Genomic DNA, 60,948 nt, shown 5'->3' on the forward strand with positions numbered 1-60,948 from the left:
GACTCAGCTTTGAGATTTCTGACAACTGCTCCAGAATTTGTTTTTCTCATGTTCGTACTACATCAGTCATGCCTATACCTCAGAAAGCATTATACTGATGAAGAGAGAGCTATTATTTTTGTGGCATCTAAATTGGGTAATTCATTTATAAATTAAGGTCATGAGGAGGAGGGATGTATTTGTTTATAGAATTAAAGTTGCTACGCAGAGAACAGAACTCTGCTAGGTTACGTTTGAGTGTATTAGATTGCAGTACTTGTATACATTCACTAGGTGGCGTTTACTCAACTCACATTTAGCAGCGCTCTACTCAGCCTTTCAGTGTTTCCTTTTCTGAGCATTATCACTCACAGGAATATTGAAAGTTTTACTAGTTCATGAAGTGGATGATTCAGGATTACTGGACACATATGATGGGAAAAAAGTCTCTTCCCAGAAAATTTTCAGGTATACTAATGGAAACTATAATTTAATTTAATAAAAATATCAATTAATTCCATTGAGTAATTTTCATCTGACGGATCCCACTTTTAGGTTTGAGCGTCGTGCTAGCTTTTTTGTCATGCAGTTTACGAAACTGGTTGCAACTGGTTTTAGTTCCACTTACACATAATGTAAACTGTATATTTTAGAACAATATAAAGCAAAAATAATATATTTCATTTTTTAACATTGTTTCAAGTTATATATAATTTTCTCAACTTTTTTTCATCTTTTCGTCCATTTATAGAAATAGAACTGATATATAGAACAATACTAGTAGTACAACAACTACTACTAATAGTAATAATAATCATTAATTTATATAGTTGAAAACAGACCAATGTTACGCAGAAACCGGTAAAGAATGAAAAGGGTGATCAATAAAAAATAAAGTTGAGTTATTTAGAGTTACGAGACACGTTGAGGTTGAACACAAAATAAAGTAAAATATAATCTCGATAATAAAGCACTGTTTCAGTACTCTAATGTATTACGATTACAAGGTAATTTAGCGATTTTGTTTTCTTATCGCGAGACACTTGCTCTGAAATTTCTGATTATGCACACTGATACAAGTTCGTATTTTTTAAAATATTTTTCTGCAAACACAGTGAGTCCAAAGCAAAAACATAACACTGTTATAAGACACGCTATAAACTGAAAGTAGTGAGAAATGCCAATTACCACGCACTGGTATGGCGTTTATATTGTATCTCTTTTATGGTTCGTTGATGTTTGTTTATGGTATAAAGTAAAAATAAGAGTAAATGATACACACCTAATTTTGTATTCATATATATTGTGTTTCACCAAACACCAAGATCAGCAATGGATTCTATAGACAGAATGTTTTGGGTATATGGAGTGTGGAAGACTATATCCAGACTTCCATAAAGAAATGGCTGAATGAGATTCTTGGGTCAATTATCTACTAACTACTACAAAGTGACCTAGATGGGCCAAATGGCCTACTCTTGTTAAAACTTTTCTTATAAAGTAGTATATGACCACATTTAATACACCAGTGCATTTTATACACTAAATATGGTATTATTTACCTGAATACTGTAATTAATATCATTAATACCACTGGGCCTCTGTCCTAGATAATAATATAGAATTGTAGATAAGAGCTTACATCAAAGTAAGGGCCATCTGCCCATTTCATATAAACCCGATTGCATTCCTGTCTGCCTATTTAAGGGAATTAAATAATTCCAAATAGACATGTGTCAGGCTAATCCATTCTGAACCTAACCTGAACCTTTACTGGGTTCAAGGTATAACATATCGCATTTTGAGATTTGGGGGATGCAGGAAAGCAGCCCCTTAATTCATCTGACAGCAGCGTCTCTGGTATCTTTGAGCCAAAGTGAACATATGTCCAGCACAAGCAGTAAAGCCTTTCATTAGATGGCCAGACAATCCCCATATCTTTTTTTTTCTTCTGTCCCCTGAATTGCAAGCACCTGCTTAATAGAAGAACTCCCATCTGCATGTATTAGTACCAGTCACTCACCAAATCGTTAAACAGTTTTTATATTTTGTCATAGGCTTTAAGAACCAGTAATTTCTTTATGCATGACTGGGATCATCAGCATTAATTTGTCTGAAATAACAGCTGAAGGCCTGTTTAATTACAATGCTCAACTTTCTGCAGTGAGTAATTACCATGGACATTCAAAATAAATCTTTCTGGAATCTTACAAATATTATGTGGGTAATAGTCACAAATATCTCAACATCTGTGTTCTGCTGAAGACACAATGAAAAAACTGATGATAAGCTCTAGTTTTAGTCAATTTCCCAAGTTGGGATCTAGGGTTTTTCCACCCTAATACTAAGTATACCACCAATGACACCTGATTTACATTGCATTTTTATTGGAAAATTACTTTCATGCTCATCATATTTACAGTTTGACTTGGACCGGAAAGTGCTTTTGTAACTGATTTGGAATTCATTTTGGGTGGTTGGGAATTATTTTATTGTGGGGTATATGGAGAAACAGAAAATGCAGTTACAAACCCTGGTGAACAGTGCATTTTAATCAAATTAATTATTATTATGGTAATGAAGTGAACACCTTTACCCTAATATATAATAACTTTACCCTAATACTATATTTTACCTATACTAATACTATAATGTTCATTAAGTGAAATTCAGCAAGTTTCTTAGCAACAACTCTGCTGTAAGTGTCAAGAGAACACTAGCCTAAGAAAACAATCAGTCCAGAGACTGCCCTCCCACCATTTCAAACTTTTGACACAATTATAGAAAATTTGGAATCAGTTTTGTTTGAGGATGAGCAGTTTGGAAAGAGAGGTGGATGGCAGAGGAGTGTGGGATATCACATATTTCAGGTAAGAACATGCCCCTACTCACAACCTCTCTTAATTAGGTGCAGTACACTGCTCCTTTGAAAATTTAAAATTTATTCCATCAGAGGAAAAGGAAAAACATGGGCAAAAACAATATGTCTCAAGCACTTCCTCAAGTGAAGACAGTATTGAAATATACAGTAAATTCAGAGAAAGGACAGGACAGGTGACTATAATGTTTTAGGGAAAAAATGATTTGCCATATTGCAAAGCCTGTGCTGTTGTCTTTGATTCACTATATTCTTAAAGTCCATAACATTTAAATTGAGGTTTTTATAAAGTTAACAAAACACAGATCAGTTTGTAAACTGCACAGAAATCCTGTAAACCTTAAAAATAGGCTTCAACCTTGTGGTCTGTGGCTTGGAAGAATCCCAACAGGCAAACAATGTCAATGAAAACTGCCACAAATTCAGTTCCTCTTTTGAAAAGGTGAAGGCACCGAAGATAAAGCTATAAGAATTGAAAGAATACCCTGAGATTCAGAAACCAGCAAATGACACATTCATGAAGTAATTGATCTCAGGTCATCAGAGCAACAACACATAGTCACTGACAGGAACTGGCTCCAAGTTGTTCAGGGAAAACCCAGTAAAAAAGCCTATTTGAAAATCCCCACAGACAGTAACATCATGTTGCCAAAGAAGTTTGGTCCACTCCAGGACCTGGAGTCAGACAGTCAAGACTTAGAAACTCCAGGCACGGTTCCCAGATCACCACCATCACAGATACTGAAGTGCAGACACACTTACCACTAATATCTCCCAAAATTAAACTTTAACCTCAGAAATAATGCAAGTGAAATATGCATCAGTGTCCCTGAGTCAACAACAGTAAAGTGTCTCCTTGGAGCTGATGTGGTTAATATTGTCAAAAGAACAGACGTGTGTCTAGCAAAGGCAGGTGAAAATCCAGTTGTTCACAATGGGAAAAGTGACACATGTCTGTACCATACAAAGGTGAACAAATGTAAATATTGATCTGAAAACCTGACACGCGGTTGAGGAGTATGTGGGATAAAGAATACAGTTTCTCTGCACATAAAACTTTTCTATGGCAAAGGCTATCTCTACAAATGTGATGGACTACATGTAAATAATGTGGGTATCAGTAAACTTGGAACAAGGCTCTACAGAGACATTCAAAAATATTTAAATAAAAGGGTGGAGAATACAAAGAAAAATTGCAAATGATATACATGGGGAGTAAAGCCAAAAAGTGAACGCCAGTGAAAAAAATATCATAGGATCAATTAATTAACTGATTTTACCTAAATGCCAGGATTTCTAGGAACAAAATTCAAGAAATAGAAGCTACTCTGTTAGCAGGTAATTGGAATCACAGCAATGACAATAAATACAACATTAGTGGATACACACTGTTAGAAAAATAGACAGATCGAAGAGCTGGAAATGCTGCACTGTAGCAAAAGGGAAATTTAGGCACAAGAAATTATATAAATTAAGGGGTGAAGAATCTGTGTTGTTCAGACTTATAAAAACAAAATTAATAATGTTGAGTTATGCTGCAGACCACCTAATTCAGTCAATTGTACTGTAGATTTATGTATGTATACGAAGAAATGGTGATAAATAGAAGATTTTAACTTTCCTCACACAGATTGTGACAAAACCCTCGTGAGAGGCATTTCAGCAGCTGTACCTGAAGTTGTAAAGCAGGTTAATGATTGCTTCTTTCAGTTTCTAAGAATACTTAGGAAACATTTACAGTATATTGCTATGGTGTTTTCAAACAATTAAGACAGAGAAGGTAGAGTGGTGAAAAAAGGTGAGAGTACCACAGAGCAAGTGTGATTAGAATGTGGTATGCTTTGAAGTATACTTTGAAACTGTCTGTATAGGTAGTTTGAAAACTGGTTTATTTCTGGACAGTAGAATAAGAAGTAACGAGAGAGTTTCAGAGAAGTAGAATAGGATACGATAGAATCATTACATAATGAATGGCAATAGTTTAAAGTTCTTTGAAGTACAGAACAGACTTAAGTAAGCAAATCAAGGCTAGAAAACAGTGGCCCAAATGAATCAGTTATAAAGGCAGAGAAAGAAAACACTTTATGAAATGATTAAGAAAAAACAGGATCATGTTAGAAGAAAGGAGTTAAATAATTTGAATGTACAGGTAGAAAATATAAGACATCCTGAGAGAGAGAATAGAATAGTGCAATGAAGATTACACAGATAAAATATATAATACAAATTGTGTTGGGGCAGTATGGTTGCACAGTGGTTAGCACTGCTGCCTCACAGCACTGGGACCCTGGGTTCAATTCCAGAGCTAAGGTATCTACATAGAGATTCCATATTCTTCTGTGTTCACATGGGTTTTCTCTAGGTGTTCCAGTTTCCTAGCTCCCACAGTCCTAAGGTATAGTGGTAGGTTAATTGGCTTCTAGAAAAGTAGCCATAGGTGTGAGTTTGTTTGTGTCTGTGTGTGTCCTGTGATGGACTGGCTTTCCAGGCCTTGTTCCTATTGCTTGCTCGGATAGGCTCTGGCTCCCCTGCAACACTGAATTAGCAATTAGAAAATGGATGGATGGACAAAATGTGTTCAGTACTACACCAAAAGAACAGAAAGAATGATGGAAGTGTCTCAGAAATAATCATGGGAAATAAGGGAATGACTTACACTGACAACCTTGAAGAATAACAGTTTATTTTTAAATAAACTATATTTAATATTTAAATGTATACTAAATAGAGAAGACTTCAAGTTATCCTAATGTAAGTATTCAAAGTACTCAAGGGAATTGACAAAATCCACAAGGAGGACTTCAGAAATCAACACTATAATACAAACCAGAGTACACAAATGGAAACTAAAGGGAAATGCATTTAAAACAAAAGTTCTTCACACAAAGGTTATGTTAATCTGTAACAAGCAAAAGAGTCATGTGAAAGTTGGGGTACCCTGAGTTTTTCCAAGAAATAGCTCAAGTACAGTAGCCACTTACAAAACGGCCTTCTTTCCTTTACAAAAATTTTATCTTCTTATGTTCTCATTTGATTGTGACATGTATGCGGCTGCTTTTCTCTTGTAATTATGATTCAGTTTTTGTGACACTTGAACAACCTGTACTACATTATTTACAATCTTGTCATTTCCATATTGTGTATATTATATTGTATTTTGCATACACCAAATGTAAAAAATGCAATTTATCAGATCCCTTGTCCATTTAAATTCCCTGCTTACTTTTAGTACACCTACAGGTGTGGAACTTTAATGTTTCCTTAGGGGGAACTGCTGAAATGTATTTCTCCTAACTGAGATTCTCTCATTCTCAGCAACATATACCAATGACCAAACAATTTTGACGAATGAGGCTTCTGTCTTGTAGAGGTGATTTTCATTGACCACTGTTATTGACTGCTGATGAATAGCGGACATTGAATGAACTGCTTCTCATTCTTTCTAATACTACTGTTTGGGCCATAGTAATGAAATCTTTCACTGTGTTGTTTCTCAAATAATAGTTGTTTGGACACATCCGGAACATTAAATGTTTTTTTTTCTAATATTTACTGTACATAGCATAAAAGAACATAGTTTTAAGCATTAACAGTAAACATGAAACAGAACATACTGTACAATTGATTAATTCCATGCTGAAAAGAAAGAAAAATGTCTATTTCAGCTGTGTTTTTTTTTCTGCAATACAACAACATAATTTTTTTTTTCATTTGCCCACCCCGAAGAAGCAGCATATGGACTAATTCAGAGACAGGAAACAGAAATCATGCTCAGCCAAGAAACATTTGTAGAAGCTTCTAATAGAAAAATAAATCCCATTAGATGAAACTCCAGTGGGACACAGTGGATGAAAACACAATGAAGCATCTGCCCCTTGATTCATACTCTCTTATCTCCTCATGCTGCCGGATGGAAGATTATTATGGTAATGAGAGAGGCTCACATGTTGAGCAATTAAGACCTTAATAATTATCAAATACCAGATTTTAATGATATAAACATTTTTTTTTACTGAAGATGTAAAAACATCTATACACCATAGTAGATACTGTAGCATCTGCAATCCCCACATTTACTGTTCAAAAGAGCCTGAAAAAAATGATCACAAATCATCAATAATCCTGTACACCCCAAACTGTGCTAACTTTTGTACTTTTCACAGAATTGAATAAAGTAACGGTAAGCTCAGTGCTCAAAATGCGTATACATTAATATGCTGTGCATATTTCAAGTAGCCCAATCCTTCCCAAATTCCAGAGTTTTGTAGCTCTTTTGACATCTATAAAAGCAGTCCTAATCATATATTAATATTTTCATATATATATAGGCTTGTATAAGTCTCTCTATATTGCTTACATACTTTTTCTGTCTGAACAGCTGATGAATTTCTGCTCCTTGGTAGACAACAGAAATACTGTAATTATTTTACAGAATTTCCACATTTCCATAGAAAAATGCAACGATATTTCACTGTGCTGTAAGTACTCTTACATCAGAATGGAGATTTTCCAGTTAATTTGGAAAATTGCCTCATGACCATTTGCACCAATATACTGTTTATTTATGAAGGTTTTTAACATTTTCCCCTTTCGGATTGCACACAATGCCACTTGATAACTTTGTCAGATTTACTCATACAGGGCGTGGAGCTAAAATTCCATTTTAATTGTGTGTGATATCCATTTGTTTCATTGTTATTTTTTTCCTCACAGATTATACACATTTAGTTTTCACAGTAGATTTTGGGCACAATAAACACTATTTACCAGCTGTTTCTGAAGTGGTCACAGAAACTGCAGTGTAGCAGAGTGAGATGTATAGTACCATGTAAAGTACTGTAAAAGTCTGGTGTTGTTTCACTTCAGTGTTAAAAAAATGGTTAGAATACGATATGGATATACACTTCACAATTAAGTAGAATACCACATTCACACTACTCAGCACCTACAGTACATAGGGATCCTACATAGGGAGTCTAGTAATCTCAACCTAGTGTTATTCTTCATCTCAGCTGTGACACAGCCATACCCCTACACATTTGTACCATTTGAGCTGACACATTGGAGCATATATGCAAATAAGCATTTCATTGCACTTGTGCATATGACAAATATACTGAACTGGACACAAGGCAACAAGCCTTCCACGACTCATTTACAAACTTTAGGCATCTCAGTTTCAAGATCCTGTTATAGGACGTTGAAAAATAATGTGCAACCAACACATCTGCCTAAACCTATTTCTGCCAAATGCGTGAATACCAAAAGAGGCCAAGGAGAATTAACGTTGTTAAAAGGTGAATGATGGCATACATACATTTTGTATTTCAGCAGGGCAAAACCGGAACTCCAGACAAGCTAGTCAGAATGAAAACCAAAGGTCAATGTCAAACTGAAAAAAGCTTATATACAGTATACAGTTCATCTTATTGTTCATTATGGTAACTCAGTTTTTTTCCCTGTGATTGATGATCAAAAGTGGTTATGAGCAGTACAGAACACTAAGCTTTTTATCTTTTCATTTCCCCAAACACTGGTTTCACTAACCACCGGTTTCTGCTTGTTGTACCTTCCTGAACAAAGACAATACAGAAAATATGAAGATCTGTTTTGCAAGAACTAGTCTTGCAGGTCATTTGAAAAACAGGACTTAGGAAAGGAATGACAATTGGTAGAGCACTAACAAGGAAGTTCCTACAGTTCACACCCTCTTTACTGTACATACTTTCTTTCTTTGGTAGCTTAGCATTTTTCATTTGATACATACCTTCTTTCTAAAAAGTGTGTTGTCAGGTAACCAAAGGATGCACAATACACTGATGAGGTGGTGTTCTTTGGTCCATCTGCATGTCCTTCCTTTCTCCACATTTTAACCTTTCCACCAGTTTGGCTAACTGTCTTATTTGTCCATAAAACATCATTCCTACGGGCTCTTGTCTGTACTTCTAAACATCTTATGAAGCACAGTAGAGATCATGTCATTTCCAGCCTGGACATTCAAGGACATCTCTGGAACTGGCTCACTCATCTTTGTTGATGATGTATCTAATGATGACAATGGGAGCCGAATTTTCCAGAAACATTTTTTTTTCTGCTTTCTGCTATGTTGGAGAAGATGCCTTCAGACTCACTGGATGGTGCTTCATCAAGCAGCATGTCAATGACCCAAAGTATACTCCAGTGCAACCAAAAAGTTCATCATAAGAAGAAAAAAAAAAAGGAAAATATTAGACTAGTCAAGTCAATCGCCAGATTTAAGTCCCATTGAACATGATTGTTACACATTGAAGAAAAAATTCACAACAATAGGAAATAACTTAAAGTGACTGCAGCACTGCCTCTCAAATGATTACACAAGGGTTTTGGACAACAGGCTTTATTTACCGTACATGGAGACAAAGTATAAATCTAGCTGATCTTTATAAATGTTCAGATAAATGTATATTTTGTCTGCACGTATGGTATTTGAAGATGCTTGTGATGCTGACAACTGTGGACAGTAATGACAGGAAAGTTTAGCACCAATTTTGGCAAGTTTTGTCTTTTTAGTTTCAGGACGTTGCCTGTATCAGTGTGAATGTGCCATCTTCAGCGATTTTACTGTAGGCAGCATCTCTTTTCTCAAACTTCATCAAACTTTTCTATTTATGTCCTTTGAAGGGCTTGCACCAATCTGACATCCTGGTATTACGATTTAACGAAAGGTAATGCTGTCCATAAGCTCCTCACATGAGTATGAGAGTACAGTTGGGCACATCTCTTTAATGGATATGGAACTTCTATGGCATTTCACTAAATGAAAGTTGACAAATCCTTTAGAACGATAAGAAAATCTAAATTTGACACCTGTGCCAAATAACAGGAAAATAAATGTATCAATAGTCTAAAATGTTTATTATATATTCAAACAGGTCATTTTTTAAAAGCAAACAAGTCCTATATACCTTATGCTACTTAATGAGTGTGTGAAGCTTAGTTCATGTTTGTATTAGGGATCTTGGCCTAAACATGCTTGGAGAAAATGTAGCTGACCCTTGGAACATCTCCCTTTCAGCTAGATGGGAGATGGGAGACTGAGGCACTGGTGTTTGGGAGTGAGTGGGCATTTCCCAGCTTCACCACATTAGGGTGGAGTTGGCACCACAAGGAGACATTGGCTGGCTATGTGTTTGCTGAGACTGAGTAGGGCACACTAATGTTGCTTTTAAAAATTTAAAAAATCATCTTACACTCTATCTCCTTTGCAAAATATCCAAGGTAAAATCCTTGTCTCAGAAACTACAAAGGCTGCACTCTTTTCCTGTATGCAAAAAGGTATTCATTGACTTTTTACTTTATCTCACAATTCATCATACTCTTCAAACTTCATCTCTCATATTCCTCACATTTTATCTTCAGTGTTTCATTACCTATTTCAATTTAACATCATTTTGTTCTTAAAGAGTCTGTGGAAAGGTACAGTAGAACATTCAGTTTTGTCTCATGGTACAAAGTAAACACTGAATATATTACCTTTTCTCCTACAACACATCTGGTGAGGCAGTTACAATGAAAACTAATAAAGCAGTTAAACTCTAATGTGTAATGCATATCACCTTTATATTGTAAAACACCTGATATCTTTCGAAGATTATCAGTTTTACCAGAATACTGTGGGGCTGTGTCATTTTACGAGTAAAACTGAAGATCAATCTCTGTAGTGAATAAAAGGTTCAGTCCCTTATTGGCTTTGATAAAACACTATGGATTTAATATGTCTTTATTTTAATATGGTGCCTGGGATGCTGAGGTTTGCAGTTTCCATGCTTTTCAAAAACGAGAACTAAAATCCAAATTATTTAATGTTAAGGCTGTAATTTTTCTTGGTTGTATTAAATCCAGTATTGGAGAGTTAAATACCATTATAAACAGTTTTAAAACATGTCAATATCACTCCACCCAGGAAGAGGAGAAGCTACTTAGTGAGTGCAATATCCTGCAAAGCGGTTTCAATTGGAGTTTCTCTCTTCTTTGTCTAATGAAGAAATAAGCTTGTGCCATCCTCAGGACGAGATGTTAAACTGAAGTTCTCAGCTCAATTAAAGACCCCACTCTTTGTGAAAGCAGTGTCCACAGCCCTGGGTCACTGGCTAAGCTGCACTGCTGCCTTGCTTTGCCTGGCCTCCCTAACTCTCTCCTTCAGCTGGTGAAGAGATTTCCTGCCATGTACAGTATCACCTAGCCTGTACCCCCTTTTTGTTAAAGCAATATAGAATCCTTTGCTATAGAAAATGGCTTTAAAAACTGACTTTGCTAAAAGTAGATATATAAACCACACTGTAGTGGCCTTAAGCAATTTATCACTCATACACAGTTTTGATGCTGATATACTACTGTATATCTAGGTTTATGCTTGCACTGCAGGAAGTAAGCATTTCCACATCAGAATTCATTTAAAGATACAAATGCACTGACATGAACAGCACAAATTGGAGGTTTTGTGTAATGAGCAATTAAAACGAAAGGAACTTCTTTTGTATGGTGAGATGGAGAGAGAAAATAATTTTGATACAAAGTGGACTGAAAATGGATAACTGCCATATAATTATTCAAGGAGGCTTCATCAATCGTGATAGCAATCTCTTTTCTTTCAAAAGGGGAAGCTTTTTTTAATGACAATAGCACTGACAAGTTGCAAAGGTTATTAATGCCCTATTTACGCCAGAGTTAAAATGGGTATTGGACCCCTGAGGCTCATTAACAATTCCAAAACATTCAAGCAGACAAAATCAACTTCAGGTGCCCCGACAGGGAAAACGTAGTAGGTACCTGGGCTGATACAGGAAAGCCTTTGTTGCTTATATTCCCTTTGACCAGTATTTTGAGAATACTAATTAAGAGTGAGTAAGGCCTTTGTTAAATTACAAGATGACACTTCGCAACAGATAAAGTTTATAATGACTATACAGCAAGATAACCAGGTTCATCCTGGTTGAAATCTGTGCGAGACCTTAAGAAAAATTCTTTTTTGCACTTTTGTTCACGAGCCTAGGGAGAGAAGACCTCTCCTGTGAAAATACTGTTTGAATGACAAGCATTAACCTGTTCCACACCATTACAGAACAGCTGTAAACTAGATAAGAGCTCAGCTTATTGATACCAGCAGCTTACCGATACCCACTCCGTGAACAAAACTGCTTTGTAATCTCAGGTGCCATGACAGTGAATGTCTTAGCACTGCGTGTGCACTATTCTTACACGATCACATTTTTGTCTAAATGCTCAGATGTGGTGGCTCTTGCTCTCACATTGTCCTTAACATTCCCGGCCATCTTCCTCTTTTCAGTAATGGCTGATCAGTCCAGCAGAACTATTATGAAAACGTCCCTTTGAAATATTTGTTTTATCACGTCCTTTATGTGCACTGCATCAACTAAAATGTCCAGCGATGAAAGGCAGGGAGCAGTAGATGTAGAGAAATGGTATGTGTATTGAGAAATGAGCCTCAACCACACTTTTTTCTGAACATGAATAGGAAACAATTGCATCCTGTTTGCTCTGTGTGCACACATCACCCTGCACCAACCGAACAGCTGACAGGAGCGCTGGGCGCTGAATGGCACGGACTGGCATTGAGGTCCTTTGCAGCCGAATAAGCTCAGGGCGAGCACAGCCCTGCTTAATTGCAATCAGCTTGCTTTTTTTTTTTTGTTTGCCCAGAAGTCTTGTTATAGGAAGGACTGTCTGAATGCAGGTGCTGTCCGGGGCAAATCCTGCCATACAAATACAAGCAATTAAAAGCCCTTAATCTGTGCACTGCAAGACATGAGGCCTGGGATTTACAGAAATTAAGCTTTTCATTTTGTACAATCCAAAGGTGTGTGTTGTTTTACCCAATTCAGACTCTGACCACAGATTTTATGTATGAGATTCTGCACAGCAAGCTCACACTCATCACACAGAGACGAGGTTTGTCTTGGCTCCTACCCTGGGGACCCCTCCGCAGTTAGAACACTTTTCTTGAAGAGTACAGTGGTCTAAACTCTATAGATAGGTGAAAATAGGACATTAAACTCAGAGGAAGTCCTATATCGCAGACCATGTGAAGCAGTGGGAGAGGAAGAAAAAAACAGGCCTCATAGGCAGAAACTTTTACCTCCAAATTTACCATTCGCCAGCAGTTTGCTGAAGCAACCTGAGTGGAGTACCTCCCTCCAGGAAGTACTTCAGATTTGGACCCAGAACTTCCCAGCTCCAGAATCCTGCCACTTCTCCAAACTGCTGCTTCAGCAGCTCAGAAAACCTGCTCTGTAGTATGCTGGCAATGAAGAGCTCATCAATCTCAAGTACAAATTGAAGAAATGCCAATTGTACGTCTTTAATTTGTATATAATGCATTTGAACAAGTCACATTTGTGCAATTTGCATTTGATTGTGAATGTGAAAAGTCTGACAAGGCCTTTTTAGAGTGTGATCAGCTAATTATTGCATTTCACTAGACATTGTTTCTCTAGCAGGACTTCAATAGGGCAGCTGAAAGAACACTCAGAGAACAGCCAAATCTGTTAAGACTGTCAGATATCACAGGGAGAATGGCCCTATTAGAGCCGCTCAGTTCTGAATGTGGTAATACTTGACAGTAATTCATTTGTACTCTTTGAATCAAAGGTAACTATAGGCCAGTGTATAGGCTGTCTGCATCCCAGCTAACATACTGAAACTATTGCAGAGACAGCAGAGGACAGGCTTACACAGTACAATACAGTCGTATTGCATGTCTACACCCATGCAAATAGAGCAAAACACTGAAGCAGCTTCAGCTGCAAAACTGAAACAGTATTATAGATTACAGGATTCTGAATGCCTTAAATTCTGAGATTTTTTATCAAAATGGTTCAAACAGCTTTAATTACGTGTGGCTACTGTTAACATCCTTGCTAAAGGAAAACTCCAGAAGCAAGCTGATGCTACAAACTAGGCTGCAAATGTGTAGATGTCAGCCAAATACTATCGAAACATTTGTCATCCAGGTGGGGCTGCACATTGGTGGTGGTAGAGGAGAGTCCCCATTACCTGTAAGGCGCTTTGAGAGGAGTGTCCAGAAAAGCGCTATATAAGTGTAAGAAATTAATAAACTGTAAAGACTGCCACCGGTTTTCCCTTATAATCCCATCTCCAACTCATCACTGTGGAATTTCACTTTAGCATAAGGATGCATGTGCTTATCTTTGTGTCAACGCAAGGTGATGGATGGTCATGTAGATTGTGTATCCTTAAGTGTGGGCTTCCTCGGTTACTAAAAACAGTGTGGATTTCAACATGCCTTCATAATATTAAAGAGATTTAAGAGAACATATGACACAAAAGCCACAAAATTGCAAAGCAAAGACCAGTTTTATTTATTCCGAGGACTCATTTTCCCTCAGGTGCTGCTGATGTGATTAAATCCCTGGGAAATTCTTTTACAGTCCCCTTCTACAGCTCAGGTATTCGTGGAGTTCTGAACCACTGTGTATCATTATGGCAAGAAACACCAGACAGGTGGGCCATAACTAAGACCCAAATCCATTTATTGTACGGTGTAAAGTTCAAAGAAAAAACAGTGATGCAGCTGATGAGACAAGCAAGTTCTGCTTACTTAGCAAAAGGTGCAACATCCTCTTTTGAAAAATTGGTAGCATTTACAAGAAACTGGTTTCAAAGACCTGATTTGGATGAAGACCAGAGGGCGATCTGGTCAGATGTTAATATACAAGTAACATTATGATAGCCTCAAAGGCACTTAAAGTGTGGACAACCCCCTTGGCAGCTTCAGAATGGGGACTATGAAGCAGAGTTCAAGGGAAACATGGATATCACACCACAAACAACTAGCAGCAACAGAACTTGTCACCTTAAAAAAAACTGGGAACCACAACAAAAAAAATGGTGGGCAGCTACCAGTTCCAAAAACAGTTGGCTATCCACACACAAAGAAAAGAGGTAACTGTTAAAAATGTCCTGGAAATTGTGTACAGGAAGCACTTTATGAGCACTGCTTAATTTCTTTGAAAGAGGCTACTGCACCTTTAACTTAAGCTTTCTAAATGGTAAGTTTTACAACCACCCAACTGATAAACAGGTAGTTATTACACAGATTGAAACACCTCTTGGCCAATTAAATAACCAGTTGAGAAGATTAAAAATTCTATCACTATTTGGCAAATTAACCAAATTCTTAGATTTTTGTTTTCCTTTATATAGAACACTGACTTTCCAGACAAGCAGCTTTTATACCCACGCTGACACCATGTTACACAAAAGTTTTGTACTTTAATAGAATGCCCTTTTAAAATCTATTTTATATAACAAGCCTTTTTCTTTTCCTTAGCTAAGACATAATACACAAAGTGTAATCTAAGTAGATTTGTCATCTTAAACTTTTTTTAAACCAAAATATTTTCCTCTATCTTCATTGTGCATTCACTGAATGACAAAGTTACTGGTGACTACCAGAATTCTCCTGTATAACTGTCACCTTCTAAAACAGGCCAGAAAACAGCCAAATACAAAATTTATTTCAATTTTGCTTTGTTTTTGAGGGAGGTTAGGGAAGGGTGTGAGAATCTGTTTGTTTTTTTTTCAGGGATTTTAACGCAACACAAAAAAAAATAGTAGTCCTCTACCACAAAGAAACTTTTATAAAAAGGACAGGTTCCAGAACTCATGTCCTGGCCGATCAATTGTTCTCAATCTGTTCTAGATCCAAGTCTACGCAGTCCAGAGGAAAAACGCCCCCTTCGTTGCTCTCACAATCGCTGGTGTCCTCATCGCTCTCACTCACTGCCGCTGTGCTGCTGAAGGCCCGGATGTGGCAGGCAGTGCTGTGGCATGAAGCAAGCCTGTGGAGCCGACACAGGCCCTCCTTCATGGGGCTGGAGCCAGGGGTGATGACGTTCATGAGGTGGTCGCTCGAGTCGCAGGGCGACGAGACAATGGTCTTCATGTGAGGGTCATCATCCTCCTCGTAGTCCAACGAGCAAAGGCTTTTGGAGTTTTTTAAAGTCTACGGGAGAGAGGAAAATACTGTCAAGTATGGCAGAGGGTGCTGGAACAAAGCATTAATGAGAAGCCAAGAGCTTGACACCATGGGGGAACATAGGCGTACTGTCTTTCATAACTTCGAAGTACCATCATTATTGAAATTTGCCGACGTGCTTGACAGGGCATTCACTTCAAACTGCAAATCCCAAGCGCTTAGAACATCGTATGACCTTGCCACCACTACAGATGTCAATAGTGAATCATAATAGTACAGAGAAAATTACCATTTAGAAACTTTAAAAACACAAACATGGGGAACATGCAAACTCCACACAAACAGCCCCAGTCCAGATAAATGCAGCTGTGATGCAAGTCCTCACTGCCATGCCACTGTACCACCCTTGATTGGATTGCACTAACAGAGGCACAACAAATCAGCCTGCAATGCTAATTTGTTTACTAGCTCATTAGTCATTAATGTAGATTTCAGTAGCAATTAGGGGAAGAAAAATAGGACTGATCTAATTTAACAAAACTTGAACATGGGGGAAAAAACAATGTTCAAGGCATATGGCTACTTTAACTGTTATGTCAAAAGAAAGCACATACCTGCACCTGTTAAAAGTTTACAAAGTCTGAAAAGGCACTTCAAAAACTAAATCAGGGATGGGGAACCTCCAAATGCTTAATGATCACAAACTATGATTTTGATGACTAAATCAAGCACTTGATCCTTTTCGTGGCTGTTCTGAAGTCGGACATGAGATGCAGGGGGGAAAAAAATGATGACAAAATTCACAAGAACACTATCGGAAGGTTTAAATGCAGTCTGGCCTGGCTGATTAGATCAATGCGGGAAATCTGTCAAGCGAAATTCCTTCCTTGCTATATGGTCAGATAAACTGTACATTTTGAGGTATAATGGGTATAATTATGTTATCGCCTCAGCAGATCCGCAGCTGCCACGCGGAAAGATGCTTGATGAACTGGCTCCCTATCGGAACAGAAAATCACTTGAGTGGATTGTTTAAAACCATCATCTAGACCTGAAATGTTTTCGGCTGTTGCTTCTAACATTGAGCAAGCACTGTGCGTATTGGTGACAATACTTCTGCCCAGAACAGCTCCACTATGATAGATACTGCCCAGTTTTAGCAGCTGAGACAAGCTTTAGTAAGCAAAAAAAAAAAACAATCCATCTCAAAATACGTCCTTGAGGAACTTAGTTGTTAGTAACCCTGTTTTAGATTAATTGTTAGTGCAATGTAAGAGTCTGAATTAAACCAAGACCTGCAACCTGTTCTACTTATACTTGAGGCATACCTCTTTCATATAACTCTTCAGGCCTTAAAACTCCCCTCACAAAATGCTACACAAACTTCTACCTCCACACGGGCTTGTTTTGTCTATCTCATGAACACTAATCAACCTCCTACACAGAAAAACCCACATGCCTGGCTCTGAAACAGGCTCTGGCCAGGACCACTGACACCCACTTCAGTGTTAAGCAATTATGCAATGCAATATACACTCCTTAAGACTCCTATTGTTTCAGTAGTGCCACAGACACTAACATACCAGTGAAAGTCTCAATGACCTACTGCTCAAATTTTGTTTTTCTCACAAATCTCATCAGAAAAGTTGATACTTTCAAAGATGCCATCATCCCAGATTTCTTTGTTGGACTTTTTGGTTTTGCAGCAGTAGTCAGCTGAATGACATGGACACAGTATGGTGCAGATAGGGCAGTGCTTAACTTTTCACTTGCATCCCCTTGGAACTATGATTCAGCTGCAAGCCTACCATAAATACACTCAGGTTTAATTGAAGATCACATGTCCATGAGCTAAATATACAGCCAGAAGTGTATGAACTGTGCTAAATGATTGTTTGAATGAGTTCGCACTTGTGGGTGCAGAAACCGTAATTTCAGAACCATGCCAACTTAACACTTCTTCATGGAAAGTGGGAACTGCTGCCATTACTCAATCAGAAATTTAACAGAGAAGCCCATTATGAAATCATTCCAAAACCCCCCAAAACACTACTACAAATCTAAGTCCTTGCCTTTTTTTTACAAACCCCTACAGATTCTTTTTTCAACCTCTCCTGTTCTGACCACTGAAATCATGGAATCTTACTGGAATCTTGTATCAGATGGTACAAAACACTGGCTGCCAAGCACAATGAAGTCTACGCATGGTTCATCTCAATTAGATTCACAACTTCAAGACTGTCCTCAAGCAGCTTTAGACGGAAGTTATGTTTATATGCGTCAACTACAATCCATTGTACCCTAGTGTTAACTCCTATACTTAAGACCTGCACGCTGAAGATGCACTAAGTTCTGACAGCCCCCATCAGACAGTCTCTTCCAGTTACTATCCCTAGAACAATTCCAGTGAGTGCTACCAGTTAGTCTTTAGGCCACAAAGGTTACTAGAGCCCTCATTACTTAAATCTGACCGTAAGACAACCTCTGTTGCCTCTATACACAATTCCATGATGTGATATATTTTTACTTATTTTATATTTGGAACATTGCTCATAATGTTAAGATTTCTTTAAGTGAGTTCACTGTATATACTTAAAAGTCCTGTGTCTTGTTAATTAGTTCCATGTGATCTCATTTTTGAATCTGCAGATTACCTGCCAGAACTATTTAACTTGAAAGTTTTCTATAGCAGTTTCTCCACACTCCCAGAGCTCAAATTGCTGTATAAGGCAATAGCACATAACCCTTATACAACAGGTAAACAACTAAAAACCAAATTCTCAGATGAAGAAAGTAGAAAGCTCAGCTATAACAAGACTACTTAACTCCTAAACATCTGCCTCTGAAATGACCAAATGTATTTTTAACAAGGAAACCTGGTACTTAGTGAACAGCAGAAAGAAGTAAAAATAAAACTGCTGACAAAGTATGCGGCAAGTGCCACAATTTAAAAAAGAAAACTCATCATCCTGAACAGGAAACAAATCACATTAAAATGTCTATAGCACAGTATCATAACCTAAGTGCTACCAAAAGGTCTGTACAAATTGTAAAAACATTTGTTGCCAAGAATGCATGAGTATTAAACTGAGGGGAGAAGGATTTTTTTTAAAAAAACTGAGGTTTAACACAATTGCCTTTCCCTTGGCCCCCTGCTTCATTGCTCTTCAGACTATTCCGTCCTTGTGCTGCAGAAGCACAGAGGGTTTCAGGCCACAGAAAATCACTTCATTAAATGCCATTCCCGGCCTAATTTTGCATTGTGATCCTCTGAGCTGATCCAAAAGGGAAGCAAAGCGCCAGATGCTCTCAGTAGCTGCCACCTTAGTGGAGCCTCATTCACTATTCCAAGAAAACCTCCAGGCCTTTTATTCAAAACCAAGTACCCCCAGCCTGTTCTCTTCTGTAGGGGGGACAAAGAGCTGACTTGTCTGCGGCTTACTCCCAACGCTTGATTATCATCTCCTGGCCCTGCCTACCACTATCGCCTTTCCTTCTTCCCAAGCCTGCTGGAATTTGAACTTTAAATGGATGTCCTCTGCGGGAACAATGGATAAAAAGGGAGCCTTTGATTGTTCATGCGTCGCTGAAAAGAAAAGGACCTAGACCCATCCTGGCTGAGGCGTAGCAGGACCTTGAGCAAGGCCGCCGTCCTCAATTGCAATGGACCGACTTAAGCCTGCGCCCGCTCATTCAGCCTGCTGCGCGCACATTTCCATACCCCACCCCCTGCAGCACATTCCCCAGGTTCCAGACATTTAACATCTTTCCTTCGAGAGCCGCAGGGATGCGGTACGGGCCATCTCCGCAATGCCCCCCCTTGTACAGCACGCCGGAAGGCACTCAGACCCTTTAAATTAAACCTGAAGATCACACTAAAAACACGAAAGGATGGGAAGTCAAGAACAAAACAGGCAAATCTAGATTTATGTTCTTGATCTCCAGTCCTGGAAATGAAGTTGGTACAGGAAGACTTCCTCAAGTTTGCACTTCAGCAGTAAGAGGATTCTTATAAAAAGTTAGTGAACAAGTGCCAGCAGGGATTTCTCTTCATCCCAGGTTTCCAAATCCAATACTGCGGACTGCAGGGCCGCTAATTCATACCAATTCTGTCATCTACTGCCAGAACACTCCTGTTACATCTCCCTCCCCCTGGGTGAGGTTTATGGTGTCTTATCTTTCTTTGAGCTTAAATGCAAAGTCATCAGATATTGCGCTGTTCGAAAAACACTGATCTGAACCCAAGGTTTGTCTCATCTTTTGAATGGCTGCTGCTCATATAAATCATAAACTGAATTAAAGACCCTGCAGCCTAAGATGCAATTATATACTTCTTTTAGAATGTACTATTTCCCTACCGCCTAATCAGACCACAATAAAATGCTTGCTTGAAAAGCCGTAACTTCTCTAAGTTTTGTTCTGTAGTTATGCTACAGAAATTACTTGATTTTTTAAATGGCTTTGAAGACTTTTGCTTTTCGAATTGAAGACTCTGCTCCTTTGAACTGCAGGAGAAGAGACCTGCTGACGTACTTTTTTGACAAGGGAGCCTGTTAGAAACATCCATCCATCCACAGTGCAGGCCCTGCATCGCCCCACAGAAGAGTCGGTCCTGACTGGAGGAGCAGAGCACATCCATCTAAGATTGCCAGAAAGTTGCACGGAAGGTTGGAGGAGGTGCCGTTTTGCCGATAAACGAGAGCCCTGGCCAAGTCAAGCCCACTGTCTCCAAGCAGTGGCACAATCCAGGCCATGAATTTGTAACCTGATGAGCGCAGATAGGACTCATTACAGTTCCATTACCAGCACTCTCTTTACCATTTGGAAAAGACTCCTTCTGGGGCTGGCCGTGCTGGCAGTGAGCTGTAACCCTAATAGGTGGGGGTCCTCTTGAAATAAATGCTGAGCTGTGTCAAAGGTTGCTTTGAAGGAATTGCAGGAGGTGGTGGTGAGGGGGGTGGGGGGTGGGGGGGGGGGGGGGGGAATGAGGGTTGAACACTGCTTCCACTTAGCTGCAAGATGAAATTAAAAAATCGTCCTGTCTCACCCACATGCTATCAAGATAAATTCATAGCTACCACTGCTTTCAGGGTATGTGTTTGCATGCTTACAGATCCAGATAAAAATCTTATCCTTGTTTTAGAGCACAAAGCACGCAGAAGGCACTGCATCCAACCGGGACAGAAACTGAAGGAAGAGAATTTCATAATCTAAGGCAAAAGGCTATTCTCTAGGGTTCAAACAATTGTAGGCAATTGCTCAGTCACTGGTGAGAGCCGAAAATTCACTGCTGCAACCGTATCAGATAGATTCAGTCTCCATGAGGATTTTTATGTTAAAAATGGACAAAAGGCTTGTGTTGTCATAAGATTCTTTCAACAGAACTCACGTTTAAAATCACAATTTCTTGCCAACAAGTGTTTTAAGAACCACAAATGTACTCAAATCAGTGAAGCAGTTGTTGTCAGGTCTTAATTTTCCCAGTTTTCAAAATATTGCGTAATCTCTGGGTATGTCACCTGTTTTGCCTAACAGGGGTTGGCAGGCCCATTCTTGCTGTGGGTCAGTCTGCGCCCGTTACAGCAAATGGAAGAAAACACTAAGCCTGTGCTCGGAAACATTCAAAGGGTGCTCATTTCTGTAGGCAAGCGGAACCACTAAACAGTTTCTAAACATACAAATACCTAAACTGACCAACACTAAATGTTAAGCATCATGAGCCTCACTGTAATAGATTAAGCCCATCATCGGTTCCACAAAACAAAACCACACAATGCTTGCGTAACTGCTACTTAGACATTTAACTTTTAAAGCCTCTGGAGGAAGGTGCTGCAATTGTTGAGCACTATTCCACATGTAATTCTAGCCCCACAAAACACCCACACACCTAAACTGACCTTGCAGCATTCCCTTAACATTTGCATTTCTGCAGTTCACCGGAGCAGAAACGTCTGCCTGCAAGGTGGTTAGAAGATAGTTAAAACGCTCTAACACATTAGGAACATGATTTTTAGAAAACAGGGTATGGAAAGCTGGGGAAGCTGGCACCTCTGGGACAGTGGGTGGAGAGCTATCCTCCTGCGTGCTAGAACGCCTAATGGGCAAACGCTTCCTGCGTCCCCCTCCGCCCCCGTTAATGACCACCTTGTACGTCAACAAAATAAATAAAAATTAATTAAGAACGTTTAAGTCATTGGAAATAACAGCTCCAATGCACACTCATTAACCGTGCTAAGCCGGCAGAAAGCGCGCGTCCCTGGCAGAGCCGTATTTGTGAGTGACGGTTGCCAGGTTTCAACCTCATTAAACCCATAGATATTTTGTAACAAGTCGGCTCTGTCAGACCACACCGCCGTTATAGAGAGGCAAATGAAAAGTGGAAGCAGCTGCCGCCAGCACCTTCGCTCAGCAGAGGGGAGAGAAGCCAGACTGCAGCTGCCACTTGAGAGAAGGGGGCCCCAGTATTGGTTGGGAGGATTGGGTGCATGGAGGGAGGGGAAGGGGGGCTGCCAAATTAACTCATCCAAACCGTTGCCTGCTTTGTAGAAAAGCAGCCTTCGCCAGCCCAAGTCACGGCCTAGAGACAGAGGAGCAAACTCTGAATTTTATGTTAATGGAAAGACGAAGCACGCCGAGAATGTTTTGTTTCAAGTAAAAAAAAAAGACAAGCTGCACTCTGATTAAATGAACTGATTGAAGTCAGAATATGCCACATGTATTCCTTTATACACAGACGTGCTAGTACTTTTTTAGGGTAGTACTGGGAAACGAGAAATATCTAGAATTTCAGGTAATGCCTGACTGCTCTCCTTTGAGCACAGTGGGTAGATATTTCCCCCGTTTATAAAGGTTAGAAATAGCGTTCCAGGCCTAGAGGTGAAACACAGGTTGCCAGGTAAGATTGCAGGAGCTTTGCTGTGGACTTCATACAAATATTGAATTCACGTGACTGAAGCTTTAACTGGAACTTAAGAAAACTATGGAAAAAATTAGGTTTTGGATAAAAAACCTCCTAAAACCTGGAGAGCAATGAATATAACTGCTTACCATATATAAGAGGTTAAATATAGAAAGCTTGTATTTTTCTTAACCAAACATGGCAATAGAAAATTCTAGTCTATTAGGTAATGTATCATTTTTTGTTAAAAATTGTAAACATTAAAAAAAATTGCTTTCCAACATGGACAGGAATTCAAAATATATGCATTAGTTATCACCAATTCCAAAAGTTCCTATTCTGAGTTTTAAACATTTTTGCCACATCTGAATGATACATTTTATATTTGGCAGTGAATGCCAACAGTAAATTCCATTAACATAAAATACTACTAAAGCACTCTCCTTCACTACAGACGTTTTACTGATTCCCATCTGGTCAAACTCATTTTGTGGGTAAAACCATATATGCAAGTATTTTCAACAAAAAGTTAAAGCCATCTTTAAAACCAAGTCAATCTTAAAAACCCATCACTTAGAATTGCCACAAATTTGGTAATCAGTAATCATTTTGTAACTGGTAAACAGACATGACATAGCTAACTAAATTCTGCTGACTACAATTCCACCAATGGAAGTAATACAGGCTGTACAAATGCAGTCCCTGGATGCAAGATCCCCTTCGCTGCTCTGAATTCGCCACGCCAATCCCGCCCTATAGTGTTTTTTTCTAGAAGACATTCAATGCACCACAACAGTGCTGATTGGAATGGACAAAATTATTAGTTAAGTGCAGATGCAGTGGAAATTAGTGTGGATATCTCAATGTGGTCATTACAAATTGCAGGACTCATTTGCAGGGAATTCCACAACCCAGACTTTACAGCACTAAGACAGTCTAGAGTTTACCAGCAATGCTACAGAAAACCAGTCAAACATCCAACTCGTTCACTGGCATTCTATACATCAATGATTTACGACACTATTCCTGCTTTATTAAAGCATACCATTCTCATAACTGAACTGAATTTTACAAAATCTGCCTGTGTACAAAGCCAGAGTCTTAACAGGGGATTAAGGTAAATTGTAATTGAAATGGCAGCTAGCTAGGTCTACATAGCTTCAGGCTTTTAACAAAGAAATGATAGCCAACCTTGTGGCAAGTTCAGAAAGTACTGTCTGTCAGGGGTTTTTAAAAGGCAGGTCCGCACAACTGCTTTAGCTACTACGCTCCAAACCCCTCAAATATACGTTGAAAAGTCAAGAGCATAGGAATTGCTACGACTGGGAAGATGTCATTCAGCTCGTTTAGATCGTTTTGGTTTTGCTAATGGTCCCAGGCTCTCATGCAGCCATTTTCTACAAAAAAAAAAATCAGCTGGCTGGGTGGCTTGATCTCTACTCCCGCAACCCTATGTGTAAGGTGTCTCCTGCTCTCGGTTTTAAATGCACTATCCAAGCAACACTCAACCAAGAGTTTTTTCTAAAAATGTAAAGTATTTAATGTAATGCAAAAATTTAATGAGTCAAAAGGGTGTTATGCCTTAGGTGGCAACTGCCTAGCTGCTTTCCATAAAGAAACTGTGAGCTGATGCGCTCTAATAAAATAAAATTAAAATCCAAGCATTAAATCCAACTGTGAAAAATTACAGATTCCACTTAAAAGGTGGATGACTCATTTCACAGCTTTCAGATTTGTTCATTAGACATTTTTAAAAATATACATACAACATTTGCCCTACATTACTCAGTGTTTTAAGAATATACACTGACATTTTGATATTTAAGTAAAGGTACAACTAAAAGAGGTACCTGAGGGCTTTAGTATGATTTTTCTGAAGGCTCAGGTTTTTACTTTAAGAATTGTTAAGACTGCGTCAAGTCGGTAAAACAGTGTAAATATACAAAAAAACACCTGCTGTTTTGTAATAACTGGAAAATTAAGGACTAGTCCTATCTCAAGCCATGTTTTAGTTTCAGACCACTGTCATGGAAACAAGTCCCCATACACAAGGCCCCTGTGTACACCAGCCACGGTCCACTGCCTTCCAAGTGTGAAAGCAAACATGCACAGGTCGACTTCTGTTTAGGGACGATAACCTGAAACAGGATTCATGGACAGGTGAAGTCAGGGGGAGGCTTTTCACTTTTCCTGGAGCTTATCACCAGTCCCCATAGCAGCTGCTTGCTCTAGAAGCCAACAGTGCGTGCCTGACACCAGCTACTTTAATCATCTAACCACTCGTCTTAAGCGCATGTACCACCCTCACCTTTTACAGCAGGCCAGCAGCAAGGCCACAGAATAATAGACAGGCAGCTGGGGGGAGGTTTGCTATGTAACTATGTTTAGTTCTGTAACCAAACTTTTATCTCCTCTTTTGATGCCACCACCTCCTCCCCCATACAGAAATGGTGGCAGAGGAAACAGCAGTGAAATAATGTGGTACGTTGTCAGATATGACTGGGTGAACAAAGAGGGGCTGCATAAAGGTAGCTAAGTAGCCAGATAAGAAAGGTCTGATTAAGGAGAAAAGGTTTCTCAAACGTTTGTGAAAAGGGAATGTTTCCCAAGCATTTTAGGTTTTCCACAGAGATCCTTGGCTTCCAACAGGTGCTGTTAATGAGCTTTCTTCTATTCTGATCGATAGGTTCTACAGCTCAGTACAAAGCTCAAACTGGATAACTCACTATTTGGAAGAAGCCATGATTTACTCTGTTTTAGCACCAGTGTTACAAAGTGAGATCCTGAATGCCTACATGGTAGATGATGGAAGACAACACACTGAAACACACTAAACTGTTTTCTAAGATGGTCTTAGCCAGCCTGTTACTCCATCTTACATATCTCTGCAGTGATCAAACAAAATGTGAATTTTCTCAAATCCACAAATGTGAGATAAGTAGCCAATTTTGACAGTTAAAAGGGAACAAAAAAATAAATGTTTTTAGAACATTAAAATTATTGCAGCTTAGGTGACAGAACCGTTACTTTTATCTTTTAGTTTGCATCAAAAGTACATTATATTTGATGACACAGGAAGAACCCATTACACCTTCCAATGTTGGTTTGATTTCTTAGAAATCAGCATAAGAATGGTCCCACCCAGAAGATAAATGTGTACACTAGAAGCCTGTGTTAAGAGACCACGTTTTGAGAAGGTTACTATTGACACCCACACTGTAGTCATCTCCTTAAGTCTAAAACATGAACAGTTAGAGATGTTGCCTCTGCCATTTCCTCATTTAGATTAGCTCTGAATGTAAATGGCCTGTCTATCCATTATGCTGCCTCCTTCATAACCATTGTGACAATTATTCAGCATAACAGCCTTTCTGAAAGAATTCCTGAAAACAAATGAAAGTTCTTAGTTCTGTGGGTTCTTAGTTCTTTTACCATCTTAAACTGCTTTATTTCATTTCATTGACAGATAGGCCTTATGTAAACGTCAGAACTTGAGCTATAAATTTTTACTGCTCTAATTTTCATCCTTAAAAAATATCCCACATTGTCAAGCTCTTTGATATTGTACTCAAGAAAAGGCAGTCTATAAAAAACACTGATTTGTGAATGACTCAGTGTTAGAACTACAGGGCGTGAGCCAGCTGCTGGAATAATAGTTTTTAACTTACAGGACTAAAGGAGACTGTGGCCAACTCCCCCACTAAACAGCTCTCAAGGGCAAGACCATAAGACATTCAGGTTGACATGATAAACCACAAAAGATTTTATCTGAACATGAGCTATCCCCTTCCCCTACATTATGCCATTTCAAGCCATTTACTTTAAATCATTTCTGCTCAGATGGAAATGTTCTCCTTCAGCCGAACCTCATTTTGAGATTCCAAAGTTTTGAACACAAACTAGAAGAGGCAATTCAATGATGAGCTGGACAGTGTCAGGAAACGCACTCCACCCAGTGTAGGTTTTCACTGCACCCCTCCCTATACCTGAAACGGCTTATTTTCCTGAATGCTCTCACGAGAACAAAAAGGAAATCAAGGGTGTTAATTACACAAAATTATACGACAAAAGGCTTGAGAGCCTCAGTCTTCTGTTTGAGAAGCACACACAGGTGTATTGAGTAACTCTGCTTCAAGTGACACCTAGATTTATGGTAGTGCATTAGATTTCCAGTATAAACCACCTTTTGTCTGAAGAATACCCAAGACATGAGAGAGGGCTGGTATGGAAGACTGAGCTGCACTGAAGCATAGTCCTGCTGCTAAGAGTGATCAAACAGCTGTCTTTTCATTTTAACCACTGACAGCAAACGTCTTAGGTTTAACAAAAATCATCCCTTATACTGTAAGACTTATTACATATTAATACAGTGGACAACTGCTTGCTCCTGTTATATGGTGTATTTAATTCTAACAATGACAATGTAAAACAGAATTCAATATTCTTACAAAATGCTAACATTTTGGGAGAAATACACATCTCAATCTGTAAAGAATGTTGACAGTTTTGCATTGTACAAAAACTAAAAAACTATAATAACTCTGTAAAACATCAATCTTGTGTTTTAGATTTAATATACAGTATCACCACACAAACATGCCAAAATTGTCATTTAAAAATGCATTGGGGACGCTTGAGGTCTATCTGAGCCCAAAATACTTATTTACAAAGACACCAAATAAAATAAATAGGAATTTAGAGGAACAACAAAAGTCTTAACGAAGAGAAAATTTAGAGGCAAATGACCTTTTCAAGGCTACTGTAGTGTGCATTAACATTGAAATAATCATTATAACAATAATAATTGCTTACACTTATATAGTGCTTTTCTGGACACTCCACTCAAAGCGCTTTACAGGTAATGGGGACTCCCCTCCACCACCACCACCAAATGACTAAGGTGCTCAAGACTATTGGTTGTTTGGATCCCTGCTGCATCACTGAATAGAAAAAGTAAAAGCAGACTTCATAGAAAAAATCAGCACGGAGATTCAGAAAGTCAGCAGTAGAGACTGGGAAAATACTCTGGGTTCCTAGAAAAAAAAACTCAGCAGCTGCTTTCGCTAATCTGCCCCAGCCTCCCCCCTCTCCCTTCTGCCATGTGTATTTCAATATGAACCGCACACCTGAGCTCTGAGCTGAAAAGCGTAGGTGTCTATAGCAACAGGTGCACAGTGCAACAGAAAAGGGATTAGGCACACAGACCTTTGAACAAGGTGTTAGGACACTGAATGCACCTTTCGTTCACTGTAATTTCCCTCCTATGTCAAACTAGCAATGCAAAGCTTCATGTTTAATATACTGACAAACCCTTAATACAGACTGAGTTAAACATGATATATTTTTTTTTTACTAAACTCAAACTACTGATCAAAGAAATTGCAGGGATAGCTTATATACTGGTCAATACTTGGTAAGTTATGAAATACAAAATGTAAATAGTACTGCACTCAAAAATGCAGGAAAGATTTACAATTTTTACAATTGACAAAGCAAGTGGTATTAAGCCTGATTTTAGCAAAATGTCCTTTAAATTATAGTTTATAGAAAGACTTTGAAAGTTACTTGAAACAGTCTCTTAAAGCATCAATGAAAGCTTTAAGATCCTTAAAACAAGCTTGAAGAGACTTGTGATAGGTACTATTTAGCTAGACTTACTGATCTTTTCATAAAGATAAAGAATGTTTCTCTGTGTTTGAAAATTACTCAGTCACTGCTTCAGGTTCCTTATCAATCTTTTAACTATAACACGCAATGCAACCCGAACCGTCAACTGAAGCCTACAGGGGAACGCATCAGACAGTTTTTTGCAGGCAAGAACAAAGGGGGTGATTTTTCAGTAGTAAACTGGGCTGCAGCTTTGGAATGTATATGCGCACTATCCTGCTTTACGTGCATTACTCTAGCGCAGTGGTTCTTAAACTACGGTACGCGTACCACTCATGGTATGTGGAGTACCGCCAGGTGGTAAGCCATATGATCCTGGAAATTTGTTGTGTAGTTGCACGAACTAGAGAGGTTGCTCCAGAAATGAATGGATGCATTGCGACATCCACCGCGAGACCTTTGCCATCAAGAAAATGCCTAACAATTTAAAATCTGTTAGACTCTGTTGTGAATTGTATCAAGGCTTGAAAAATGAATTCACATCTGCTTTTTTAATATTTATTATATGTGTATGTGAGTGTGTGTGTGCAGGTGCGCTCATGTTGGTCACTGAGAATTTCTGGGGGTCCTATGAGAAGATGACTTGTAGGTGGTACTTGGATGCTTTGGTTTGATCAGGGGTGGTACTTGGTCCAAAACGTTTGAGAACCACTGCTCTAGCGAGTGCACATGACAATCCCTCCCCTCGGAAACCAAATTACTGCCTTTTCATATGAGTGACTGGAAATATCAGCCCAGCTCACAAGCATGACAAACCAGCTCTCACCATCATATTGTTCTCCTTTCTCACCCTTGTGTAACTAAAAAAAGGGCCTGAAAAGGGAAGACCCCAGGCAAGAACCGATCACCTGAAAATTTTCCAGCCCTAGTAGACTGGGAGCAAGTGTTCCCAGTGCTCCACTGGCTGTTACCTTCCAATAAAATGGAGGAACAGGAAAGCCACTGAAGGGCAACGTGATTGGTGTCTAGGCTTTTTGTCCAACATCCACCCAATTTGGAATCGTCAATAGTGCATTTTCGCCTCTCGGCTTGTGACTAAGAGCCCTGCAGCCCCACACAGGGCAGAACGAGAGTGTATGTGGACTTCTCCAGCACTCTCCCCCCTCCCCCCCTTGAATCGACTCATCTTTTAATGCACCACAGCCCCACACCAGCGAATTGGCGCTAACTGAAAGAATGGTGCGACCTTTGCCAACAGTACTGCAAGCAGGAGTTTGCAGGGGTCATTGTGTCAGATACCACTGCTGAAGAAATCCCAGTCACAGTTGGCTAGTGACCTAATCCAGTGTGAACTCGTGACACCCAAACCACAGAGCTCAATGTGCGCTGGGGTGAATGCCTTTATAAGTTGAGCCACATGGGAGGCTATACTTATTCCTTTACAACACATATATAAGAGGAAAAATGGCAATTTTAAGTTTAATATTGTCAAGACCGATACCCACAAAATAGTCACATTGAGCTATGATTTACAAGCAGGAAAAGAATTTCATGGCAGGACAGTATCCCTACAAGAGCATGCTTATATAATAATTTTTAAAAGCCAATAAATGCACCAAAACGTCCCGCACAACTCTACAAATCCATGTTCTAGAAACCAAGAACATACAAAAACATTCCAGGTCATTCCCCCCATCTTTAATTTCAGTCAAATCTGCCTGATGTTCATCTCCCCTGATTCAAATAGTCTTGCACAAAGGAGGGGACCAGATTTTTCTACAAATTCCTAAAGGACGTGATTGAGTTTCCCCTTTTCTAATGGTTGCAATAAAACGTCTGTGCCATTTACAATGGAGTCAGTTGCACCAGCTCTAAAATAATGCTCATTTGGGTAATGTCACACCAGCATTACGGTTTAATCACAGGAAAAACAAGTAAAATCAGCTGTTTATATTCCATGAAAATCTGTTTACACATGAAAAACATTAAAAAAGCAGAACTAGATTGCTTTCTTAATGCTATGATAAATCACTTCCACTTAACTGCATTTAATCTTCATTTCCAAAATGTCTACAGTCAACTGAGAACTGTGCATATGCTCTCATGTTACTGATCATTAGGGCACAGCTAGTCTTTGGGGAAAGGGATAATGCACAGTTTTGTGAAATGAAAGTCAGCATTAAACAAGCCAAGGATAATAGTGAGAGTAAAGGCACATTAAGACAAGAGTACTATAAAGTACGATAAAGGATAAAGACTCTCACCTCATGAGCATACAGTTAATAGCCTTAAAGGACCTCTCCATACCAAGTCTGATTTCTTCAGTTTCCAGGCTAAATTTGCAGAAATCATGGAGGTCATAACACTTCACAACAAGTGCAGCACAGGTGAAGAATTAGGACCTCACTAAGCAAAGAAAACCCTAAAGACAATGTATCTTCACACAATTCACTTTACAATTACCCTAACACTGTTTTGGAAGACTAAGGAAAAAAGAGGTTTACGCCTGTTACTTACATAAACCCACACTAAAATTCACTAAAATGCCACAAAATTTGATTTTCGACGCCATGACAAATTTTAATTCCAGCAATACAGCTGGAAATGAAAACTTACATATAAGGATCTTTAAGGGTAGCTACTTTAAAGGCCTATTTTACCATTTTGTCTTAATTTGCAAGCATTTTGGAACTTCATGAAAGTAATTACCAAAGAAGGAGCCAAACTGTGGTGGTAAAACACTGCCCAAAAGTCAGACCTAGTGTGGTATATCACTTGGGGCAATGCACCTCTCAAAGAGCTCATGGTACCAGTTCAATGGGAAAGCACTATCATACAACATCTTAAGACAACAGAGATTTTTCTTACTATAACTTAAGTATGTCTAAGATATTCCCTCACGTTTGTAAAAGAAAAATGAAAGGACAATGAGTACACATTAGGGGGTTGACTGCAACAAAGTTCTCAAAAGTTATCAAGCAAAATATTGAATAAGCAATGAATTGAGTACAGAATCAATTACATTTGTTAAGTTATTCACAGCTAAAAGTTTGGATTATATGACAATCTTGATATAGTGCCAATGAAAACCCTCCACAAAGCTGAAATTGTCTGGATACCTTAGGCATACAGGCCGGTGGAGTGTTAAGCCAGCAGATTTGCAGTTAAGTAGAAACCAGTTAAGTAAAACATTCATAAAAGATCCACTATTGTTTAAATAAGAATCCACCCTATCAGTGACACTTGTTACACAACTGCAATCTCACCATTTTCACACAGTGTGAAAAGATTCATCATCTCATGACCAGTGAAAATGAAACCACAAGAAGTCTGGCTATCCCTGAATATTCCTTGCAAGATAGGTGAGTATCAGCTTTGTCATAGACACAAAATTGCTGGTTGTAAAACCTTTACGTGCTTTCCAATACACGGAAGCAAAGGTCACTGATGGAAAACCTGTTTAAAGGTACATGAAGAAAATGTCTTTCAAACCAAGGAATGGAACAATGTTCTAAGGCACAAACAAACAACTTAATAAGCTGCTTAATTAGCCACAGGCACAGCTGTTTAACTCCAATTGCTTCCATTATTTCAATACTTTGTTCATGCAGGAAGGCCTTTTCTTTCTCTGTGAAGACCAAACTGCTTTGCATATTAGAAGGGACCATTTGTGGTACTGCTGGAGCACCCACTTTACCCCATTACGGAAGTAAGCAAAAAAAGGTGTTTAATAGAAAGCATGCAATGAATTGCATGAAGCCAATTATGAGTCATACAATGCTCAGGACTCAGGCGGTGCTGCTTTGCACTACAAAAAAACAGACTCAAATAAGAATGCATTCAAGCTACCAAAGCCAAGAAAAGAAAAATTCAAAATGCAACACCAGGATTTCTACATGCTTCACAAAATTCCCTTTCTTAGTCTTTTTTTTTAGCCTACTCTGGGCTAGATTTACATCCCCACTACAATGCAAGCATTTCTAGAGCTCTAATTAGCAACGTTTCCCAGTGAAAACCTGGTTTAAGGCACTTTTTGCTAAAAATGATGAAGATCGACAGCGACGCACAGCTTTAAATTTTTAAACAAAGCACGGTTTCTCTAATTTTAATATTTTACTGAAAAACATCAATTGAGAATTCTCATTTGCATTGACCTCAAGAACACCCATTTACTCAGCCGGGCATTTACTGGAACAATTCGAGGGAAGCACTTTGCTCAACTGCACAACATCCCATCCCACCAAATACTCTCCAAGTTCAGAGTCCAAAGCACAAACTACTAATTCTGCTGCCAATTCTTAGACTTAGTACAACCCTGGTGTACAAAGAATAAAAGTGGAGCATTATCTCCACCTCAGACAGTATGTTAGATACAGGCAACACGACAGCCAAGATCTGTGGCGCTGACAATGCAATAATACTGTAATTCCTTTTGGTATATGGATATAAACCACAATTCCTAAAGCTGGACTAGCAAAACATTTACTTCATTTTGATGTGTTATGACAGTAGTCTGTCATCACAGTAGTTTCAGGATATTTTCAGCTTACAGGACACGGATGTTTAATTTTAAAACAGCCCAGGCAGCTTAAGTAGAAAACTCAAATCAGTTTTGCACAAGCGTGTGATAGAAAGGGGTACAATTAACCTGAAGGAAAACTAAAGGCAAGAGCAACCCCTCACACACTGCTCCATGGTAGCCTTTGATTTCAGAAACTGTACCCACAACTGGGCTGGAACCTCCTTCCAGAAGATTCTGTTCCATGTCTATTACAATGACTCAAAGTACTGAACAAAGGTTCCTGAATTAACAAAAAAAAATGCTACTAAGGACACTTAACTGATCTATATGGTGAAGACAAATGGGAAACAGCCAGATCTAAATTGTACAAAGAACATGAAAAACATTTGGCATGTAAAACTGAAGTTTACTATAAAACCTTTAACATAAAACACTAAAACTGTTTTACAATGCACCTACATTACAGAGTAGATTCTGTACCCATGACTTCTGCCGTTTTACACAAGTGAGAAAAGGTTTATGTAGAGCTTGATGTTTCACGTAAGTTTTGCAGGCTGAATCATTAGCCCACAAAAAAGATAAATGACTGCTGAAAAAAAGTAAGAACTGAACACATAAGGAAAGAAATTCACCACACGCAAGCATAAGCCACTCTGTGGCTCCGTGTATTGCATCAAAAACTGCTTGTACAGGAAGAATGTTATTCATGTTGACAATTTCAGGCTCAAGTGTGCAGTTGAGACTGAAAAGGCATTGTATAAAAGGCTAGGCTGACAGGAAATTCCCAAACATTTACAAACACCAGAAGACCTGGATATCTAAATTGCTCTATTAATGGAAACTCTGGAAATATGTAATAGAGGAACTCAGTATGCTTCAACAGTATTTTATTACCCATTTCAAATGTTGAGTTGTTGCTTTCGTTTTTAGGTTTCTCAGTCATTTGAGCAATAATTCATAACCGCACTAAAAAAACTATTTGAAGTTTGGTCAAGGATAACAAATTGTATATAGGTAGACTGGCTAAACCACAAAGCACACCTGCTTTATCGAAGCATTTACTGCTTATTTTATAGTCACTTAATTTGCCAAACTCCCAATGCTTATTTCCACTGGGAAAGTTCTGCATTGTATTATTTAGTAGCGGGATGTGACTCACAGACACTAGAAACTGAGGAGATGACAATCCCTAAGGAAGATGCAAACTGCAAGATCTCATATAAAGGCTACTTTTCTCCAAGAGCTTCTCAAATCTCACTGAATAGGAATGTCACTGGAAATAAAAACAATATACATCTGCAATTTTACACAATGGCTTAAATTGAAGCATAACAGTATATCTAACAAAAACGTACACCTCCAATACTGACAGTAAGATGTTTTCTTCAGTCAAGCCTAAATTCATATAGACACCTGTAGACAGATCCATCTGCACAAGATGTATAAGAAATTACATAAGCCATTAGGTCTGAAAACCACAGATTTACTACAGAAGACCACAAGGACAAAACAAAAAATTAAAAATTATGTAATACAATACATAATTAGTAAGCCTTCTTAAAACATTCTTGTGCATTTATGTCTATATGCTGCCCATCTAGAAGGATGCCCTTACCTGGAATTCCACTTAAAGTTTTACACTTGTGCTATTCACAATGGATGAATGGATGACTACTGCTGAAGGCTTTTTTAGCTCCAAGGCCAAAAGAAAATACTTAAATACTACTTGTGCAATGTTGTATCAAACTATTTGGAAGCAATGTACTTGCAGTTTAACTCTACCCATAAAATCTCCTTAGGTGCCACAGCAATGTGTCTTTAGAAATCATAGTGTACTTCTTATTCAACGGCGGTCAACACCTTTCACAGGAAACTGGCTTCTTTGTCCTCTGCTGAAAGCCGAGAAAGAGAAAAGCAATAAAGCAAAAACAAGTGACTAGGTCTTCCAGACCATAAACCAGTGTATAACGGTGCATGTTGCCAAAGTTACTACAATCGAAACTAAACACTGGTTATCTTCTACGAGTCATAAGGATGCCTTTGCTACATAATAGGTCTAAGATGTCAAAAAAAATCCCCGGCTTACGTTGACCTTTGGAGGAGACAAAGCTCCCCCTGCAAAACATCCTCCCCCTTTGAGAAACCTTGCCTCCAACAGTGGTTTCTCAAATGAATATCTAAAATGCTTTTAACTGCTTAAGATAAAAGTAGGCATATAGCTCAATATAAGACAGTAGTAATGAATGTGTGTCACCACCACAATCTGCACAATACCTGGAGCTCGGGCATTGGTGGTGTGGAGTTCAGGTCAACTACCCTGGTGAACAATCTTAGCATTTAAGGCTTCTGGCAAAAATATTACAAAGGTAAAAGTACTTGTGTAATATTGCCTATGGAGGTAAGCAATATGTGGACAACCTATTGTTTCAGTCAGATAAGGAAAAACACATCATGCCTTTAATGGGCTGCTTGCTGGCACTACAAGATTGATCAACATGACCAAACCTAAGTCACATTAATTCTTCTTCTCTAGCCTCCCTGTATTGAATCCCAGTGTCATATCAAAATGCTTCAAAATCTCCTCATCTACAAAGCACTAAAGCTTCCTACCCTGAAAACTCAAAAGTTTTGGAATGCTACCCAAAACCGAACGAGCTTCTGAACTGGTCTTCAAAAGCTGTTTGAAACCTTTCGAGCCAGTTTCCTAACTTAATACAGAAAAGTTTTTTGTATTCCAAAATGTATTTTCCATACTGTCAATTTGATTCTTGAACGCAATTTGAACGCAGACCTTTTCAAAAAGCCTTGAAGACAATAGCGTTAGACAAAATTAACTTCTAGGCCTGACAATGGTTCTCTTATCTATTGCTGCATGCAAACTTCAGATCTAGTTTCTCCAACCTCACTGCCCAATAATTCTAACACAAAGGGAAAAAGCTTGCAAAAGCCTAAACACATTTCGTGGTCAAGGGCTTGTAAATTGTCAGGCAAAACACCTTCACTACAGTACAATCTGCATGCAACTGTCAGCACAGACTGTAAATGCATAACCAGCTGAAAGGCTCACCCTCCTCCATAATTAATTAAATCAAACTGCCTCACAGAAGTGACTGCTCTGCTTTTGCCAAAATCTAGTGATAGACTTCTAGAAACTATTAAAAGCCTTTCTTGCTGTAAATTATTCAGTAGAACTGCAAATAAAAGAGGCAGCTCAATTACATTCCATAGACTTCAGATAGTTCACCCTAGCATAAGATGCAGTGTGCTTCTTTTTATAGACACTGAAGTTGTCTGAAATCAGGTCACCATACAAAATCTTGCTTATATCTAAATTCCTCATAGCTCATGCCATAATGCATACCATCTCTGTGTGGACAAGTGCATAAAAAAGTAGTTCCCTCAGACCACCTACTAGGTGTGCACTGTACATGCATACCACTCTAGATAAACATTGACAGGGGTTTCCAAAACAGACCTCTATGATTCCCCCTTGGGACAGATGGGGTCCAAAGCTAAAAACTGAAAATACTTGTGAAAGGTGAAAAAGGAAGCCTATATTAAGGCTTCTTCTGTGGTACCCTGTGACTCCCTACAAAAATAGGGATTTAAAACATGTAGCTTTTGACTATCTCCCTTATATTAAGCTATCCACATTTTATGGCAACTGCTTATACAGTGCAACTACAGGGCCAACTATTTCGTAGTCAACCTAATCTTGCTTCACAGAAAGTCCAACAATTTAAAATGAAGAGGTTTTGCTGATTTTTTCAAATTGCCCAATACTTTCTCTAAGCATTTCTATCAGATGCTCAGGTACTCTACAGTTAAATATTTTGGGATGTTTCCATGGGCACAACAGGGCCCGCTGTCACAGCCGTGATGAGTTATTTCAAAAGCTGAAACATCTTAACAGCCAATGCTGAAGGAAATGCGAAGCATCATTTCTGAACCCCTTCCACCGAGAAGACAAAGGAAGAGATCCACCCGCTGAACCACACAAGGTGATTCCATGTCCTCCGATTAAAAAAAAGGCAGGCACACAACCAGGAAAGATGGAATCTGAATTGCTAGCAATGCGAATCGGACACCAAGCACGGCGTGGCAGATAATGGGTAAAAGCCCAGTGGGAAATATAGATTTCAAAAGGGGTCGACCAGCTGTTCTCGAAAATTAGTGCAACTCAAGCTGTGATTACAGAATTGTGGTTGGTTTCTCCAGAGCAGGCGCTCACCGCCCCAGCAGAACAGGGCCGAAATTTAATCTGCCTGCAGCTTATTAAAGGTTAAAAAAGATGACTTTCTTGTGGTGGGGGGGTGTGAATGGCACAGAACCGAGGGCAAACGCTACCATCTGACGATGACAAGTAATGGAGCTCGGAACGGCTCGGTGCAGAACTTAAACCACACAAGAAAAAAAAACCTGCAAACAGAGTTCAAGCAGTAACACTGGCCACCACGCCGTACGCAGACGGAGCTCGCAATCTTCCACTCACGTTGGCGACAGCATATCACACCACAGTACAAACCACCGCTCGACACAGGAGGCTGTGTTTATCGCTGTCAATTTTGCTGTGATCAAAATGATTTGGCACAAAAACATGCACTGCAATAAACCTCCCCGCGCCTCCAAAATTGCCTTTAGTGAAACATTTTAAAACCCTAAATTCTAATACCCTTTTCCCAGAAACACTTTCTACACAAGGAAGCATTTATTAAGGGATTAATGGGGAACTAGCTCAAATACCTAACAATCACTGCATCTTTAAAAGAGTAAAGGAGAATGTGCACACTTTCAATCGTACTTGCATACCAAACTCGGATTTCCAAGCATCAGCATAATTGGTACTTGGATCCACAATTGAAGAGACTTAAGTCGACACATGCTGATAACCTGCAGGCACCCAAGCCACTGAAAAACTAATGAAAGTGCCCTCCAAAAATGAAAAGGGGAAGAAAAATAGCAGTTTACGGTTGATATTGTACTTCATTTACAATGTTCACACCATTAGAATGTCACCTTTCCGGACACAGCTGAAGGACCCTACAGTACTTTCCTACTTGATGGAATAAGTCCACAAATGTGATAAGCAGGTGGAGACCTCAAAGCAAGCTCATTGTGGAGTTTATCCTCGGGCACAGGTCTGAAGAGTAAATGGTTGCCACTGCAGTTTTATTAGCAGAAAAAGCCCTTCAGTCTTTCAAGTAACAGCGCTCCTGCTATTTTTGGCCTGGTATTTTCACTGCACTGACACTGCATGAAGGACAGTGCAATTAGTGCACCTCTTCCTTCCCTGCACAGCATGTCTTAACGAGAGGAAAGCACAGGCAATTTGTTAATGCATGTACTTGCACCAGGATGAATTTAATTAGCCGTTTTTATATACGCTCCAAACCATTTTAACTGGAGCGATAATTATGTAATAAAACAGCTACTGGTTGACATGAAGAAGGCGCTGCATGTTATAGGCTGAAAAAAACCTGCTTGGAGTCTTATAAATTGGATGTAAAATATTAAAGTGCACAAACTCTCTAGTAAGCAACATTCTAAAAACATTAAAAAGAAATTACTTGTCATGACAAATATCAATAGGACCCTGACTTAAGGCAAGCTTCAGAGTAAAGGCAGTCTAGCAGAAACTCCCATGAGCACAGTTAACATCTCTGCCTTGTTTCCATCTATGGAGACAAACAAATTTGAAAACGCAACAGGAAATTGAAAACTTCATTTCTGAAAGGTGGTCCTACTAGTTGACACACTCGGGTACTTACTGACTCATGAAACCAGCGTTTGTCTGCTATTAAAAAGTAACTAACACCATTTACCTCACTTTTAGAAAAAGGTTTCAGGCATGCAATTAGGGGCTATAATGCTAACTACAAACAATTCAGTATGGTTCTACCAGCAGTACAATACTCACCCCTCAAAAAAATCAAAAATCCTTACATTCAAAATTAACAAATACTACAGAACAGCACCTCCAATACATACATCACCTTCCTTGATAAACATGTGGATTGCAGCTAATGCCAAGTACCAACAGTGACAAAGTGACAGAAAACGGTAGGTCCATAAGCAATGCTACAATTATAGCAGCCTTGATTTAAAGTCTCTGCATAAGTCCTTAGCAGTCTATGAAGGAATGTACTCATGGTTAAGAGTTTTTCTACAAGCTTTGGGGAGAAAGGCACACAAGACCAGATCAAGGGATTCCCCCTTCTCCACAGTCTCTCTAAGTCAAGCTCTTGAAGGCAAACAGCACAGTAAAACCTTTCAGAAACAAAGCTACATTCCTACAGTCATTCTTTGATTCCTCCTGACAAGTACACTTTCTTGTGAAACATGCAGCCAAAACGCCTTCTGTAACCACAGAATAAGTGTAATGGATGTTTACATACCACTAATAAACTCTACAAGTTTTCCTAGGCAATTACAGCCCATAATATCAGCATCCTGCATTTTAAACAAAGCAATTCAATAATTTGGTGCAAAATTTTCATAACGTCTTTACTGAACAATTAATTCAGGCAAAAAGGATATTGAAAAGAAGTAGCCAATGTAAAATTAGTTCACTTAAATATGGTAAGATTAAGACAAAGTTAACAGGCAATATCTATTACGAAAAGTTAACAGACAATGAATGCATCTCCGCTGATTTAAGGATGAGGTCAAACCACTGATCCACCAAAATTTTATTCTAATCACTATTGACAGAATCTGCACAGACGAATAGTATAAGCTTTTATAAACTAAGCTGGATTTAAAACTGTTCTAATGCAAACCCCAGCCTACTAGTGATACTGTATATAGTATGTCAACTTAAACAGTTTACAACCAAAAACTTGTTAAACCACAAAACGAAAACGATCTTTCTGCTAGTAAATCATGCAATCTACCATTGTGTATGACAATTTCTAAAACATGAAGTCTTTTGTCTTCATGGGAGTCTTTGTGACTTCCAGCTTTTAAATAACAGCAAAGTAATTTGCTATTTTTTTTTTACAGAAACGTTTTTTTTTTTAAAACCTGAACATGTCAGAACAGAATCCGTATTCTATTTTCACAGGATTATTATTTTTTTGCTCTAGTTTGTCCACAAAACCTTGCATTATATAATACAGATTGAGCATCTCTTGCAGAAGCCCGCTTCGAAGCACTTTAGTTTTGGTACTTCTGACATGAAACTGTCGTTTTTAGAAAGGTATGTTTCTAATTTTTTTTTTTTTGAGGTAAAAATTATTCCTTACTGCTCTTGGTAGTCAAAAAACGAACGGAAAACCATTTGGTTTAAGGGAGGGCACGTATGCTTAAATGTTATGGGTATGTTGACATCTTGGATAACCGCTCAACCCCCACCACTACGCTTCGTGCCGTTGCCAGGCAAACGCCCGCCCCCGCCCTTACCCGAGTCATCTTGAGGAAATCCAGCGAGGGCCGGCTCCATCGCACGTCCTCCTCGCGCCTGCGCTTCAGCCCGCTCTTCCGCTCGTGCAGCACGCAGGGCTGGGAGCGGCAGCGCAGGAGGCCCTGCCGGCGGCTCAGCTCCGGGGTGGAGGTGGGCGTGCTGCTGGCCGAAGGCAGGAGGGTCCCCGCGTCGGTGATGTGCTCCTGCGAGAGCGAGAGGCGCCGCCGCGGGTGGTAGTCATAAGGCCCGCCCGAGTGCCAGGGGACGCCCGAGGAGGCCGTGCTGCCCTCGCTGCTGTCCACAAAGCCGCTGCTGGCGGAGGAGGGCCGGGGCACAGGCGAGGTGCTGAAGCTGCCGCTGCTGGCGACGCTGAAGGCGCTGTTGTTCAGGGACAGGACGTGCTGCTTGCTGCTGCCACCAGCGGAGGAGGAGGAGGACGACGAAGTGGACAAGGAAGGCTGGGGCAGGCTGACGCTGGGGCTGCGCGGCAGGGTGGCGCCGCCGTGGCTGTTGCAGCGCTGCAGGGTGGCGCTGCCCCCGCTGTTGCAGCGCCTCTTGGAGACGGGAGTCCAAACTTTGGAGCCGCTGCCGGGCTTCCACGGCGATCTGCAGCGGGCCAGCTCATCCGGCTCGGACAGGGAGCGACAATGGCGCTTGGTGGGCGGCGCCAACGGCGGCCCACAGTTCTCGTTCAGGTTCAGTTCGCTGATCCAGCCTGGCAGCACGGAGGGGCTGATGCCACAGCCGCTGCCGGGCCTGCTGCCCCCCGAGGAGCTGCCGCTGGTTCGCAGGCCCGCGACGTCCCGCTGCCACTGCAGTCCAACACTGTCGGGGGCACCGCGGCTGAAGGGGCACAAAGGGAAATAGAAAGGTGCATTCTTGGTCGCTTCTGTTCGGATAGGGCAGGCCCTGCTTATCACTCTCCATGGGCTCTCTTCTGTCAAAGAAGGATAGAAAGAAAACGGGCGTTAGCTTCAACTGCTGACTGTTCCATATTCAGAACTGACAAAGAAATTAGTCATTGGTAATATTTTATTCCAGCTGATTAAAATGCTTGGCTTCATAGCATGGTCTTTATCTAGTCAAGGACTTTTACGTGCTTCTTCAGCCCGGCAGAACAATGAAAGCAAATCCTTATCGAAAACATTCAAAGGCAACCTGGTAAAACCTTTTTTCCAACCTTAATTACCCCAACCTTACACATTAACAGGTACTTTTAGGCAAGATCCTAAAAAATAAGGAATGGATGAGCTAAAAATAGGGCGAATTGGCTGTGCTTTTGTTTTACAAAAATTCAAAGTAACAGGGTAAGGATACAGGGGCCCCATAAACTCCATTTAGAAAATCACCTAATTTGAGAAAATAGTTTTAAAAAACCTTTATTGTTAAAACAGATGAGGAAGAAAAAAAAAGACCAAACCTACTGCTTGAAAGAACAAAGGTTAAGAAAATGCATAAAATTCAAATACCCAAGGAACACTATTCATTTTCAAAATGTACACAAATGTTATAAAATAAGCCTGAATCTAAATCGTTCCATATTTACAGCCTGTAAATTGTGTACTCCAAACCCCAATATGGAAAAAGCATGAAAGAAAATGCATGACATCAAGGCAAAATTATAATCAGTTAATGCTTTACATGCAAGAACAGATGGCCAAAAGAACATTCTTCCCAAATCGCCTGGAAGACATCACTCACTAGACAACACACCCTTTCCCTTACTAGTCAGCTTGACAGTGCACATCTCCAACTTACCATGGATTTCGTAAGGAAACAGGCTGCCACTTTGGTTCAGCTTTTCAGAGGAGTGCTGAAATTAACCAAGGAGAAAAGTTTCAGCGTGACATGAAAGCTTACTGGGAAGAGAACTGCACTCCAGCTCACTGTGCAATCTTCAAGCTGTGCACAGTAAAGTGTGGATTCCGAGTCCGAAATTAAGCTTCTATATCCACGTTGCAAAACAAAAACTCAAGGAGTGTGAAACCCATTCATGACAGGTATGCAATTAAGAGAACTTCCATAGCTGTGTTTAAGGTCAACAAATATTACACAAACTCAGCAATATCCTAAATAAATGATTTATAAAACCTTTAATGTGTGATGTGTGAACATATCCAAATGCTTTCAGATTTTCCTATATAACACACAAGTTTGTGGGTGGCACAATTTTATCACTGTAAAGACTTCTACTTCTAACTCATATAACATGTTTTCTTAGAATCTAGTATAGCACCCCTTATTCAAATTACACACAACCAACCAAATGAAATCAGGACCCCAAAAATGTGCTTTTTCACAAGTTGTGAAACTCAAAACTTCAGTCTCTTTAAACTGAAGACAGCTGTTCTGCAAATCACTGACTACTGTTAAGTGCAAAAACTGAAACTTCTGGGTAACATAAGAGCATTCAAATTAAACACATTCTCCAGGCTACAAAGTGAATTCTCAAAGTTGGTTTAAAGCAAGACATTTGCCAAGGGATACCAAAATTAAAAGATGTTAGCATTCATAGCCTGAGGTAAAAATTCAGAAACCTCCCCAGTTCCAATTTGGAATGTAAAAAAAAATATTTCTGCTAAATTAAAAAAATTGCAAGAAATGTGAAGCCTATGACACATTAAGGTGCAGATGTACTGCAGGCATTAATAATATGGAACAAGCTACCTTTCCAGGTTGTTAAAGCTGATGTTCAAGAAAAGGCTTAATGAGATCCTCAGAAGAAATACTAGCAACCAATGAGTTACTTGGGCCAAAGTGTCTTTACCCTCTAAAAAATTAGACTTTAATACCCCTAGAAGTGCTAGAGTCCTAAAATACAGCTGCAGAATCAACATGGAATTGGAGTTGTTCTAATTCAGGGTAACAAAATTAGGCCTATATGCCTATGCCTCCCATTTCAACATTAATCATGTTTCCTATACAATCAGAAACGATATCAAACACCATCTATTTATTTTTTTATTTATTACTATTATTATTTTATTTATTTTTATTACATCTAAAATGTAATAACTAAGAAGAGGTTTTCCCCCCCAATCATCTGCTAAAAACCTGAGATCATGTCAACAATGATTTTGGAAACATTTTTTAACGTGCAAGCCAAGAGATAGTATTGTTCAGAGGTTTCCTCTCCACGGATATCTGGGTGCAGTTCTGTGTAAACATCCTTAATCAAATGAGTATTTAGGTTAGCAATGCAGCCAGCAGATGCTGGATACAAAACCTTGAACTCTGTAGTTCGCCACAGAAGGCAGCTGACAGGGTGCAGAGCCGGAATCCCAGTATCACGTGTGTGGGACTTAACACGAGGAACAGAACCACAGACAACCCAAAAGATTTGTTCTGGTTCACAGGAAAAGGGCAACATGGAGACAAAGCAACGGGATTTCAGAGTTTCACAACAGCTGAAGGGGATGCCATTAAATGAAGGTTTACTTGCACTACTTAATTTAAAGGTTCACTGCATGGCAAAGTTAAAGGAGAATGCACCCCTCAGCAGAAACTTTTTAGAAAATACGGCGGCAGGACACAATTTACTTACACCGAAAATGTAAGCATGCCCTAGTTTATGAGTGACATTAAATTTAGCAGATTAGCTGTTCAGGACTTCCACCTTTTAATTGCTCAATACTAAGTTGGTCTCAGTAGATAAAATGCACAATCGAGCAGAATTAAAAACATCTACTCAAGAGCTGAAAAAGGAACAATTTACAAGAGGCTCATAAAATACAAAACTTAAAACTGATTGACCACATGACTAATTTGAAGGAGCTCCTTTTCTGTAACCAGAACTCATTTATACAGCTTTCCAGCCAAGCACACACAGGTAGAAACCAGCACTGACCAACCATACTAAAAACTGTTCCCCTTTTGCATTTCAAAACAGAAGTCCCATCTGTACGACACTTCTCAAGCTTTATTCAGTCAATCTGAGGTCTAACCAAGGAAGTATTTTCAGTTTCCACGAAAGAAACTACGCATCTTGAAAGAATAGGTTTAAAAAAAAGCAACCAAAGTGCATTTGGAAATGATTGCAGAGAATAAATTCTTTTGCGCACCACATTCAACACAAAAGCACTAACTACTGTGAAGAGCAACAATATACCAATCTCCTGCAGAGTTTGGGGGTTCTTCTGTATCAATCATAATTATGAAAGAATACATTAGTGTACATTAGGTTTTGAGAAAATGGATATACAGTTACCTTGAGACACCACTAGACGTGAATAAATATCCTCAACCGGATTGCCTCTGTGAGGCTGCAGGTACATGAAACCACATGCGTTGCTTAGTAAAAGTCATCACCTGTGGTGTCCTGCTGCTGAGGGGGGAGGCGAACAGTGATGCTGACACTGACCTCCTCTCTGCCACCTCTGCTTTCTCTCATTACACCTGCTCCTCTAAGCAAGGCATCGGAATCCACACAGTTCTGGCTTTCTGTGCCCACGCAAAACACAAACCCAGGCCTTACAGCTCAGCGCCATGAAATACTGAAACGTACTGTTTAGCCACAGCTTTGTAAAATGAGCAGCCTTGATAAGATGTAGCACGTAGGCCACCTGAGCAGATTCATATAATTTAATCAGGATTTAAATGTAAATGAAACATTATCCGTGACAGCAGTGAAAACATTTACCTATGTCCTGTGTTCAATCCTTGCAGGACTGCATAGGCACTTCACTGACCTAACTGGAGCTCGAATAAGACACAGGGAATGGGTATGACTTGCTCTGTTGATCCCTACTAGGGTTTGGGGTTGACGTTTCCACAGCAATGTGTTTTATAAAATCTAGCCGGAGTTGAGCATTGGAACGGTTTGGTGCAATAACCTTTCTCTTATCATGTCCTTTTCACATTTCCTGTATCTCCCTTTCAGCAGCCTGTCCTCATCTGAGAGAGCTCTTAAATGATACATCCACCATGGCTGGAAGAGATGTATAGGAGACTTTCATGATCAATGTCGCATACAAGTGACATTGTATGTAATTTACACTTACATTTTCACTGATGCAGAAAACTCCACGTTGTTTTACATTCCCCTCCTCATTCACCTGACTGTGGTACTCTGACACAGAGCTCAATTTTAAAATTTACATTGTTTTCAGCACTAGATATGAAAACAAACTGCTGCACAATTATCACACGAATAACACTGACAGATCCAAAGTAACCTCATGCTCTGGAAATTGCTTGCTTCTGTCTTGTAAATGACAGCAGCCATTCCAAAGGCAAGCAGAGAGCAGAGAACGGGGAAATGTCTTTGGATATCGGTGAAAAACACTTAACATTGGTTCCTGCCAATTAATGGACTTGCTGATGCTGCACTGCACTTTTTACAAACCTTACTCTTGTATGTAAGAAGATTAGTGAGTTTCAAAGGTGTAAATGGTAACAGCAGTCCAAATACAACACTAATAAGTGTCACAAAATAAATCTGTTAGAAGGGAGTCAAGTTCAATGACTTCTAACAAGAAAAAAACTTCTAGCATAGCAGTCCAGTTATGAAACAGAGTAGTACTTTTATTTCGTGTTTTATACACGTTTTAAGAATATCTTGTTCTACAGTACTGTATTCAGGTGAAACTTCCACAAGTTAACAAAAGGCATCATTTAGCAACCACATTCATTGATTGATGAGACGTAAAACCGAGGTCCTGACTCTCTGTGGTCATTAAAAATCCCAGGGCATTTCTCGAAAAGAGTAGGGGTGTAACACCGGTGTCCTGGCCAAATTTCCCATTGGCCCTTACCAATCATGACCTCCTAATAATCCCCATCTATGAATTGGCTACATTACTCTGGTCTCCTCCCCACTGATAGCTGATGTGTGGTGAGCGTTCTGGCGCTGCACATTGGTGGTGGTGGAGGGGAGTCCCCATTACCTGTAAAGCGCTTTGAGTGGAGTGTCCAGAAAAGCGATATATAAGTGTAAGCAATTATTATTATTATTATTGAAGGACAAAAGTCTTGCATATACCAAGTCCTCAGGTACAGTAAAGCCAACAATTACACACCAATGCAGTTAATTAGCAATACTTATCACAATTAAACCAATTATACTCTTGTATCATGGCAAGAACTGCTGAAAAAAATAAACTCTTATTAAATTCTATCATCAAGTTAAGGTACCACAATTTCCCCTCAACTACACTTGAGACTAACAAAAGCTCCTAATTGTAGGGTTATTTCACCATTTAAAATGTCCTTCACTGAGGTGGGGGATCTTTCCTACAGTATATACCTGATGTGGTTACCAGCTGCAAGCAGAAAATCTCGTAAACAACCCTTTATTCCTCTACTTCACCAAGTAACTCTGAAATCAGTCTTGGCATTCTTGTGCAATTTACAATGTTTTGACTCCAGCTTGTTTTGAGCTCAGGCCGATTCATGTTCCAGCACTGGCACGGAGATGAAATCCTTACTGCTTGTTTTTTTTCCCCAATTAGATTAAATCATAAAATTAAATCATAGAACCAAGAATTTGTAAAAATTGGGTCTATATTGGTCCATATTTGCTGGTGTACAGTTGGCTCAGTTTAATATGTCTTCTTATGGACAGGTACTACATTAGAACTTCCCCAGCCCGTACACACTATTGACTCCTTGGCAACCGTTGGAAAAGGTGTATCTGTAATGTACAACATCTAATTTCCACTGTGTCCTGAAGAAACATCTGCCCATTCTATAATATTTGATAAAGAATTTTGCCTTTCCACTGCCTGAGACCAACATGTCTTCCTAAGTGAAAAACATATCAGCTATTTCCCTTTCACTGTCTAGAGGTTTATGTTTTTCCTGCAGTAGTACCAAAAGAACTGATTTTATCCTCGATTGCAATATTTATTTCAATTCTTTGGCTTTTCTACCCCTTTAACCCATGTTTGCGATTCATTGTACCCCTTGTCTGTGCAATGTTATTGGAAGCACCTTTCATTTCACAGTTAATGTCGTGGAAACTTGTCAAAACTCTTAAGGCCACAGCTGGAGCACCCTGCTACAGCATTCCACAGCCCCCCCGACAAAAACATTCCATACCCCTTCCTCCCCCACTCCCCGCAGCCCATTCGGGGTCCTCTGGTCCTCTTTTCCTAAAGAAGGGTAGCAGGTTTGCCCACTTTTATTGCCCTGGGGGGTGGGGTGGGGGAGATGTTAATAAATAAAACTCGAAGCAAAAAGGACACGAATGAACAGTCTGACATTTCTTGATGTCCAAAAAGTACGGTAAATTGCTTCACAAGTCAAACTGTCTGAAAATGGTAGGAGAGAACAGCAGAGAAGGAACTTCGATCGAAATATACAAAACATCAACCGAACTCTTCGCACGTAGTCGTACTAAATGAAGGGCTTTGCCTGTATCGCATGCTTTGGGGAATAATGGGAACCTCTTTGCATTTCTGTTACCGATATGATCTCTGCATATCAAGGGTAGGCTCTGTTTTAATTCAGATGCTGGCAAAGGAAGGGTGCACTGGGTCACAAAAAGGTCAGATGGGAGTTGGGGGGATAATCTAATTTTTCTGATGACTTATCAAACAAACCCTAGTGCCCTGCATTCTTTCCAAACTCAGCAGAATGTTCGCTCAAGCATCAGACTGCAGACATTTGAAATCTTATAAAAGGAGCATAGCAGCAAAAAAAAAAAAAAACAGTCAGGAATCCAGAGGATAACTGGGCTCCCTTGAGAAGTTACATGAAAGTCTGGCACACAATTCCTCTTTCCCCAGATATTGTCCCCCTGTGATAGATGCATGGCATATTTCTCACCTACACACCTCTGTATAAGAATTACTTCTATGTAGTGCAATGACACAGCAAAGCGTTAGTGATGTTGATGTTTCTTATGCCCTTCATGATCAACTGACAATCACTAATGCAAATAAACGGCTGTCTCAGTAAAGGGGTTATTAAAAGCTTTGTTCAGAAACAGGCTACATTTCAAATTATAGCAAAGACGCGGAAGTTCTACTAATTTTAGAAGTTGCACTAAAAAAGAATGAAAAGAATCCGGCTCTCTATATCCAAAAAAGGACTTGGGTTTTATAACAAATCTTGCCTCTAAACACATGGCTTATGTGCTCTTCCCTCATTTCAGAGAGAACATCCTTTATTCTACAGCTAAACTGAAGCGATTTCCACCACCAGTAAGATCTGTGCAAAACCATTTTAAAACATACTGTTAAAGTGAGTTCAGATCTAAATCCAGTTTGCTCTTTTATAAGAACTTGAGAGGAATATTGAAAATGGGCAAGTGGACTCTAGTTTGAAAAAGCAGGGTAATGCCACATTAGGTAACTTGCTGCCTCTATAAAGTCCCTGTGCTATATTAAACAAAGGACTTCACCGCAAATACTCCCCACCTTCCTGGGTATAAAGCGAAACTCCCTGCAGATGCTAAAAATAAGCCCGAGGTTGAGCTGCTGTCTGAAGGAGGATCTCATTCGTGGGCCCCCTTACGTGCGATGCTGGAGGGTGGTAAGCACGTAGCCACCTCATCTGGCTGAGGGAAATAAACATTAAAGCCGTTATCTACGCAAACAGGACAAATACCACCAAGTGATTAAGCAGCCCCTCCCAGGACTGCACAAGGCTCCTAAGTCCTCTACTGTACGCAAACCAAACTTACGCCACACACACTGCACTTTCCATTTACTCATCACTCGGCTGCATATTAACTGTCACACTTCAGACAACTTTTACTGGCCTTTAATGTACCAAAATATTCTCCTCTCATCACTCATGGACTGCGAGGGTGGGTGGTGGGCAATTCCTCACAATATTAATTCTAACATAAAAATGCAGATGTGGGAGTCTGGGACAAGCTACCCATCTATGCTGCTGAAGCCTGTACTCTGGAGTCTTTCGAGAAACAGCTGGATTATTAGCTCCTAACTCCCACATGGCTAGACGGGCAAAATGGCCTCTTCTCCTTTGTAACCTTTCCTGTGTTCTTAAACGCCTTTGTGTTCCACCATGTCTGACTTACATCTGTGACTCTGGTTCTTCTGTAGTTTCAGATTACCCTGAAGGCAGCGGCCTCCATAAAGAATGAGGCAGCAAGGCAGGCCTGAATATTCAACCACATTCACAAAAGTGTCTTCACTTGCACTTAAACAAGAACTGCAACTTAAGTTTTAATACATTGCTTCATCACTATAAATAAAAAATCAGAAACACCCTCACTGATTATTCACGGACTCTCCAGCTTTAATTGGGCCTAGTTGCTTCACTTTCCAGTCAGCCTAAGACTAAACTATCCTTAAAGACTGGGGAACAAAAATCCAATACCATAGCACACACTACACAAGCTTTACATTAAAGATTCTTTCTGAAAAAATACCCAGCCAAATTTCCAGAATTCAATTAACATAAAAGTAATTCGAATTCAGCTGCCTCCAAAAATCATTCACAGCCAGATGCTGCAAACGATTTTATGTAGCACAACACGTTTGTTTTTGTACGCACTAAAAAAAGCTCATAACTACCAACTTGGTCAAATCTGTTACCAGCTATGTTACCTGCTGCAGTACACCTGTCCAATACTGGAAAATATGACCGTTAACAATAAAGAGAAATTATCCTCATCACAAATACTGAACTACTGTTACTATATAGGAACACTAAGCAAATGGACAAAAACTGCCAGGGAGCTTCATGCGTGTGTGCAGTAAGGGAACATGAGTGCCGTTTGTTGTTTGTTTTACTGAGGGTGGTATGTTTTCACACATCCTCCCATGCCCACGACTTTGAAGATAAAAAAACCAAACGATAACTGAAGTTACAAAATTGTGACAAGAACATTTATGTGACTTCAAAGCCCTATGAGCGACCCGGCACTTAATATCAATAAACACACGGCATGGACATTCCCTTACTGTGGACATGCAGGAAGCTGAAGCCTTGCCGTGTTTATCCATTTACCTTGTATTCCTAAATAGTACCGGCAGCTCAGTGTGTTGGATGGAAGATATATTTCCTTGTAAAAGACTGAGCAGGATTGCAAAGGTAGCCAGCAAAAGTGTTGCACAACAACTACAGCTTTCAGACATCCACATCAAGCAAATAGTGCACTAGATCAATATAACCATTGACTGTCGTGACCACCCCTAGCACAGTTAATTTGACCTCCTTCCATCTGGAACTTGAATCAGAATGCCTAGATTCCAGAGCAATAGAACTAAGTCATCTTTTATTCCCACAGCTATTTACCTGCTCAGTGTGGACCGCTGACTGTATATTTTACCTTATTTACACATTTTTTTGCTCTCACCCTACATTATGTCTCATTTGTTAAAGGGTTCACGTTTTGTTAACTGGATCGTGTAATGTGTTGGAGCTCTTACCTGCCTGCAAAGCAAAATTCCCACCTGGGATATAGTTAAGTAACAGACCCCTAGGAACTGGGCGCACTGCTGTAAAGGAGAATTTTCATTAATCCTCAATAGTGAGAAAACGTAGGCACTGCTGAAATGGAAGCTTCCCTCATGACAAATGAGTGTTGTCCAGATAGGGCAGGCCCAGGGACTTAAACTGTAAAAAAACTATGCACTGCATCTCCTTTGCCCCTCTATGGAGTTGCATCACAGATGTACAAGGCTCACTTTTTTTCTATCCGGATGTGCGCCTTTTGTTCACTTTTTAACACAACAGACCGAGATGTGAGAAATCCTTTTACCGCCTAACCCGAGCCCAGCTGCCGCCCAATACCCTCAAGACATCCCTGTAAAACTGGGATTTGAGGTGTTGAACCACCGCTGCGGTTTAGTTTGCCATATTCCGAGCAGGCCACACTGTGCATGCTAAGTGGATTTCAAAACAGCTTAAAGTGCTCTTCATGAAACCTATTAAAAAGGTTCAATGCTTTAATTTTCAAAAAAGCAGCCCGCTGCACAGTCTACCTTCACAACTAAAGAAAAAAAGAAACCTTAACCTATTGTACACAGCGCCTAGACTGCACAGTATCTAGGTTACAGAACACTTACATTGCTGAAGTATTAAGTGATTCCAGATGGCAAGTTTAAATAGAGCAGGACTTGTTTAAGGGATGCAGCCTGGCTTGAGCAATTACTGAGGTCTTACATGGAAGGCTACCTTTCGAAATGTTTGAAAGTCATTCATTTTATACACGCAGAAGTGGTATGAAAAGTGACAGGAACAGGTTTTGGGTTACTTACCAGATTAATGCTGTATGCCTTACATGGAAGATCGTTCAAGCTCTGGTTCTGCAGCTTCTCAGTTATTAGTGTTACCATTGTAGTCGTCCCTTTGTCGCCGCTCACACCAACAAGCATTGGAGCTGCCTCGTAAGGTGGATCACTACACTGTACCGACCATTGCTGAAATCCTGCTGCCGTGCTGCAAGCTCACTTTCTTAATATTCCCATTAGACACGCTGGAACTGCAGGTCAGCAATGCCTCTCTGCCCGGAACGTCTTTAACTGTGCATCTCTATAATCCTGGAAAAGAAAATGAAAATTAATTGCTTGTGCACGTGTGCTTGTGCAGCTAAACCACACTAACTTCACTTTTCTGTTCCATCAAATGAAATAACAGGTCCACACCCTTACTGGAAACGGCCAGACCAAACTTAACCTGAAACTACAGGACAATGCAAGCATGCGTTATAGTTAAGAAAACTGGTCAATTCAAAGGTTTCGACTTAGTTTACAAATCCTATCTAGAACAACTCTGCAAATTGAAACTTTTGTTTAGCTAACCCTAAACTATGCTGACCAATGATCATTTGGTAAGCTACCAGAACTCTGAGGTTTAACTTTGCAGACACGTCTTCACTATGGTAAAATGGGTCAAAGGACAATAGGATCATTCTTCTGAGAAATTCAGAAGAAGAACAGATCCTCAACTATCAAGACCTTTCAAGTTGCTGCCTGGTGGCAGCAGCTTCTTATGGAGTATCTGAAAGACTGATCCAGTTCCAGTAATAGCATACACTTTTCAAAACCTCAAACTAATGTATTCGACTGCATATAATTTCCTGCAGTGCATTTAACTTGCAACCTAGATAGGTAAAACAAGGTGCTTTATTTTGATCAACATAAGGTTAAAAGTGAGCTATAAAACATAAACCTTTGATGATCAGGCCTTTCCAGCTGTGCGCGTTTTAGGCAACCAGTGACTCACGGCAACGTTGAAAATCAATTAAGACCATTAAAATGCACTTCAGTGAAAAAAACCCTCTCTATAAAGAAAACATTTCACTGTGAACTCTATACAGCCAATCGTCACTTTTGAACTTGAAACGGGCAACGCGCTGTACGTAACTGGTCTACTCTAGACATGCAAAAACGCCATATCTGGAGTTAATGCCCATCTACCCAGGAAGTTCAATTCTACGTTTCTGCATTAGTTGTACAAAGAAACTGCATAAAATGTCAGTAGCAAGCTGCAAAGTATACAATGCCAGACTAAGCAGGTTGTCTGTGACAAAACACTTCAGCCTTAAAATATCCAAAAGGGAAAAATGAGCTCCTTGTAAATGAGTGCTTGGTTAGGGTGTTACCAACACCCCTGGCACCCAGCTGGGTCTGCTGCACTCTGCCAACATAGCTGCCAACCACATGAATGCATATGGGCAGGATACGTCATATTAGCTGGTGCATAAGAGGTCAGAAAGCCACCATGCTGCAGCGCGAACTCACAAGAAGTGCCTGACTGCTGGAAGATTAAGTGAAATGCACACACCTTCCTAATGCCTTCTGTTAACCACATTTCCTGCTCTAACCTATCAAGCAGAGAAACCCCACCATGGATTTTATGAAGGCTAGCTGAGCAAACGCTCCTAAGCCCACAGCAGACACGAATAACTTTTAACATAACTGGAAGAAAAGCTGTGATTCCTGGTTTTGCTGTATGATGCATGCATGGCATCATACAGCAAAACCAAAGATCTGAACTCCAGCTATGCTCAAGCACAACTTATTTCAGCAGCTGTTTGTGTAGGCATATGACCACTGGAAGCACATTACAGCACAGACATAACCAAGTAAATGGCTCAGTAAAAGCCTTCTAATCAAACGACAGAGCACATGCTGAATAATACGACTGGGTACTTAACATTTAACAAAATCAAGCACCAAAAAGGACAAAGGCTTATCCATGAAGGAAAATCCCTTAAATTCCAAACAAAAGCCTTTTAATCATTCTTACATGAAAGCTTCACATCCGCAAAGATTGTCATATCATTTGTGACAAGCAGAAAAGTTTTAGGTAACAAAAAATGGAACTATAACGATCTACATTTCAGCAAATTAAGCTCACATCTGCATGCGTTTATCTCAATCCTATGTTGCTGTTCTGACATTTCAATCCATCAAGTTTCACGGAACTAAGAAAACTACACACCATAAAACAATAAAGAGAACTACCAAAAATAAGCAAAAGAGGCAGCCCGCTTCTCATATAACAAAGGTTAATATGTTATGATAAAGATTTTCATTTCCTGCTTCTTTTTTTCCCAACTCCTAGAGATGCTATCAAAAATATTCAAAGTCGTCAAATCCGCTCCCCTTCATTAACATGTAAATTTGACCAACTTGGCGCTTTTCAATTGTAACGCAAAACCTGGTCTGTCAGAAAAAGAAATGATTCAAATTGCCAACTGGGAACACATTTCCAGCACAAAAAAAGTGAAAGTTTTATCTATTTGCATCCTTTCCACAGGCCAAGCCAAGCAAGAAACATCCAACAACATGGACTCAGAAGACAAGACTGGCTTGATTAGGAGCCAATCAGCTCTGTTCAAATGTTTGTACTTACATTTGGTTTTACAACCACAGCTCTAAATAGCAACAGAGCTGAGCACACAAATGGAAACGGGAACCAGGATCTCGTGTTCAGAACCATGCTGGTGCTGGAATCTTCCAAGCATATACCACAAAGCTCAGATGCACGTCTTTCACCAGTGAAAAGTGTGCACACAGTGGAACGCAATCAAACCACAAGATCCCAACGGCAGCAGCCATGTCCGCAATGGGAAACGATAACGGACGGCTTTCGACTTTTCTCCGCAAGATGCAACGAGTGCGGCGTTAGCATATCACAGTGACCCAATCGGCCTTAGACGACGCTCGCTCAGGCCACATGTACACATTAATTTAAAATGGACCCATGGGATATCGCATCAGGAGTATGGACTGACCCATAACGTCATGGACATCTTCACTAAAAGGATCCCATGATGGCTGTTTTAGGATAACTCATGAAAATGCTGCTGGGACCACAGAATAGTGTACCATTCTATTCTGAAAGGGGGCACAGATTATAGCTACATATTAGATCACAGTGGACTCTGCTGACGGCATGTCCAGTGAAGTATGACATACCTACCAAAGACACAGCACATCCTGTTTCCTTTGACAAGGATGATCAGGTGGCATGACAACGTGGGGGAGCCAAGTTCAGAACAATTATTCCTCGTTTCTTTTACATGCGAGTTGGAGAGGTGGAGTGAAACAGTTAATTCAGCTTTCCAGAGCAGCAGTGAAAACCCAAGAGAGTAATGCAGTAGTTCAGTTCAGGGTAAATGTTTAGAAAAACTAAAATTACCCAACAGCATGACTGAATAAGAATCAAAGCTGTGTTGTCCTAATCCAGAGAAGCAACTACAAAGCAAACATGAGTTCCCTTTCATTGTCTCAATTTAAAAGAGGCAAAGAAAAATAATCCCTGTTCACTGCAGTGGAGAGCAATGGACATTTTCTCATGTGGAAGACAATCTGCCTGTAAGTCTGGAATCTGCTGTTCCAGAAAAAAGTTCAGATAAAATAGCTAAAATGACAAGCAGGTTGCAGTATATTTGGTTGTAGGAATATAAAAATTGACTCAGGAAAATGTTTCAATTCTTTATGTTCCTTAAGCTTCAACATTTTGGTCAAGACTTCAAAGGAAACACGATTTCAGCTTTATTTTGCAGTCTTCCAAGGTAATTTTCTACAACATTTCATTTGAACACCAGCGAAACTTGGGTGCAATTTAATAGTACCATAGATTTTTAAACAATTTTGAGGACTTTTCATCAAATTATTATTTCCAAAGACCGGGTGGTTGTGAAAGGTGGTTTCATTGAAATGAAAATGTCATACTGATAAAGGTAGCCTACGTTATACTGCCTTGAGCCTGTCTTTCAGAAGAGAATGGAGAAACAAAACTCTCCACATGAACAAGTAAAACCACAAATTTAGCAAGAGCAAAAACTGCATTTGCCTACTTTAAGCATGTCATATAATTAGAACATAACAGCTAAAAAAAAAATACAGTATAACCAAGCACATTAGAACATCTGCACAGAAGAAAGCTTATTTAAAATTCAACAGTTTTCAAGAGTTACCTTCAAAAGTTAAAAATTTATCAGTCTGCCTCTTCCTCCTAGAATCGATTTGCCTTTTATTTTACAGAGTGAAAACTCCATTTGCAAAAAGCCTTTCCTACCACATGTCTGTGTATTTTAATTAACCGAGTCAGACACTATTTTCAAGCAAGGCCACAGGACCATGGGAACAAAAAAAGCAAAGTCTCATGGATTTTATTATGAACTTCATCAGAGGCACTTTTCTGAAGGACTCGCAATCTGCAATAAAAACTCTGCAGGGTCAGTATAGTCTATCCTATGTCAAAAGTATTAAATTTATGGCAGGAACACATAATTAGGGCAGGAAAAGTTTCAAGTGCATGCGGTTCTAGAGGGAACAATCCATCAAGTTATAGGAGGTGCCAAAATGCTGCCATCATCTCTCATAACACAAAGGAATGCATTCTGAAAAACAATGGCTGCCAGAGACGGGGGGGAATTCCTCTGGAGCTGTCCTTCTGCAGCCAGCCCCGGAATGCTGTTATCACCATTCAGGCCTTTTCTACTGTTAGACCGAGAGACCCGGCATCTCACAAAATACCCCACGACACAAAAAAAAATGCAAGTCAATGAGTGCCCCCGTAAAAAAGCTTGTTTTAAAAAAAAAAACATCCTTCAGAATACTGCTTTACTAAGGCACTGAACTCCACAGGGCTGTAAGACAGCCTTGCAAACACCTCCCATTACCAGAAGCCAACTCACTAACTTCACTTCGTTTTCTAAGGGTCTGACTTTCAGGATTAATTAGAACCAGGACCCAGTTAGCCGTTACAAATTAGCTGCAGGATTGCAGACAAGTGACCCGCCAGAAACGGCCAGTAAGGAGACAGCCTACGCTCGCCACAGCTATGTAGGTCAGTCTTCAGGCCTGCTACAGCACAGCAAAACAAGGCCCGGCCCCGTGCGCAACTCTGCAAAAACACCCACCAAGATGCTCGACGAATGCAGGAGGTATTACACACGCACAAACGCCAGCAAGCTCAACCACCATTAACTTTCAAGTAAAAAGGGACCCGTTAAAAAAATTAAAACGATCTCAAATTACAATAAAATCTATACATCCAGAGGCGACAAAAAAACACCATCCCAAAACTAAGCTTGGCTTTTTTTTTTAACTGGTTTCTACAGCGTTCCAGCCCAAGATGTTTTAGTAACCCCAGTGCAACGTGGAAAAAACGAGGATCACACATCAAGAGCTTTTCCATGAATCAGGCCTGGCGGCTGTTTAACACACCAGCACTTGTTTCCTAAACAGTCTACCAGTATCCTAGAAATGGAAGAAAAAAACTAGCTTGAATACTACTAACACTGCAACTCACAACACCAGTAAGAGGCTGCAGGGCTAGGCTGGGGTTTGGAGATTAAATCTTCAGAGGAACAAAACCCAATCTCTATTTTATGAAATTTCATTACAAACAAATGATTTTTTAAAGAAAAAGCAAGGCAGGCACTCTTTTCAATGCCACTACCAAATAAGCCTGTGCTATTCAAGTAACTTTTAGACATTTTGGGAACACTGGGGAAAAAAATAACAGGACCCATAAATTGTTTCTACGAACAGTATTTTAACCGTTCAACATTTGTTACAGAACGCTTAAGTCAAACCTGTTTGTTACATTTTTGTTTACAGCCTTTAAAAGAGACCAAGACAAAACGTAACACAAGGTCATGTAATGTTTGACAAGACTACACAATTGATTAGGATATAACAAAACACGTTGCAAGCACAATGTGTACCCCTGTCCAGAAAACGCACAACACCGCTGACATGTGTACACCAGCACACAGGAGCTAACTAACACAAGCATGGTCAACTAGAAAATGGATCTGACCAGGTGCCCTAACTCGTCCCAAGGCCTAAAGCTCAGCATGGCTATAGGAAAGAGCACATTTAATCTGCTCCATTTTCTGCTTTCATTACCTAGGACAAAAGCCGAGCCAACTATGTATCACAGTCACTTCCTCACAACCCCACATTCCCAACACAATTCCCTATCTGCTGTTTACAAACCGCTAAAGGAAAGCAAATGTCGGCGGCACATACCATTATATCACCACCCCCACCAAACCCCTTCTCTCAACCCCATACCTAATCTTTTATGACAGCCATATTTGTAGCATTATTTTCCCCCCGATTTATCCTTCTCGTTAAGATTGGAACACTGAACATATCCCAAGTCTAATAAGCTGTCTATATATTCATGTGGATTTCGATTCGTTCCTCCTCGGTCACAATTTGAAAGTTCGCAGACCCCAATTTTGCATCTCCCAAATAGAGGTTATTATCTTCTTTAATAAGCACCTGCCCGCGTTTTATTTTCAAAAACACATAAAAGCTTTCAGACTACCCTCCCATAAAAAACGCCAACCATGTATCCTCACAGAAAAGCACAAACAAGGCTACCAATCCCCCCTCACGCTGAAAGTGAATTGATGCAGCAAGTTGACAAAATGCTAATATTTCCCTTTTATGGATCGACCGTGTGGATCGTTATCTGCCGCGACGCTTTCCTTTAAAAGCAAGACGAAGTCAAGATTTTCCCTTTATACCTGCGTATACGCTTTGACTGTTGCCTGCAGGTCCTTCTGAAAATGAAAACACAAATGAATGCACTGAGGAAAATACAAGATCAGCCCCAGGAAAAACCCTCCCCGTGACCTGATTGGCTGAAGGCACGATTGTAATCTGGAAGCTTGGTCTATGAATGGCTACGATCGCAGTCTACCCGATCTGCAGTCAAGATTTCTCCCAAGGCCACGTGTGATGGGAACTGTAGTTGTTTTGTAGCAGCACTGCGGCGACACTCCACGGCCAAAGGAAACACTCAAACTCAAATTCCCATCTTCCCCCCGACTCGCTAACGTTAACACCAATTCACAAAAGGCAAACACGCAACTGCCGTAGTCTAGATTTCATTCTGGGCAAACACCGCTTACGTTCGGAAATCGCCGTACCGTTGACTGCATCCTTACAGGCACAGGCCTCGGTGCATTCACTTCTACCTTCTTCTACCTTCTCAAATCCATAACAACCGCTCATCTTAACCCATTTAAGCAGCGTGCAAAACAATCGTGCTTTAGAAGACTTACCGACCCAAACAAAAACCAATCAACGTACGGAAACAAAAATACAAACCCTGGATATTTGAATATTTCAGCACAGATTTAAAAATTAATCTTAGTAAATTAATAATATACATAGATTCATAAGGAAAATCAGATCTCTGAAAATATAAGTATATAGTTAGATATAAACAACCTTGCTCTTGTTTTACAAAGAGATTTACAAAGAGGCTTTTCAAAACTACAGGGTGTAACATGTATAGTCTGTAAAATTCTTCTATCATGTAAAAACACAAAAAAATAAGATCGAAGATTTAAACAAATATTAAAACTATGGTTTTGTCAGGATGGAACTACGTATATTCTAACTAATTAGAGCGTTCACTAAAAACGTACACTACCTTAATGCAAATACAAGCAATATTTGCTGTAAGTCTTCAATGAGTTTTCCAAAGAAACATGCAAATCAAAAATTAAAAATTACCCCCAATACCCACACTGGAGATACTCAGCCCCTCTAAACAGAAGAACTGATAATTGAAGAAATGTGCTAGAGCTTTTAATACCTCCGGCGGTACCATTAAAAATAAAATAATGGGAATAAAATAAGATATTTAAAACGACTATAAACTAACTGCCACTGATTATTTGTCTTAATATCGAAAATAAAGTTTAAAACAGAAATTCAAATAAAAATGTGGTATCAATATATCAACAAGTACATTGAATTTTCACACTCATACAAAAAACATATTTTTTCCGAGGTGGGTTCGCCCCTTCATAAGAAAGTGCGATGTGCCCAGCCTTGCCTGAACCAATCAGCTCCCCCAACCCGAGCTGCTGGAAGTTATAAACAAAAGAACCTCGTGGGATCTTCTGCATGAATGGGGAGGTTGGTTACTGCAGCAATGTGAGAGCGATGAGCTAAGCGCTGTTTGCTGCGGGCCGGTGGCCATGCCGTGGTAGTAGCATATCGATTATATTGACAAGAACGTAGCAGCACAGGTTCCGATGTTATTGTAACTACAAAACGACAGCGCCTTGGTCAAATTTATTTCTCATAATCACAGAAAAGATAAATCCGTGTTTATTTCGTTCCGAACCAGTTGTGAACACGATCATATTATTGAGGTTTCATGCTGGTATAGCAAATTAGTAGAAATATCTACTGTTGGAAGGTGATGTTCCTCTAAAGAAAAGCGAACTGGCTATTATTCCTGCATCACCTGTCATTGACGGTAAACTCAGAAGATGAGCATTGATTCCTCGAGTGTGAGAAAGGAAAGAACAATTGAAAAGACCTGAAAATGTTTTTTTAAAAACAACCCCTCCGCGGGGCCGCCTAACACATGTTCCGCGTTAGGGTTGTAATAGTTCATAGTCTACAAGGCGTGTGTCTAAGCGGATAATGGAAAGAAAAAGTGCATTTCTGGAAAGACAAAGTGCATTTCTGGATAAACAATGTCGTTGGATAGTAATTATAAATGTTTTATCGATTTTGGAAAGTAAAAGTAAATTCACATTATACTTAAAACTGTAGGGGTGACTTGTTCCGGCTAATTTATTTAATAAGTTCACACAGTTAAACAAAACACCGTTGATTTTAATGGAAGTACGAATATAAAGTAGATTTAGATAGTATTTTACATTACTAAGAAAACACTATAGGACGGTGTCTTGCACGGATATGTCGGAGATACTGTTTGTCCTTAAGAAAGACGAACTGAGTGCATTTTCTACAAAAAATATTCTGGTTGCTATATATCCCTCAGATCTTTGTTTACGGTTCAATGTACAGTAACCGAACACAATGAACTCCATAGCTTGAAATACACAACCCTATGTAAGATAACACTGTAATACAAAGTGTAGAATAGGCAATGTAATAAGGACACCTTCCTGTTAAAAGTCTTAGTAAAAAACGATCAATTGCTCTATGTCTTCCAGCATGTCGTTGGATTGTGGGGGGGAAAAGGAACCCCAGGAGGAAACCCATGTAAACACAGGGAGAACATACAAACTCCACACAGACAGCATCCCTGGTCCAGACTTGAACATAGGATGAGAGGGTTTATTTGTCATTTTAAATTAAATGGCATTTTTAACCCATGTTCAGGAGAGATAACAGCAACCAAGGTCTCCTTAATCTTTGCTACTCTTACACGCACACATCATCCCTTCCTGAAAAAAATATAAATGCCATAGTATACCTCTCTCTCTTGCTTGCATTTGTCC

At 39.7% G+C, this 60,948-nt stretch overlaps 1 protein-coding gene across 4 annotated transcripts; it reads right to left on the reverse strand.

The window, feature by feature from the left end:
• Window positions 1-14,211: 14,211 nt before the first annotated feature.
• Window positions 14,212-59,236, reverse strand: LOC148678055 (protein FAM53A-like). Of its 4 annotated transcripts, none has more exons than XM_088631030.1 (5): window positions 59,211-59,236; window positions 51,458-51,739; window positions 42,042-42,096; window positions 40,283-41,220; window positions 14,212-15,881 (listed from the first exon to the last, which is right to left on the reverse strand). In XM_088631030.1, the coding sequence occupies exons 2-5, from the start codon at window positions 51,572-51,574 to the stop codon at window positions 15,555-15,557; spliced, it is 1,437 nt and encodes a 478-aa protein (XP_088487156.1). In that variant the 5' UTR covers window positions 51,575-51,739; window positions 59,211-59,236; the 3' UTR covers window positions 14,212-15,554. The 4 variants fall into 4 exon arrangements, with proteins under 4 accessions (XP_088487156.1, XP_088487148.1, XP_088487142.1 ...); XM_088631022.1 differs by having other exon boundaries at window positions 59,198-59,236; XM_088631016.1 differs by having other exon boundaries at window positions 51,458-51,731; window positions 59,106-59,236.
• Window positions 59,237-60,948: the final 1,712 nt, after the last annotated feature.

This window comes from Lepisosteus platostomus, chromosome 1 (genome assembly GCF_059453375.1).
Source record: "Lepisosteus platostomus isolate fLepPlt1 chromosome 1, fLepPlt1.hap1, whole genome shotgun sequence".
In the NCBI taxonomy this organism is placed as follows: Eukaryota; Metazoa; Chordata; class Actinopteri; order Semionotiformes; family Lepisosteidae; genus Lepisosteus; species Lepisosteus platostomus.

Bases quoted from the DNA above. Each gene is read 5' to 3' on its own strand.
- LOC148678055 (XM_088631030.1), bottom strand. From the start codon at position 51,574: ATGCTTGTTGGTGTGAGCGGCGACAAAGGGACGACTACAATGGTAACA. The intron at 42,097-51,457 runs GTAAGTAACCCA...GGTTAATTTCAG, and splicing joins AGGCATACAGCATTAATCTG to CACTCCTCTGAAAAGCTGAA. The intron at 15,882-40,282 runs GTAAGGGCGGGG...TCTCTCCCGTAG, and splicing joins ATTTCCTCAAGATGACTCGG to ACTTTAAAAAACTCCAAAAG.